General features: G+C 48.1%; 2 protein-coding genes across 2 annotated transcripts; both read right to left on the minus strand.

Moving 5' to 3' along the window:
- Positions 1-432: 432 nt before the first annotated feature.
- On the minus strand, positions 433-45,317 carry LOC139049639 ((3R)-3-hydroxyacyl-CoA dehydrogenase-like). Its single transcript, XM_070525287.1, has 4 exons — positions 45,225-45,317; positions 44,222-44,607; positions 5,491-5,684; positions 433-1,227 (listed from the first exon to the last, which is right to left on the minus strand). The coding sequence occupies exons 2-4, from the start codon at positions 44,553-44,555 to the stop codon at positions 811-813; spliced, it is 945 nt and encodes a 314-aa protein (XP_070381388.1). The 5' UTR covers positions 44,556-44,607; positions 45,225-45,317; the 3' UTR covers positions 433-810.
- LOC139049640 (uncharacterized) lies at positions 26,333-26,858 on the minus strand. The gene has a single exon (XM_070525288.1). It carries the CDS (start codon positions 26,856-26,858, stop codon positions 26,337-26,339), a length of 522 nt encoding a protein of 173 aa, XP_070381389.1. The 3' UTR covers positions 26,333-26,336.
- Positions 45,318-72,089: the final 26,772 nt, after the last annotated feature.

The following is a 72,089-nucleotide window of genomic DNA, read 5'->3' on the forward strand; positions in this document are numbered from 1 at the left end:
GGTTATGCGATAGATCGTGTTTACATGATTGAGCCGACGACACCAAATGAGCTCAAGGCAAAAATAACGAATGTCTGCCGCAGAATTTCAGCGTTGGTCATCAAGAATGCCACTGAAGATGTGATAAAGTGGACTCGGTAATACGTAGCTACAGGACACCGATTCCAGCACGTCCTTTAGCCAGCAGGTGGTGTTCAATGGTGCTTAGGAATTCACAGATAATAAAGGCGAATGAAATCTGATGGTTTTCATTTTCAAGTGTATTTTGCGTAGACGTCCCGATTGTCAATGCGGTTCATTTAAAAGTGCCACATATGCTTTCTTGAATGCATCTGTTTTGTCTTTTCTCGACACGTGGGGCGCTTCCCTGTCTGGTCATTTCGCTTTTATTTTTTTACACGGGCTTGTTTTCGCAGGAGGCATATACTGTCATGAAAACTAAAACTGTCACTTTATTTTGGCTTTGGTCCGAAGCAAGTTTCTGGTGCGAAATATATATGCGCGTGCACTCTTTCGATGCTGCGTGAGCAGGCCGGGATTGTGAAACACTACCTATTCCATTGCTTTTCCCAATTCGTGCGCGCTAGAGAGGCGCTTCGGCCGGGTTATCCAGGGCGTTTTAGCAATGTGGTCAGTCGGCCTTGACAGACGGATAATACGATATACGAGTTTCGGTCACATGGTGGAATAGGCCTGTGCCGAGTTCCCACTATTGTTTTCAAATTTACTGTATACGAAGCGTGTCAACATGCGCACCCATGGGAGCTTGGCATGAGACAGGCTCCATGAACGCCGATGCAAACTCTGTATTCACATGTAGAATCCTCCAGTGACCTCGAGAGCAGCGCCAGTGATGAAGGAACTAGCAGCCGGCACGCACAGGTACTTGATGGCCTCGGCGATCTCTCGCGGCTTGCCGCACCTCTTCAGCGGTATCGCCTCGCGACCCGAGGCCTTTATTTCTTCGGGAATGCCGGCGATCATCGGCGTTTCCGTCATGCCGGGGAGCACGACATTGCAGCGAACGCGGTGCGCCGCCAGTTCTTGCGCGGCGGACTTGGTGAGGGCCACGACGGCTGCCTTGGACGCACAGTAAGCTGCTACGTCTGGCCAGCCACACCTGGCCATGATGCTGGCGACGTTCACAATAGCTGCTCCTCCATCGGGCAGCGCATTGCCGGCATTGACCATATGCCGTGCGGCGGCCCTGGCCACGAGGAAGGTGCCCTGAGAAATGGAATAGTATATATTCAGAATATAATTCTTAATTATGAGGCGACCTTACTGCCAGCAGTCACGTCACAGGGCGTGCGATACGGCTACGCTCAGAGCGAGGTGATATTATCGCGCAAAAAGTGTAACCCAACTTCTCAGAATGCCCCTGTGAAAGCATTAGAATATATATGTGCCGAATCTAACATGAGGAACTCGGGGGACAGAGCTCATGTTTAAGACCTTGGCAATTTCAGCTTGCCTGCATTTACCTATCGGGCAAATAGGAAGTAATTAAGGCACTGTTCATGACCGGAACAAAATTCCGCCTGAAAACGTAAGCATGACCAGTGCGCTTTAAAAACGACCTCGTGAGGAAGTCCTGGAAGGGTTCAAAATTAAGCTGGAGCACCTGATTACGCATTGCGGTGAAACGTAATAAACAACATAACCACATTGCTGGCACCATTCAAAATGAACTTTGTGACAACACACACACTCCCACACAGGCGCCCGTAGCACTGCTACAGTGATGACGCACATCAGAACTTATGTGTAGTGTGCAAGCAAGCAACGAGAAAAGATGTCATTTGGATTGTCCGCGCACATATGATGTTTTCAGTGCAACACAAAAACGTACAAAACTAGAAAACTGCGTACATTTTGAATTATAACAGAGAATGTAATATCATCTTTTGCGTGCAAATTAGCCAAGTTCATCTACGACGAAAATAAACTGGCCCGCATGTGCGGACCAGGTGCAGTGGCATACATACCACCAATTGCTATCCCTTCTAAAGAACTTCACACAAACAGTCGACACTGTCAGATGTTGTCACCCTCATTACCGCAATATTTTATGATATTCAGCAGTCAGCACACCTAAGGGGATTATATACCTAGTCTTTTCCGAAGAGAGTTTCAAATTTCTTAAAATGGGAAAGATGAAATGCCTAAATGATTTCATCTGGATTGCTTTCACCACAGAGACGTGCTTTGAATATGAGTCGGTGTAGTAATCAAACGGGTAACTATGCAAATTAGACATGCGGCTTGTCTTAATGGAAAACATGAAGTTCGCCATCTGAGGAGCTCCTAACCACTTCCAGGATTACTAAACTTTACGCGTCTAATTTTTACAGTGAATATTGGTCAATTTCACGTTGAAAAACGAAGCTGCACAGCGGAAGAGCGCAGCTATCACGACCTTAGGACGTTAGTAGATAGTCATGAGTCACGTCACTCATGGGCAAGCATGAAGGAAATCCTCGCGAATAAAAAATATAAGAAAAAGAACGCACTGAGCGAGATCACTGCTTGATTCAGACACTCGCTTGATGCTCGCCTACTGGTGAAGCGTCAGCTGTTACGTTATTCATGGGCATCAACTAAAGGCGGGGCAGTTGTGCCAAAGCCGATCCTTGGTTCTGCACATTGGCTGTTCAGTTAAAATTGAACACCAGAACAGAACAAGCTTTCTGTGGCAAATTGACTGCAATTCATTTCTCTGCAAAAATTAGCATCGTCAAGTTTTGCAATTCTAGAAGCGGTTATGAGGTCCTCTAATGGTACGCTTCGAGTCTTCTATTGGAACGAACTGCAAGGCCTTTTGGTTAAACGTTTCATTAATTTAATATGCATTATTACTTGAGTAATCCCTACATACAGTTACTTTCATATATATACCTCTGTGTTACAATCAATCAAGAAGAAGCCCTTCATTATTCAGTATTTCCTATTTTAAAACAATTCAGAACACCATTTCATCACAACTTCGTATAACTTCAATTTCGCGATGCAAAGGCACTAACCTCTACAATCTCTCTTGTCAGCTCAGTGTCGCGTCCAACATGAAAAACTGGTGTCAGAGAATATATTACATTACCGTCAAGTCCACGGCATATTATTTCAATGGCTACTCAGACGCTGTGATATCATGGAATGAAAGTGCCGATAATTTGCCCGTGAGGCAGATGCAGAAAACGAACAGCCTTGATTCCGTTGTCGAGAACAGATACAGTGCTGCATCTACGCAGTCTTGCCTATATCGCTACGTTAAAGAAGTGGAATACACTGTAGTACAGTAAAACTGGACCCACATGCCGAGCCACACCACTGTTTGGTCCACGGCCCTTGCATAACGTGACTACACGGTGCTGGTTTGATGTCTACGGTGGGCAACGGACCGCACGTGCCAGAAATGCCCACTGCGTTATTTCTTGCCTGCAGGCCGCATAAGTTGATACTAGTGAGTGTAAGTCCTGGCCATGGCGGCCACATTTCGATGGCAGGGAAATGCGAAAACACCCGTGTACTTAAGTTTAGGTCACGTAAAGGACCCCACGTAGTCCAAATTTCCGGACTCCCCACTACGGCCTGCCTCATTATCAGACTTGCAATTCCGCATGTGAAACCCCGTAGTTTAATTATATTTTTTGCAGCGCAAAAAATATCTATCCTAGAGGTATGGCAACCTGAGTGACTGCTGCATCAAAGAAAGTGGAGCTATACTGCTCACAATGTTCGTGAGTTCTAAGCGCCTGTACGTTGGCGGTTCTCAGTGATAATCCATCACCGGCGCTTGCTACGCCTTCACACAGACGTTCAGGTCTTACGCGACCGCTTCGAGGCTTCCACGCCATCAGCTTTCACAGCCGCAGTGGTACTAACTTCTATCTGGCCTCCAACGTGGAGACGGTGCTGTGAGAAGCAGAAATTGAGGATTGCTGGCCAAAAACAAAAGAACGTACAAGAAAGTTCCATAGTCCAGTGAGCTATACGATAGGTAACTTTTACTTAATTATCATCGATAAATACATTATTCAAGGCAAAATCCAGGCACCGAAATAGATTGCGTTGCATTTACATTTTATTTGCCTTTACGCTTACAAGACCAAGCCGTCTCACGCCAGCCTTCACCACTGCACAAGTAAAATTTCGAAATAAGAAAAATTAGAAACACGCTGCGGAACAGCTCCCCTGTAAAAATAAATTTTAGGTATTGAGGTCACGAAATTGCGCAAGGGACGTGAGGGACGCAGTAATGGAGGACTCCGCGCTATTTTGACTACCTGGGGCTGTTCCACTTTCACCAAAACATGGAACACAAGAGTTTCTGCATTTCGCATAATTTCTCCACAAGACTGCGGCCGACGAGGGCCCGGAATCGTTAGCGTGCGCCTCGTGCTCAACAGCTGAACACTGTAGCCACTGAGCCACCCCCCTCGGGAATTTCAGCGAAGACCTTCTCTGAATGTTAAGGAACATGCGGTGCGAGAGGAAACTATAATATATGATGATGTGGCAGTGGCGGGTGCCACAATTCGCGCGATAGCCGACAGTAGTGTTACTAGACGCAGTCTTTTATTAATGATTTTCTACTTAAAGGTCTGTCATAAAGCAGATTTCAAGTCAGCTAGAGCACAAACCACAAGATTTTGTTAGAAAAATTTGTGCATAGCACCAGTTTTGATGAATGGTGACTCAAAATTTGCTATGAAGTGCAATGCTGCTTTAGTTAATATTGTTTTCTTCGTTTTCGCAGCGTGCGAAAACATATTGGCTTGAACAGCCATACATTGGCTGCATATTTTGAGTGCGTATTTCTCTAAATTTGCGCAAGGCAAATAGGGTGCAGCAAAAGTCTGCGTTTTCAGCCGTTGACTTCAACTCTGAAACCCAATCCCAATAAGTTCATTATTTTAGAAGTTCCTTCGGGAAATTTTGGTATCAATCCTACTCACGATTGACGAGCAAACGCTGATGTCAGCGGCTGCTACGAAGCATCCTGAACTAAAAGCAACCTTTTATCTCGAATCCCTTATTTTAACAAACAGAGACAATCTCTTTTCAAACATGCAGTGAATACGATTGAAAATATAGAGCTCTTTGCTAACTGAACATTAGAATAATTAACATGAAAATGGGAGTGAGAGGGTCGAGGCATAGGGGAAAGGCCGGGAGATCAAGCAGAACCGAAAATTCTGGTTGCCATCTTCTGCTTGGTTACTTAACTATTATGCAACGTCAATACCGAGTTCTTTAGAAAGTCTAAGCAGATTTGGCGCATTGTGTGTAAGTTATGTAGAGAAAGGCTGTCGCAAGATCAGTCACCAAATCGAACAGCTAAGCGCAAACAGACGAGAAGGTTCATTTTATTTCACCAGTCATTAGTTTTTGATACTATTTTTATTTCATTAATGCAATGTAATGAAAGTCAATGCAGTGTCAAAGCAGTAAAAGAACGAGTTTACGCCCGGTTCGGAAATCAGATCTCACGCTCAGGTTGACCCGGATAACTTCATCAAACAGTTCGTCGCTGCACTCGACGAAAGGAGCCGCTGCGAAGATGCCGGCACAGTTGACGACGATGCTCAGCGGCTGCGAAAATGTCCTCTCGACGTTGTGGAAGAGCTGATCCACGGAAGCGGAGTCAGCCACGTCCACGTACATAGCACAGTGTTTCGCATCCCCTGCAGAGTACGACGCGAAAATAAGATTTCAAGCAGGAGGGTTCTTTCGCAAAACTTAAACAATTTGCTCTATGCCATCACGAGTTTAGCGTAGTTGGGCCATTGTGTACCTGTTTTTGTAGTCTGTTAGCATGTAAGGCTTCAGGCTGCATTTTTCACAACCTCTCCCTTAAATAGCAGCGTACGCATCAGCCGTTCGTATTTGTTACCACTGTGTATACTGTGATCTAGTTAGTTTATCACCATGTCAGTCGACTAAAAAAATAACTTACTCCAGTACGCTGAAAGAAGACAGAGGTTGTCTTTGTCAGCGACCCTCGCGAATACAAGTGCTACTGTTAGTTTGCTTCAGTGATATTGCTCGTTCAAACGCGTTTAATTATGGCAGCATGCGACACATTTGTGCAAAATACTGCAAACCACACGGTTTAAAAAATGTCCCTGCAGCCACAAATAAAGCTACGGTACTTAACAGCGTGCGTTATCAAACCCCCCCTTTCATATCCATAGAAATCTGTCGCACCTGCAGTAGACCAACGGAACTCCTCGATTGGGACGCTACCGCAGACCGCGTGCGGGAATTGTTTGAGAACACTGCATCGAAAAGCTGTTTACATATACCTTCTAATTCCATCTGGCTAGGTGCTTAACGTCGTCTTCAACTCCTCTGTCACTTGCCTATCACATTTATTATAGAGTAACAGCTTCCAGCCTGACAAAGGGGACGAAGCCACGCGCTATCTTAGCCGCCTTACACGCAAACCACTGTGACTTGAAGATCGCCGCCTTCTTATAATGTTGCAAATCCTTTTTTTTTCTTCTTGAGGAGTCTGTAGGGGAGCGGGTTAGGGGGCTGAAGACGGTCTACTCCAAATTATTATCTGAGAGAAACAGAAAATGTTCCTTGGGCATTTAATGACAAATGCGAGATAATTTCGTTAGCAATAGATCGCACCTAGGAATTTATTATTTAAACCATGTTCACCAAATTGGAAAGTGTGGCTTAGGAGCTCACTTAACTCTCGTCGTGCCTGTTTGAGGAACGAAAGGCAACTGACAGAGGTGCGGAGCAGACCACCGTCATTTGCAATATATATGCACGCTTTTCTTACTCTCCCATCCCTTCTCTACCTCTTCCACTTGACCGGCTTCCAGCAGTCAACACATAGACACTTATTGCCACTTTGTCACTCCTTAGGCTAACGCATTATTTAGCAGTGCAAGCGATCAGACGCCGTTCAGACGGTTTATCTCCTTTAGTAGGTGGAGTCACTTATGAAAATTTCGAAGCAGCTTCAACTGGCAGCGTCATCAGCCAAACTTTCTGCACACGATTTCCTAAAGCACCACTCCTAAGCAATGGATTTGTTTGCTTCCACGGGGCCGGCGTGACACAAGAGTGGTTAGCAGGGGACTTCCATGGCCATGTCACCCTCAATACACCGCCCTAGTTCCGAATGTACAAGAGAGGAATAAAGATAAGTTTATAGCACAATGCCGATAGGTCACCTTGACGTCCGTTCCACTACCCAGCCATTTCGCCCTGGAGGAAGAGGTAGAGGCGAAAGAGTAGAGCATGATAGGTGTGAAAATGACAACAGAAAGAAGAGGCAAAATACGTAACAGGTAAGTCAATTCAAAGCCTACAGTTCAGACCCGACGTTTTTAATACGTCAAGTAAGACGTATTAAAAACGTCCAAGTTGTCAGGCCACAGCCTGACAACTCGATTTACATTCCCGCCAAGGGCCCAATATAACGGCATTTGACAACAGTGGGCTGTCGAGGCGTGCAAGATGATCAGTCAACTTATGTGGCTGTTCCACATACTGAGGGCAGTCGCATGACACATTTCTTATAGACTCATGCGCATGGCCCAGCTTACAGTCTGGAGATTCGGTGCGTCGCATTAAGTACAGGTAACCACGCGTAAAGATCAGCCCTAGCCTAAGCCGGTGCACAAGACTGGTACAGTCACGCAAAATTTGCGGTGGCAGCCTTAATGGTATGTTAGTGTTCAATCTCTTGAGGCATCTGTGGCGATTTTCTGGATGGTCCCAGAGCTATTTTGTCACTTTTCGTACAAGATTTTGGAAAGGCAGTTGGCATCCGCTCTTGAATATGAATTTGAAGCAGTGGCTCTGAGTCCTCAAGAGCCTCCTTAGCCTGACTACCGGCCATTTCACTACCATGTAGTACACCGCTGTTACCGGGAACCCATTGAAATATAATTTGGTGGTCGTTCTTTCCCTTTAAACAGTTCAGCTTGGCAATGGAACGAGTCGACACTCTGTTGGAGCTTTCTTTCATTACAACTCTAAGTAGCTGCAAAGCCGATGTCGTGTCACTAAATATTGTCAATACTTGAGTGGTTTGCCACGAAATATAGCGAACTTGCTTTATGATTGTCACTAGCTCCTTAGATGGTGGTGTTGCCTTGCTGAGTAGGAAGAAACCGTGGAGTGACACGATGTTCGGGCACAACGAAAGCCGCACCTGATGCGGTCGACGATACCTATCTGTCTTTATACACATTTACCGAGGAGCTAGACTTTTTTGCGATATATTAAAGTTAAACTTGCTATGCTGCTATGTTTATGGTGCGTCACTGAGAGGAACACTATCAAAATGCGGCGCAAAGCATAAATTTTGCAACAAGCTGTATAATCTTTACGGAAACACTGCTAAACATCAGCATGCATATTCTGATCCGCGCATATAGCTGTTATAGAAGCTGAATTCAGTATTAATTGAGGCTGCGCAGGCTTTTCTTCAAAAGTTTTAGAAAGCAGTGGTACAACTGTATTGAAACGAATGTTTTGATTATTGTCGGAAATATTCTTGCTGTTAAGGAAATGATTATGTCTTCAAAGACCTCCCGCAGCAGGTACATTTACATCCAAAGTAGTCGAGTAATGCCTTTAGTCTAAGCTCATGATTCTGATTTTAGTCTAAGTCGGAAGCTGCGAGCTTGAGTAACACATCCCGATTCAACGTGTCTGCATGAGTCTCAGACAATTATTCCGCAAGTCACTTTCAGTTTGAACCCAGCATTTCATGATTCTGACAGAGTCCGTGATTCCTTGAGTCGGAGTAAGCGCCCGTGAGCATAGGTGCATCGACCCGTGATTCTCAGTAAACCTTCTCGTATCTGATATCGGTGATTCTGAGTGAGGTGACTTTGGGCGCAGTTTGATTTTCGTATGACAACAAACGAGAGTGACTGTGTCTAATCCTTGGTGAGTTTTAGTCCGAATGAATGCAGCTGAGACCGATATTACTAAGTTGATAATTTATTTTGCAATTCTCCCCCCCCCCTAAGAAGAACTCTAATCTTATTTTCGATAATGCGATCCTCAGCTCCATTGTCTCTTAGCTTCATATTGTTGCTAAAGTTGAGCTCGTTGGTATCCCCGATATTTCTCGCTGCACATTGTATGCTTGAACACTTTTGGAATAAAATGGAGTTATAATCAAAGTCTTACATTATCAGTTAATAGGATCACTGCCGCCTTACACAAACGTGCTGGATCAGCACCCAGTTTCTATAAGTCAAGAAATGTGGCTCTCTCTCTCTCTCTCATAAGTCCAGTGAAATATTACGAAGCGTCCAATTCAACAGGCCGAATTTGTAGCACACTAACTGGCCAGCCCAGAGACTATGAACAGCTAATTACATGGGGCATGTTCCACGGGCCACTTATGCAATTCTTCCTCGAATAAAGCCTGCACGCATTTATTCAAGTATAAAAGGTCGCAGCTTTGCCCTAAAAATGAAGCCTTGTTCGCCACATTAAGGCAAGACACAACCATATAAGTTGCAGTAAACATTTTTTTACTAATTAAGTTAACAAGTATGGTGTTACGCGCGAAAAGTAGAACAAGAAAACTCAGTTCCCTCCCCCTCCGTGAAGAAGGACGACCAGCGGAGCTGTGCATGTGGAGCCCTTAATGGCGAACTGCACCTCCGCCAGGGTTCGTCCGGCATTACACTGTATTCGGAATCGACATACGTACATGGAGAGCGCTTCAAGGCAGCCCCACATTCAGTGTTTTGGCGGTGTTTTCTGGCGTTCCGTCACCCGGCGTCGCTCGATGAACGTCGACCAATCAGCGCTGCTTAACGTACCGCTCGTGTGGCTGGACGCTCTCTCTGGCGGCATTTATGCGACGACGCCGAGAGGCGCAACGCCAGAAAACGCCGGTAAAGGGCTGAATGTGGGGTAGCCTTCACGCCTGCTTCATCTCCGCCACTGGTCGGCCCCGCATTGTTATATCTTTGGGATTGGCCCCCGTATGGGGATTGCTTAACGGCTGCTTCACCTACGCCGAGGGTCGGCCCGGCATTGCACTATCTTCGGGAGTGGACCGTGTTTTGTGTGCACACATGGAAACAATCCTGGGGGACCCAGCCCGCAACAGCTTCGCCGTAAAAAACTCTCACCCGATGACCGCGACCATGGTGATGATGATATTGATACGGAACAGTATTGACGAGGACGAAGAGGCGAGCAGTGGGAAGACGACGAGGACGATTGGAGGCTAGCGCGGGCTGTTGCCACTTGGCCAAGTGAGGCGTATTCCCTTGTAAATATACTTGCACATAGATTTTCGTCTGTGTCTTCTTACGCAACATATCTGGGGAGGTGGACGTTCCCTGTACCTCGTCATGGAGCTTCGCAGTGGACGGTACATCGAGCCTTCCTTCATGGCTCCCGGCGATGACAACTCGACTCAGCCACCTCCGACACCAGCTGCCACTTCGACGACATACATCACTCTCCCCGCTCCCCGAGATCCTGGCGTATTCTGGGGCAAATATGGGGAAGACGTCGAGCACTCGATCAGCCTGTACGAACACGTCAGCCACAATAACCGGTGGGATCCTACTGTCATGCTCGCCAACGTAGTCTTTAACCTCGGTGGCACACCTCGAGTTTGGTTTCGGACGCACGAAGATGAGCTCATCTGTTGGGATTCGCTTAAGCAAAAGCTCCGAGACTTCTTCGGCAACCCATACGGTCACCCACTTGCCGCGCAGAAGGCGTTATCCAGCCGTGTGCACACGTCAACGGAGCCCTACGTCAGGCACATTCAGGACGTCTTGGCACTGTGCCGCAAAGTTGACGCAGATATGACTGAGTCCGACAAGGCTTCCCACATCCTCAAAGGCATTGTTGATGACGCCTTCAACTTGCTCGCTTTCAACAACGTGGCGACGGTGGATGCAGTTATGAAAGAGTGCCGCCACCTAGCTGGAACTCACTAAAAGCCGACGTATCGACCAGCAGTTTGCCCGTCTGGCCAACACTCCAGCAACATCTTCCTGTGCCGACGCTCCTCGTCCCAACAACACTGGCGTTAACAGGATCATCTGGCGTGAGATCGAGGCCGCCTATCCGGCTGCCTTCGACTCCAGCTCCTCCAACGCACCTGCAGTCACGGTTTCCTTGATCCAGGCAGTTGTCCACCACGAATTCGCAAACATGGGTCTTCACAACACCTGCTCAGCCCATCACTCTCATACCCACCCGGCTTCTTTGACTCCACCCCGTCCCGCATCTTATTACCCACCACGTTTCCACGACCCATCTGAATGGTGCGCTGCTGACGACAAGCCCATTTGTTTTCACTGCCGTCGAATCGGGCACATTTCTCGGCACTGTCACAGTTGCTGGAGTTCTTTTACCCGGTCCACTTATACTGCCTACTCTCGCCCGGAGGGCGCTGCGAGAGCGCGAACGCATCGGACATGCAGCACTTCGGTTCCCTCGGTTTTCGACAGGATCACCGAACTACCTGATCGGGCCCTCGCGAAATCGGACCCATCGGCTCCGGAATGTGTTCCAGTACCCGCGGATACCTTTCTTGAGAAGGTGGGCCTTTCGCTCCTATTCCCGGGCACTTTACCTCCCGACAACGCTGGTGGTGCCGCTAAGCATAACAGACGCGGCAGCTCCTCGGCGAAGCGGACGCTCGCCTCCGCACCGATCTACGTCCGCTGGCGGCAGGAAATTTCGAACTGAGCAGTTACGACCCCGACAGTATGATGTGGGCGACCATATCGGCCGCGAGCGGCACGCCGGAGCCGCAGCGAGCCTCCAAGTGCCCCGCGCTCACTAGCGCGGTAGCTCGCCGAGAGAGCAGTGACAACACCGTGAGGGTGGCGTCCGCCAACGCGGCCTCTCCGGCCGCAGAAGCCATCGCCGCTCGGGAAGAAAGCTTGTTCCCGCCTGCGACGCGCTCAGTGGGCGCTCAGGGGAAAAAGCTGATGGCCTGGAAGCCGCTTCCCCTGCCGAAACAGTCTCCAAAGGACTATGTCGTGGTCGTGAAGTCCAAGACGACATTCTCACTTACGGTTGCGCTCCCGGACAACAGCCTGGGACGAGCGCTTGTCGCCCACCTTGGGCCGGCGGCTGCCGGTGCCGTCACCATCATCCTTGTAAGTGAGCAAAATCTTTTTCTACTTTACACCACTGAACTTCAAGTAGTGGATAAAATCATCAGAGATTTTGCGGTGAATTCTCCGGTCGGTGAGCTGCCCCTTGTCGGGCACCTACGTGTTGATGGCAATCACTCGTGTTTCGGCGTAGTGACAGTGCGTAGCCCCGACACTGAAGCCACCCTTCAGGATAGCCTGTTCTGGCGGTACGGCAGAAATAATTACCATACGGAAATTGGGCGCCTCAGACAAGGCGCGGCAGACCTTTGCCGGCAAGGTCAAGGCCACGTACGTCCAGTACGACACTATGCTGATTCCCGTGCTGCAATATAAGACCGTGCCAGCCTGCGGAATCTGCGGCTTGCCACCGCCCAGACGCCTGGCCTGGGCCCAAAGTCGGCATTTGCGGACTTGGGGGCTCAGCCACGATGATCAGCGACGGCGTGCGCGCGCCCCATGAATGCGCACCGAGGTGCTCATTGTGTGCTAGTTGCCATGTCACCGGAGATTGTGTGTGCAAGGCCCGTATCGCGCCCCCCAAAATAAAGGGCAAAAAGAAGAAAATGAAGCCGAAGTCCAAGTTGAGGCGACCTCCCAGCGGTTCCTCGCAATTTAAATCGGCAGCGCCCTGGAGCCCGCAACCAGGACCGGGATCTCAGGGCTGTTCACCACGTGGATCAACCCCAGGTGCGCCGCCCTCCAAGGTGACTGAGGGGAGAGTGGGCCCCACTACCCACTGCAACCCGGGAACGGCGGCAGAGCACCCCCGAACCAAGGCTCAAGGGGACCAATGATCATGGGCGGCCCGCGTGCAGCAAGGACCGTAGGTGAGTGGCCAGAGCAGGGTAGCCCCTCCTCTCTCACATCTTCAATATCCCTGCTCTAATCCGGATTCCCCACCCCCGACCAAGGAACATGTCGAAATTTAACAACTGCTCGAGCAAGTTGCACTACTAACCCGGAAACTAGCACTTATGGAAAGGCAAAGTGCTAGCTCTAACCCGAATAACCAACCGCAGATGGAGGAGGAGATGGACAGTACTCCCATCGAACCGATAGTACAACTATCGACAGTAGGCGACTTCGAAGGGAGGTTGAGCGCTAAAGAAGCCCAGATGACAGCGCGTCTCGGCGCCATGGAGAAACATTTTTCCACCGCTCTCCAAGCCGTTCGTGAGCGCATTCCGGAACTGGTTTCCCCTCAACTTGCCAAAACGACCTCTCGAGCACGTAAATCACCCTTGGTTAAGCGTGCCTCAATCTCCAATTTGAACACTATAATACCAAAGATCCGCTCACACTCGGAGGACGAGTCTCTTGAAGACGTTACACCTTTCGTCCTGGATCACCCAGAAAGGATAAACTCCACCGGCTCCCTCGTCCTTCCGAGCGGTACACCAAGCCAGAGTGATCAAAATGGCGGGACACGGTAAAAGACGCCGGTACTCGCGAAGGAATTCGGCGCCAATCACAGTCCTTCAGTGAAATTGTCGGGGCTTTCGCACCCGCTCTAAGCGGGCGGCCCTCCGACTCCACTTATCAACTCTCAATGAACTCCTCGCGGTGGTGGCTCTGCAGGAGCCAGGAGAGGCCGCCACGCTGGCTAACTATATGGTCTATCAGCGGGACGCACAGAACGCACTCTGTGGCAACAAAAAATTACACGGCTACCGCGGTCGATCTAGACTGCAATGCGACCTATTCGTACGCCGTGGTGACTCTCCTCCCTATTAAGAAACAGGACCCGTCACTACACGTGCTCAACATCTACAGTTCACCCAAACTTCCCAACATAACCTACGCCTACGTCTTTAGTAAGGCACTCAGGGTGGCAGGAAAGGATCCCCTAATAATAGTTGGACATTTTAATGCTTCCAGCCCTCTTTGGGGCAACCGTAAAGGAGAAAAACATGGCAGAAAGTTGGCAGAACTTATCTCCACGCTTGGCCTCACTCTTCATAGGGATCCTGCTCACCCTACCCGCATAGGTAATTCAATGGCTTGGGACACATGCCCCGACCTCACCTTTACCAAGAACATCCAATATGCAGACTGGTCCAACACCGAAGAAACCCTCGGCAGTGACCACTGCATTTTTCTTACCACAATCTATGCGAAACCACTCACCCGCCAACACCAGAAAGCTACATTACCAGACTGGACACGCTTTCGATCTGACTACACTAACTCTACGCCTATTGCTCAGCAGAGCTACGAAAGATGGTCCCAGAACATAGTGACGCAGCTTCGTAAGACTGAACAACAGGTTCAGCTCTCAGACTCCATGCCAGCGGTGGATAACCACCTCCTGCACCTCTGGGAGTCGCGGCGCACCCTTATCCGCCGGTGGCGCCAGCAGAAGCAAAAGCGTAAACTTAAAATATGTATAGCGGAACTCACCCAGGAGGAGGCAGAGTATGCGGCCCACCTCGCCGACTCAAACTGGGTAGACCACTGTAACACCACAGCCAAACAGATATCAAATCGCAGTACATGGCACCTCTTCCGCGCCCTGATCAATCTAGGCCAGACCTGGACAGAAACCCAGCAACATCTCGAAAGGGAAGTTCATGCTTTCGATGGAGACGCAACCAAATTGGCTTCTGCGCTCAGGGATAAATATCCCTGTAACATCCAAGACCCTTACGGGTCAGCATACTCGTATGCAGGCCTCGAGAATGAGGAGCTGGATTGCCCTTTCCAACTCCATGAACTGAAAGCGGCGTTGGCCAAAATGAAACGGGGCACGGCACCCGGCCGGGATAGAGTGACGGTTAAGCTTTTAGCGAACCTCCCGGATCCGGCGTGCGTGCACCTAGTCGAATACTTCAACACTGTGTAGTTTGGCGGCACTCCCCTCCTCATGGACCGAGAAACGGCACTGGTAACATTTATCCCCAAACCAGGCAAATCCATCAACATCGAAAATATCAGACCAATCTCACTGACTTCTTGTGCGGGGAAGCTCGTGGAGACAATGATACGAGACCGACTCTCAATATACCTCAAAGCCAGGAACACTTTTGCTTACACCATGCACGCCTTCCGACCGCACCGGTCCGCGCAGGATGTCCTCCTACGACTGAACAGGGATGTCATCGAGCCGGTAGAACTCCTCAGTGACGACAAGGCAGTCCTCGCCTTGGACCTCAAAGGGGCGTTCGATAAGGTCACGCATGATATCATGCTCATGCACTTGTCGCAGACAAATTGTGGGTCCAACACTTTCAGATACGTTCGACAGTTCTTGACTGATCAGTAAGCCTTGCTCAAAATCCAAGACCAGGAGAATGGCCCGTGTGCCCTAGGTACTCGAAGAACCCCACAAGGAGCCGTCCTCTCTCCTCTCCTCTTCAACCTGACCATGGCTCAGCTGCCCCTCTGCTCAGTGATATCCGCGGCATCAAACATGCTCTGTATGCCGACGAAATCACGCTCTGGGAACCCAAGGATCGCTTGGGCAAATCGAGGCCGGTCTGCAACAAGCGGCAACGATCGTAGAAACCTACGCTGCCCGCTGTGGCCTCGAATGTTCACCAACATAATTGGAATTCGTACACCTTCCCCCCAACGCGAAGTATACAACCCAAATTGCCCTATCCCTCACTAGCGGACCAATACCAGAACACGACGAAATAAAAGTGTTGGGACTCTTCATCAACAGACACCGCAAGACAGACACAACCCTGCATAAGCTTCGCAAGGTAGGGGACCAGGTGGGCCGCATGGTCCGCCGGGTATCCAACAAACGGGGTGTCTCCGATGCAGAGATGCCTTGAGGCTGGCAAATGCATTAGTGACCAGCCGAATCCTGTATTCGGCACCCTACCAGCGCTTGCGAAAATGCTACGAGAATGCCCTTGAGGTTGTTCTAAGGAAAATTCACAAACGCGCTCTCGACCTTCCCATCGCTACGTCGAATCAAAGACTCATCGAACTGGGGATGACCAACACGTTCGGTGAAGTTCGAGAACCACACCTGAACAACCAGTATCTACGATTGAGTAAGTCAGCTGCAGGAAAACGCCTCCTAGACCGCCTACACATAACATACACCGCACAGGCATAGGATCGGACTCGAACCCCAGAGGACTGACGCCATGCGCTACAAATCCACTCTCTGGTCCAAAACATGGCTAAAGGAATCCGCAATGGTCGCCGCTTTGCGCGCGTGGCGGCCCTCAGCGAACGCTATGGATCGCGCCATGGGGTCTTCTATACGGATGCTGCCGGCCCACACATTGGGGGATGGTACATGGCGGCAGTGGTCCATGAAAACGAACACGTTCATGGCGACACTTTCCGTGCGAAGTCGCCATAGCACTCGCCGCAGCAGATCCTGACTCCAAAGCCATTATCACCGACTCCCGGGGCGCCTGCCGAAACTTCGAAAAAAGGCGCATAGCCAGCCGCGCCGCAAAAGTCTTACGCGAATGCGAGTAGCGGGACCGTCCCGGGACACGTATCGTCATCTGGACTCCAGTAGATACGGGTTTAGAAGGAAATGAGGCCGCTGATGCCTCACCCCGGGCGCTCAACCACTGGGCATAGCTTCAACAGACGCCCTCTGAGGATCTAGAACCAAACCCCGCCATTACTTTCCGCAATATCACTCAGCTCTACCAATCCGCTCATGGTCGCTTTAACCCCCCCGCTAAAGGTTTGACCAAGGCAGAGGAGCGCTGGCTCCTCCCTCTCTATACTAACGCGCTACTATGTCCGGCAGTACTACAGTACTTCGCGCGGCTTTCTCTGGGTAGTGCCCGCTGTGTGGTTACGCATTCTTGGACGTTTTCCACATGGTGTGGGCTTGCCCCTCTAACCCGACTTACCCTTCCCCTTCCTACCCACCCACCCGAGAGAGCTGGGAGGCTGCCCTGCTCGGCTGCTCTACCTTAGAGAGCCAAAGAGCTCTCGTGGCTATGTCCCGAGCCGCCGCGGAGGCCACAGGTGTCCTGGACTATGAATGTCCTGGAATTTTGTAAGGAGCCGGCCCTTAATGTCATCCTCAAATCTCTGTAAATAAGTGTAATAAATGTTTGCCACCACCACTACCTACTCTCGCCCCACAGATAGCCCTTCTCGTTCCTATGCCACACACTCCGATAATGCCGCCACTGATTCTCGTGCGCCGAAGCGCCCCTATTCTCGTTCGCCTTCGCCCCAACGACGGCAACCTGGCTCTCCCCAGCCCCATCGCTCCTTTTCGCCAACACCCTTTGGACGCCGCTTCCAGCCGGTAAACTCCTCTACTGACGTTGCCCACTCATCCGAACCCTCTTGACGTGAAAATCGATGGTGTTTCTGCACCGGCTCTTATAGACACAGGGGCGAATTTGTCGGTAATGAGCGCGGACCTTCGTAACCACCTGAAGAAAATAATCAGGCCCGCTATGATGCCTCTTGTCCGTGTCACCGATGGCGGAGCAGCCCCCTTAATTGGTATGTGCGCAGCGCGCGTCTTTTTCGCTGATCGCTCCACTATCGTGCTATACACACTCATCGCCCACTGTCCCCACGGCATCATCCTAGGCTTAGGCTTCCTCTCCGCACGTTTTGCTCTCATGGATGGTTCTGCCAGAACTCTCCGCCTTTGCCTGCCTGTCCTAGATCCCGCTTAACCATACCACAGGCGCCATAGTTCCGTCAACATCGTTGGCTTGCCACCTTCGGCACTGACATACGTTTACTTAGTGTCATCACCACCAGTGCCCCATGATCACTACATCACGGCTCCTATGCAAGACGTCCTACTTACACACGGGATCACAGTACCTCATACAGTTTTATCTATTACGGAGAATTGCGTCTGCCTGCCAGTGGTCAATTGTGGCTTGACGACAGAACTGCTGCCATACGGGATGTATCTGGCCCAGCTTTGCTCATTCGAGGATCAATCAGTAGCATCTATTGCAGTATACTACAATTCAGCCGATCCTCCTCTACCATCGCAGTCGGCAACTTGTGCCATCGCTGACTTACAGAAAATTATTGCGCCCGACATGCCGTCCGAGCACGCTCGTGAGCTCTACCGCGTTCTGTTTTCCTATAGCGATATTTTTGCCTTTAACTATCATCCTTTGGCGCAAACTATAGCTGTTAAACATCGCATTATTACCGGCGATGCCCGTTCTATTATTCGCCGCCCGTTTCCCGTGTCACCAGCTGAGCGTCAAGTTATTCACGCAGAAGTTCGCAAAATGCTTGCCAAGAACATTCTTGAACCATCATATAGTCCATGGGCGTCACCTTTTGTACTGGTAAAATACAAGGATGGCTCATGGCACCTTTGCGTGGATTATCGGCACCTTAACAGGGTTAACAGACTGTGCTCTGTGAGATGCATGACACACCCACTGCAGGATATCTTGGGGTAACCCGCACGTAGGACCTCGTCTGCCGTCGCTTCTATTGGCCTAGTCTCGCTCGCTCCATCCGAAGCTATGTTGCTGCCTGTGATCTCGGCCAGCATCGGGAAACACCTCAGGTGCTACCTGCCGCTTATCTTTCATTTTCATTTCATTTGTGCCGATTTACAAGCAATTGATTCCTCTCCAGCCGATCACCGTCCCTGTGGAACCATCCTTTCGTGTTAGATTAGACCTCCTCGGTCTCTTTCCCACGTCATCCTCTGGGAACAAATGGGTAGTCGTCGCGATTGATTACGGCATCCGATACGCTATCACGCGGGCTCTCCCTACCAGTTCCACCACTGATGTCGCGGTCTCTCTCTTGCGTGACATTATCTTACTTCATGGCGCCCCGCGAGAGATGCTTACTGACCTTGGTCGTATTTTCCTCTCGAAATTTAACGCCGACATTGTGCGTTCCTGCTCCGATCAAGACAAACTGACTACCTCATACCATCCTCAAACTAATGGCCTGACAGAGCGGTTAAAGCGTACTCTTAACCATATGCTGTCCAAGTACGTTTCCAAGGACCACCACGACTGGGACATTGCCCTTCCTTACGTCACATTTGCCTATATTTCTTCCCGGCACGACACCACCGGATTTTATCCATTTTATATCCTGTACGGTCATAAACCCACCTTGCCCCTTGACACGGCACTTCCTGCTGCTGCGATCTCAACAAGCGAGTATGTGCGCGATGCCATCGCCCTCGCCGACCATGCACGCCAGCTTGCCCGTGCTTGACTGACGGCGGCGCAAACTCCTCAGCAGCGTCAGTGAAACACCCGCCACCGTGACGTACAGTTTTTGCCTGGTGCGCTCGTGCTCCTGTGGTCACCCTTTCGTCACTTCGGATTTTCAGAAGAGCTCCTTTCGCGATACACAGGGCCCTACCACGTGCTGCACCAGGTGACACCGGTGACGTAAGAAATTGCTCCTGTGAGTTCAACTTCGTCCTCTACTCTGGCATCTGGTGATGTCGTGCACGTCCGTGGTCTGAAGGCCTAGAAAACTGCTTCCGAGTCTGGCCTTTAGTAGCTCCAGGACGGCGCTTTTGGCGCCGTGGGTAGTGCTACGGCACAGTAATGGACAGGACAAAAAAGCGAGCAGTGTGAAGACGACGACGACGATTGGAGGCTAGCGCGAGCTGTTGCCTCTTGGCTTAGTGTGGCGTATTCCCTTGTAAGTATACTTGAATATAGCTTTTCGTCGGCGTCTTTCTACGTAACAATAATAATTATTTATTGGCATCTCCTTTAAAATGGGTCCTTGCGATATAGTCACCTAGCCTGCTTGAGGCAATTAGATATTCCAGTGATGCTTATCAATCTAACATTTTGTCTACATCCTAATGTTTTCTCTATTCCTTGAAAGATTTATATCTAACTTGTACAGTTACCTATTCGAGTAACGGATCCGGTCCTATCAAATGTCCCTGGTGCTTTTTTTCACCATTTCTCTAAACATCTCGACTGCTGATCGGCTAGTGCTTCCATTCACTTTGAGCCCCAGTGCTTCTGGACGGTAAACGTAACCTGAGGGTGTCGCTGGGTGAATACCTTCGCGCTCCATTAGGAAGTGCTGAGTGGTCTCCAAATTTTTCCTGCCACGTTGACATGTCTCGTTCTGTTCCGAATGTCTACTCCGGCGTGTTTTTGTCTTGAAGCAACCAGCCATTAGTGCTACCATACAGGTTTTCATTGCTAATACCTTTCTTGCCATTCTTGTAAACTTCTGTGGTCTTTGTTTTGTTTCTAACCTTTCCATAGAATTTAATGTCTCTCTTCCTCTCACTTTTTTTTATGATTCCTCGTTATCTAGCTCCACTTTCAACCATCGGGTACTTGGTTGCCATGGCCAGGCTAAAAGAGGAGACGCGCTTGATCTTGTGACCAAAACTGGGCGAGAGTATAGTCTGCTTCCATCCATCTTGTCTCACACACTGAAGCTTTCCATCGCACCCGCAATAAACGTCGCGAATGCCATTAAACCTTATCGCACTGGAGCTTTCCACAGGACATCATCGTGACGTCGTTGTTGAAAACTTGCATGAAGTGCCAATTTAATTGTGATCGGCATCTAAATGTGACGGGGATAAGATTAGGCAGGGGGTGGTTTATGCGCTAGTGCTGCTCGGCCGTGTTTTTCCGTAGCTCCGGATTTGGACCCCATTTGCAGTTTCTTTTTCCGCTACTGGAACTCTCTTGTTTATGGACCTCTTTGGCTGTTCCTAATTACTACTGGCGCCTACCTTCACGGTCCGTCGTGATCTACACCCTCCTGCTGCATCGTACTACTCGAGTTCTTTCGCGGCTTCGCGAGTGCGAGTGCCCCCGCGGCACTCACCGCATCAGCGCCATCCATCCAAGCTGCTGTTCACTGCGTCGAGGAAGAGGAACATTGCCGGTGCAACTGCCATCTAAGCCAGGAGCAGCTTCTTCGCGGAAGCAAGTACAACGAGAGACGGCGGTACCCTGAGGATGGATACCACCAGCGTGGACAACAAAAACCTTGCTGTTACGGCGCACACCTCGTCCGAGAGAATGACGGAAGCTAGTGGCCTTCTATCGGATGAAGATGTAGCCCCAGCAGCGTTGAAAAGACCTCGCTCATCACAAGGCCTGCCCGCCCGACCGACACATACGTCTCCGGTGTCGCCAACGACATCGTGGTAAAAAGTGGTTATGAAGTCTCGTGCTAGATATGACATGTCCACACTGCCCAACCGTATAATTCAAGCGGCCCTGGACGCCTGCCTCGAGACTTCCCAATTTCAAGGTTTAGCTCTACACAAACCTACTAATACAGTCTCACCATGGGTGCCTGCTATGGCATTAGTCTATAGGCTCGAAGACCTGCAACAGATACAAGTCTCAGAAGAATGTGCCCTTCGAGTCCAGGCGTACTGCGCCAGTGGTGCTGATTTAGGCATTACATGGTTAATGGCATTGACCATGACGGAGAAGCCTAAAGGCTTCTGCAGGAACTTTCGTGTCCCACAGACAACGTCATGGCAGTTCACTACATGGACAGAGGTTGTGCATGCCTAATCACCCTTCAAGGTCCTAATTCTCCAAATGCACGGCTACGTGCAGCACCCGCGTCCCTTAAGGCCTTCCGTTGTGTATTGCTACTTTTGCTTTAGAAAGGGACACATGAAGTCATTCTTACCCTACCCACCCAAGGACAAAAGTATGGAGCCCGAACCATGAACGCCATTTAGATGGGGCCTAAGCCAAACGAACCATCATGACATCGCTTCCACGACGTGCCCTACGAAGTTGAAGGCCACTAAGAAAGCTCGACAACGCCATCCTCGACAGCCAGCAAGGACCCCTCCAGATCCATCAATGAAATAAATTTCTGTGTAGAATGGTTACGCCGTTGCCACCTCGCTGTAAGAGCCAGGTGACAATAGGAAGTACAGCGACAAGTGGTGCTGCCACTCCTATATTTAGCGCAGCTGTTGAGTCGCCCACTTTACGACCACAACAGACATAACAATCGATAGAAGACACGCGGCTTCCCTTGGGGAACGAAGAGTTCGAGATCGTCAGCCGCCTTGCCACCCTTGAAAAGAAAATCCAACGTCTCAAAGAACACCTACAGCGCTGCGGCATCGTCATGACGGAGCGTGATCGTCAAATTCGTCGTGGACGTCTATTCCTGCGCATATGGCTAACCCGGCATCTATGTAGAAACCTCTATCACCCCAAGAACTTTTCCGCTTCGTTGTGCCACAGCTCCAGTATCTCACCTCGGTTCTACTGGCCAATCTTAACCTGTGATGGCTGCTACGTCTTCAAGTGTACCAGAAGGCATTTTGCAGTGGAACTGCCGCCGCATCACTCGGAAGGTCGGAGAGCTCCGCCAGCGTCTCAGATATAGGAAGGTGCATGTCTGGGCTCTATTGCTTCAAGATTCCACCAGCCTGCAGCCATTTCAGGATTTGTGGCATACTCATCACCTTCAATGTTGCACCGTAGTAGTGCTACGCCCGATGTGCCTCCAGGAAAGGCGGCAGCTTATCTAAGATCCACTCTTCATCAGACCCGCATTGATCTTTCGCGGTAGTGTACTTTATGCCAAGAAGTCATGACCGTATCGGCTTGTCTCTAACAGACGGACGTTATCATCATTTCGTACTATGCTGGCCCCTGCAGCAGTCGTGCGGCTCTGTTGTTTCTCTGCTGGTTGGCGCACCTACGACAGAAACACCCTGGTTGCCTCTTTATTGTAAAAGTGTTGCGTATCAGCCGGACGCCAGGGTGGAACAGACAACGTTTATTGATGCCGTGCCCTTTTTATAGGGTGAAGAACATGTGATCTGCCGACTGCTGCTTGCGTGGCCGATAAGCGATTATCATGAAAATGTAGTGTGACACGCGATATCAGTATACAACATTCCTTTCCCCTAAGATCCATTACACAATTGCGAAATGTCTGGTTAGTCATCAATGCCATAACGTGCGATAGGCCGTCTAACGCGTGTTGAACTTCGCGTCTCGACCGGGTCTTGGGTAGCTTGGCCCGGTCTTGCCCTTGTGGCCTCTTCCGTGCTGACCGGCAGCTGTTGTGTTCGTCTGGCAGTAGGAGGCAGCCTGACGTGGTAGTCTGCACTTGAGACTGGATCGGCTTCGAGCCTCGTCCAGGCGCTCCTCAACTGGTTCCGGTGCCTGTGATGGCGTTCGCCGTTGTCCAGCTGGGCGATGTACGACACCGGGCCTCGCACTGCCACAACCGTGGCCGCCTTCCACCTTGGACCTGGACAAAAGCTTTTAGCATAGACCGCGTCACCGACATGGAACCTCTTAATCTCCAGGCGTTGCGGTTCAGGTGCGTGTTGCCGGTCCGGATGAAGTCTGTCCAAGGCTGTCCTCAGCCTTCGCCCGAACATCAATTCTGCCGGAGATTTCCCCGTGACCGAATGCGGCGTCGTGTGCTGTTTGAACAGGAACCGCGAAATCTTGCACTGCGCTGAACCTTCCTGTTGCTTCTTTAACGCTTCTTTAACTTCTCTTACCATTATCTCCGCCCTACCATACTGGTGGGATTGTAAGGAGCAGTGAAAATAGCAAGCACATCATTGCACTTTAAAAACGTTTGCAACTCCGAGCTAGTGAATGCTGTGCCATTATCCGAAACGATAACGTCTGGCACACCGTGTGTCGCAAACATCTTCCTTAAGCTGGTGACGACAGCTGTAGCTTTCATGGATGACATGATTTCGACCTCAGCCCAGTTGCTGTACGCGTCTACCACAATTAAACATACTTCTCCATTAACTGGACCAGCGAAATCAATGTGTAGGCGACTCCAAGGTTGATCTGGCTTGATCCAAAAATGCACTGGAACCTTGGGATCGCTTTGCCGGTTACTCTGACATGGCTGACAGTGTCGTACAAACTCTTCAATTTCGTGGTCCATTTTCGGCCACCACATGAGCCCTCTAGCTGACGCTTTCATAGCACTCATCCCAGGGTGATTTGCATGTAGGAGTTGAAGCACACTTTCTCTTGCTGCGTTCGGAATTACAACGCGATTCCCCCACAGTATGCAATCATGATGCAACGACAACTCCGTCTTCCTCACCTCGTAAGGCGCGAACTTGCTGTCCAGTTGTGTTGACGGCCAGCCACTAAGGATCCATTCCTTTACCATGGGTAATACTTTGTCCTTCTTGATCGGCGCAGCGATGTCTGCCGCCTGCAGCGGTGCACACTCGACCGCTTCCAAGAGGAGCACGTCCCCAGGTAGCTTTGGCTCGTCTTCGTCTCCCGGAGCTGGCAGACGACTGAGTGCGTCGGCGTTGGAGATTTCTTGGCCTCGCCTGTACGGAAGGTTGTAGTTATACGCAGACAAACATAAAATCCAACGGAGCATTCTGGGCGACACAACTTCAGGCACCTTCTTGTCCGTGTTAAACAGGCCCAGTAATGGCTTGTGGTCCGTTATGACCGTAAATTCTCGCCCAGCAAGGTACTGGTGGAGCCGTTTCACGCCAAAGACAACAGCTAAGCCCTCTTTATCAATCTGAGCATAATTACGTTCACTGGCTCCAAGCGTCCGGGAAGCATACGCTATGGGCTGTTCCTTCCCGTCAGTCGTATGATGGGCTATCACTGCCCCCACTCCCACAGGAGATGCGTCGCAGCACAAAATTAAAGGACGCTTGGTGTCATAGGGCACAAGTACAGAGTCGGAGCTAAGCAATTTTTTTAGTCTCTCAAACGCACGTTGGTGCTCACCTGTCCACTTCCATTCGTGGTCATGGTCGAGCAGTCGATAGAGGGATTCTGCCACTTCACTCTTGCCTTTGAGAAAAGTGGTGTAAAAATTTAGTAACCCCAAGAACGCTTGCAGCTCCTTTTTGCTTGTGGGTGCAGGCGCTTTATGGATGGCGTCAGTCTTGCTTCGGCTCGGATGTATTCCCGTGGCGTCAATCCTGTGACCCAAGAATTCAATGCTCGGCTTTTGAATTCGCACTTGTCTTTGTTTACTCTTAACTGCGCATTCTGAAGACGCGATAGCACGTTTTCTAATCTCTCGGCGGGCTCTTCCACGTTACGGCAAGAAATCAAGATATCATCAAGATAGGCTTTCACGCCGGGAATGCCTGCTAACAGCGTATCAATGACTCGTTGAAATACTCAGGCGCCACCGAAATTGCAAGCGGCAGCCGTTTGACTTTGTACAGTCCCTTTATCGTGTTAACTGTGAGCACTTCAGCCGATTCGTCGTCTAGCGTTAGCTGTTGATAAGCTTGAGCTAGATCTAGCTTTGTAAAAAATTTGCTTGAACCCAGAGCTGCAAGCATTTCAGAGGAAGTGGGCAAAGGATACCCGCTGCATTTAGTAGCTTTGTTTACGGTGCTACGGTAGTCACCGCACAGGCGTAAAGTTCCGTCCTTTTTTCTTACCACTACCAGTGGCGTGGCCCAGTTGGAGTACGCGATGGGTTCCCATACCACTTGTTGCACCAAGCGATCCACTTCCTTGCCCACGTCGTCCTTGAGGGCCAGTGGAACTAGTCGACTTTTGAGAAACACTGGCTGAGCGTCGTCTTTCAGTTCGATGTGAATTGGTGGTCCGTTGAAGCCAGGAAGGTCCCTGCGAAACACCTCGGAAAATCGTGAGGGCACGTCTTCCGCGTTTACTTGCTCGATTCCCCGCAAGCAAATGCCTAACGGCCTAAACCAGTTTCGCCCAATCAGGCTGTTGCCTCGATTCTTTACTACCAACAATGGCAGCTTTGCCTTCCGGCCCTTGAATTCTACCAAGACGGTTGCTCGACCCAGCAGTGGTAACGCCTCCTTTGACCAGGTTACGAGAGTTGTTCCAGAATCTTGGAGTGGTATTTCACCCCGATTTCTCTCGATTACTCTAAATGTATCTTCACTCAGAATTGAGCACGATGCTCCGGAATCAACCTCCATCGGGACTTCTTGTCCTTGTATCTGTACTTTAACCATAAACTTCTGTTCTTGCTCATTCACTTCGCAAAGTGAAAACAATGCACTCATTTCGTACACGCCCTTGCTCTTTTCAACTTTCCTCTTTTGCTCAGGCATCTTCCGGCCACTCTACTTTCGTCTTTTGAACGACAAGCCCTCGCAATATGTCCAACCATTTTGCATTTGAAGCATGCCGCTTTTCTAAAACTGCATAAATGCGGAGCGTGCTTACCGTTGCAACAGTAGCAACTAGATCCCTCTGCCATGGCGTCTTGCTTCGTGCGGGTTGCTTGTTTCATGCCCTGGCAGTCCTTCGCCTCGTCCCGGCCGTGCATCCGTATGTCTCATTGTTGCTTGGCTGTCGCTTCTGCGGTCGCGGCCATGTCGTACACAACGTTGAACGTAAGGTCGTGTTCTGCGAGAAGTCGCTGTTGAACTGCTTCGTTCTGGAGGCCGCATACGAAACGATCTCGCATCATGATGTCCAACGGGAGCTGCACGTCGCCAAAACCGCAGTCTTCGGCTAGCTTCCGAAGCGCCGTGACGTAGTCCGCAACTGATTCCTCGGCAGCCTGGTTTCTATTGTAGAACAAAAACCTTGCGTATAGCTCTGAAGGCCTTGGATGCAGTTGCTTGCGAACCGCCGTCCTAATTTCCTCGTAGGTTGCTGTTGTCGGTCTTGCTGGCTTCACCAGAGTCACGATGAGCCTGTTCGCTTCTTCGCCGCAACAACTCAGCAGGACGGCTCTTTTCTGTTCTTCTTTCGCTATCTTGTTAGCTTCGCAGAACATTTCTAGCCTCTCGACGTATTCGTCCCATGACGCGTTTGTGCCGAGATGATACTTGCCAATCCTGCCGACGGCCATCGCCGCCGCTTCCTCGTCGCCAACTGTAGCGTATCACCCGCCGCGGTTGCTCAGTGGCTATGGTGTTAGACTGCTGAGCACGAGGTGGCGGGATCGAATCCCGGCCACGGCGGCCGCATTTCGATGGGGGCGAAATGCGAAAACACCCGTGTACTTAGATTTAGGTGCACGTTAAAGAACCCCAGGTGGTCAAAATTTCCGGAGTCCCCCACTACGGCCTGCCTTATAATCAGAAAGTGGTTTTGGCACGTAAAACCCCATATATTATTATTAACTGTAGCGTATCAGCCGGACGCCAGGGTGGAACAGGCAACGTTTATTGGTGCCGTACCCTTTTTATAGGGTGAAGAACATGTGATCTGCCGACTGCTGCTTGCGTGGCCGATAAGCGATTATCATGAAAATGTAGTGTGACACGCGATATCAGTATACAACAAAAAGGAGGTTTTAACACGCCCTACACCAAATGGGGTTACGCCATTTCCAGTGCATGTGTTACGTGTGTGTTGGACACATTCATAGGCGTTTAATTCACTTTGCATAATATTGTGCCAGTGCCTACCCATTGACGTGACCACCTTCGCGCGCCGGCATTCACCGGACTTATCTTGTAGGCTAGGAAGGACGACCGTCTCGTGGTCATGTGAACCCGACTGCTGGGGTAGTGACCATCATCCGATTCACCTTGGCTTATCTTCGGGCGGAGGAGGCTGCCTGCACCTACTATGTCAAGAGTGGACTGGGATTGATTCACGGCGGCATCAGAAAACACTGTATCCAACTCCATGCGGGACCCATCTGTGACGAGAGGGGTGTTCGTGCGGGACGAGGGGACAAGGAAGAAAAGAAAGAGTGCGCGCTGGTGCGTGGCGGGCGGTACGCGAGGAGAGCGCCTACCATGGTTCGCAATTGGACGGCTCGGCAAAACGAGCACGGGACGGTGACGACCTGGTGGGACCTGTTCTAGAAGCGATTGAGACGGCTACCGGTACGTCTCGATCGCAAAGCCGGGCAGCCCAAGCACGAGCGGCTAACGGTCCGCATTGGTGGCCATGCCTGCGGTCCCACCTGAGAGCCGCCGCCAAAACCGAACACTGCTGCAGTTCACGTGGCCGCCAGCAGTGCTTCCAACCCTGTTACGATGGCAGGAACACGCAGAGCTCGCCGCCAACGAGCCTGTCACACTCCTCGAACCGAGAGTGGTGAGCGACGACTTCACCCTTTTTCCCGGATCCGGGGTGTGGGAACTCCAATAGACGACACGGCTTTGGGCATTTGGAGTACAGTGAGGACAGCGCCATGGTATTGCGCACGAGTAGGTCGCCCGTCGGGTGAGAGCGGGCACTCTTTCACCGCGAACTTTGCCGCGTAGACACGGATGAGTAAAATGGAACCACAGAGCCTGTTCTAGACTTGTTTACGTGTGTTATACATACTTGTATTTTGTGTGTTTGTAAATTATTTGCACACCCTGGTATAGAAGGGATGTAGACAATGTCAGTTCTCAATGGCTTTCTCGCTGTGTGTTGTGCCCTGCACTCACGAACCGCCGTATGTAATATACCGTCCCATTGTCTTAGTGCGGCGTTAGTTGAGGCAACACGTACGTGAAGGGTTTATGAATAGCGAACCGCTCCATATTTGCAATTTCTGCGTTTCTAAGCGTCTCGCCACCAAGGAGAACTGGCATCAGAACGTTATCCCACATCAAATACCCCTCGGCTAGATGCCCAACGCCTCAAAGCAGTAGCTCGGCGCCTTGTACACCGCTCAAAACGTGGACACTGGATGAACTGGCGCTCTTCGCTCGGACCATCTTCGTCCAATGCCTCTATTTAGCGCACCTTCCGAGTAATGGAAGTGGTCGGCGTGCTGCAGAACCCGCAGCCTGCGCACTCTTAGCATTGGGCCACACACCAGCACTATTCGCGAAAACTGTCGCCCACGCCCTTTTTCCTGCTTTGGACACAGCACCGCCTCCCTTCGTTGTTCAAAACTGCCTTTCCGCGGACGCAGACACGCCTCGTAGGCTCTCTGACATCGAGGGTATGCAAGCTGCCTTTACTATGACAAACTTTTTAGCTGCAATATACCTGTTGAAACCATGCAAGGCCCCAGGACCCAATGGCATACCGCGTGAATTTCATGAAAACACGGAAGGCAAGGTTCTCGATGTGCTATTGGGGCCCATAAACGAAACTTGGAGCCATCCCTGATTCTTGGCGGCATGCAGAAATTGTCCCGTTTCCAAAACCCGGGAAGCCCCAAAACAGTATCGCTCACATGCGCCTAATAGCGCTAACCTCAACGTTAGGCAAGCACATGGAGCATATGCTCGTGACAGGTATCACATGCTGACTCGAGCGATACTCCTAGTATCATCCTGGCCAAATCGGCTCTGTGCTCATCTGGGCGCAGAAGATGACATTGCGTACCTTTCTCTTATGGTTCTCAACGGAGGCCGCTCCCGACGAATTTGGCCGTTATGGCAATGGTTATTCGTAGCTTAAAACGACAGAAAGCTGAGCTAGTTCGTAAGGATTCATAATGAAATGAAAGGGTAAGCCGCTCAAACAGGGACACGAGAGAAGAGAAGTGCACAAGACGCACATCGAGTATCAACTGAAGGGAGCACTGACGCGAAAAAAGAAAGAAGACACAAAAATCATCTGCGCCAGCTCTGGAATGGTAGCACCACGTGTCAATCGAGCACACGTATCGGTTTACGTCAGAGGTAACTGTTAAGGCATTTGAGCTGTTCCTTATGTAAGGTAATTGAAAGCTCACTCACGTACGCACTTCCACCATTATAGATATGCCATGCCTCCACCATTAGACACGTATCTTCTTTGCTATGCCTGTGCAATATCGCGCATTCATCTAACTCAGGCGTGCAGTTACAAGCTTGGCAGTATTTGCAATGTAAGAAAAAATTAGAAGCTGATCCGCTGGTTAACGACCTTTTATGTTCCACTAGCCTCTGATTGATACACATCCCCGTTTGCCCTACGTTGAAATGGGCACAGCTAAAGTGATCTTTATATACCACACTCATGCGGACAGTCAGTAAAATTGTTGTTCTTGATGTACATCACAGCAGTTTTGTGTCGTCTTTCTTTTTTCGCCTCAGTGCTCCCTTCAGTTGATAGTCGGCGTTCGTGTTGTCCACGTCTCTTCGCTTGTGCCCAAGTCTGCAGACCTTACCCCTTCTTTGCATTATGATATTCAGATAGCGTATGACCATGTGAGTCACAAAGCAACTGTTGGGATTCTTCAGTGGCTTCAGTTCATTAGCCGTGTCTGCACATTCGTCGAAGCCTTCCTGCGCACTCGCACCTTCTCAATTCGCCTGGGTGGCCAAGCAGCAGATCCGTACGTCGCACATCTGGGTGTCCCTCAAGGATCTGTGCTCGCACCAGTCTTTTCAACATTGTTTTCCTTCCACCAGCTTAGAAACTAGCGACCATATATAACGCACACTACATAATGCATACAGATGGCATCACTGTTTGGCAAGATCATCCTGAAATCTGCCCCCAGGAGAACAAGCTCTCCAAGAGGCCCTAAACATGACGCACAACTGATGTACTCAGAGAGGGCTTGAAATTTCCAAGGGAAAGACGACGTACATGTCAGTAGCAAACAAGTATGGGCACTCATCGCTTTACTAAGTATGGGCGCCGTCGACTGGCACTGTGCCCTCTTCAGTTAATTCTGGACCAACCGCCACTACACGAAGCTTCAACTCTCAGTGCACTCAGCCCTGAATTGGATTCCTCCGGATCTGGGGGACCATGGATCAAGAATTGAAAGCAACAGGCCGCAGGAACAATACTGTTGATGTATCGTATTGCAAAGAAACCTGCCGGAGTGAGCACCAACATGACTCGCCTTCTTTCCGTTCTGTATTGCAACCATGACTCGTCTACAGAGCCCAGTTTCATCATATCACGATAGACGAATGGGCTCGCCTCGATTCTATTAATCACGAAGGCATGCGATCCATAACGGGACTACCATGTCTCACTCTGTTGCCAACCCTGCATTCCGAGTCCCAACTGAACACCATCGACGAACTCATGCACAAACGTCGATGCGCGCGCGCCCTAAAGCCAGAAAATGTCTGCTTGGCTGCTCCACTTGCCTGGTACATGGGACACCAAATAGACAATCCAGCTTCTACGAGACCCGTGTGCATCCGTGGAATATGGCACAATTAAGTGACAATAATCCTATTGGTCATCCGTATGGCTGGGTCCCTGGCTAGGAGAATGCCCAAGTTTCCCGCCTTCGTCGCGCGAATCATAATCACGACGATGGGAGTCTTGTGGCATACAAATATGTCAGTGTCAATGGCATAATAATTTTCACAGCTCTCGTGTGTCCATTGATACCACAGGCAGGCCAGACATGCTCGTTTGTTGTCGATCCTGCACCATCGGCCTATCTCGCCGAGCTTGCCGCATACGAGGCGGCTTGGCAGCGTTGCTACCTACTGTTCAAGCTGTTCGATACTCTTATCATTCGCACAGACTCGACTCAAGCCATCCACGACATACGTAGGCTATCTCGGTTCACTCTACTCTCAGATAGCATTCACCGTCTTGCGGCCTCTATGAATGTCCTGATATGCGTCCAGTGGGTGCTTCGAGCAGCCCTGCCAGCTCTCCCTAAAGCAGATTTGTTAACCCACCAACAGAATATAACTTACCTAGTACCGAATTTTCCTGAAAACACCTGCAGACGACTGATCCGGGAAAAGGAAAACCTCCGACGTACCAAAAGAGCTCTTATAACTCCGTGTTGATCAGACCTCCATGGTAGGGTAACCCGCCGAGAGGAGGTTACGTTAAGGAGGCTACGTGTCGGGGTCACGCTCACCTCGTCGGTGACCGCTGTCTGACCGCAACAGTACCATGGTCCTTAGGGAGCATCGTGCCTATTTTGGGACACAAAAATCCAGAATGTGACAGTGACACACCTGCTATGGACGCGCCCAGGACTTCATCGAAGGCGTCTCCGCTACCTCCGGGCAACAGGCCTTCTGCCTGGCCACCCACCCGGCCTTGAACGTTGAATTAATTCATTCATCGTTCACTTCTAGATTTTTTGCACGATTCGAATCTGTCCGTCTACTTTCAACATTTTTGTATTATGCCTAGGTGCAAGCTATCGAATTAAAAAAGAGTAGGCAAACTTATTGGGAAATGTATTAGCGGAATATAAACAGAGGGAAGGTAGAGCCGCGATGGCGGAACAACCACACGAGCGCGTTTTCGATCCTTCTTCAGCACCGTGTGGATGAAGCAGCGCACTGACCAGGACAAAGCTGAGAGACACAAGAGTGCACCACACTCGCTGCATATTCAACTGCTTTATTTTAGAAAAAAATACTTTATATTTAGGTATATACCGGTGCACCCTCGAACAGCAAAACAAGATTAGAAGTACTTTTAAAACCATGTACACGCGCACACTCAGGCGTTAAAGATAGGCAACACATTTAACACCGTGTGCTCCAACCGTTGCAACCATAACGCATTTTATTTTATGGTTAACAAATTTATTCTTGTGCCCTTCCAAAAAAGTCACCTCAAGGGTTTACACTAGAACATAAGGTTGACTAATATAACCCTTCTTACTTTTGTTAATGTGGAAAGCTTTGACTATTTCCCTTGGTCAGCTGATTCTTATGGTGAGAGCGAACTGTAGGGTCTCTGAAAAGCTGCAGGCACCCATAACCTGGACAATGACTTTTAATGTGAGAATGAATGGGTCCCCCCAGTGACATTCCGTGTTCTAAATGTTTCGTGTTCACACACCGACTTGTTTGGCCGAACTGTGAGGGTCGGTGCTTCAGAAAGATGAAAGCACGTGCCATCCTCGGCTATCAGTTGTGGCCTATGGCCAGTCAGCCTCAAGAGCATGTTCTATCGCGTATGTGCGTAAGCGTCTGCGGCACAGATAGACATATTTATTGTCTTAAAATTGCTACCTCCTTACTGTAGAGATTTCTTCTTACATCGGCAGCTAGGACAGTTCAAGATTTGCGAATCGACTTAAGCTTACGGTCGGCGGAAGTACTGAAGTTCGCGCGTTTGCTAGCATTACATACAAGCCTTTTGTCGACTAAAACATTCGTCTTCGCAGTGGCCGGCATTGCGAACTTGCTAATCTCAGGAATGGTTTTAGGTTCGTAAACACGCTTTTTTTTTTGTAAGAATACTCTTGCGATGCGATGCGATAACTTTATTTGGAATCCGGCGATTGAGAGGCCCGGGCCTGGGGCCGCCTAGATGGCCACTGGGAGCTGCTGCTCCTGTGTGGCTTCCTTGGCTCGCTGGACGGCCCAAAGTTGGTCTTGGAGTTCTGAGCTGAGCAGCACGGCCGACCACCGCACCCGTAGATTTTCTGGGGAGACTGCCATTTTATTTTGATATATTTCACATCCCCACATCATGTGTTGAAGGGTGGCTCTAACAGACTTGCATAGCTTGCACATATCGCTCTCGTATATATCGGGGTAGAAAGTTTTTAGTTGCACGGGACTCGTATAAGTTTCTGTTTGTAGTCGCCTCCAAGTAACGGACTCAGCTCTGATCAGTTTAGTGTGAGGCGGTGGTAATACTCGCCTCCGATTTTGATAGAATTTGGTAATGTCACTAAATATTGTTAATACATCTTTTTCTCTCCAGATTTCCTCCTCCGCGTTCTCCTGACCGATGGAAGTCACTCTTTGCTCAGCTCGGCGAGTAAGACCTCGAGCTTCGCGGTGTGCTACCTCGTTGAGGTTGACTGCGGGAATGTCTGGAGTCGTATGCGCTGGGAACCAGATCAATTGCCTGCCGTTCTTCTCTGCATTGGAGAACTTTGCTTCATTGACTCTGATGATATGCCATGCCTCAGGAGAGATCCTACCTTTTGCATAATTTCTAATGGCCGCTTGAGAATCGCTAATGATGTACTGAGCATTCGTGGAGACCAATGCTAGTGCAATGGCTACCTCCTCTGCGGTCTCGGAATGTTTGGTATTAACTGATACGCTTGTAAGGGGTTTTTGGGTGTGATCTACGATTACTGCTACATAGCTATTTCTGTCTGGGTATTCAGCCGCGTCTACGAAGGTTGCTCTGTCGCCTGACCCAAAGCTTCGGATAATTTTCTCTGCTCTACTCTTGCGTCTGCCGTCGTTGTAACCTGGATGCATGTTCTTGGGTATATTTGGTACTAGGAGTTTGTCACGAATTTCTCTCGTTATCGTCATCTTTTCGCCGTATAGATTGTGATAATTCATTCCTAGTTTGCTTAGTATATGCCGTCCCGTTTTGGTTTTGGTTAGTCGCTCTGCTTGAGATGTTTGTTGTGCTTCTATGAGTTCGTCCAGTGTGTTGTGGAGTCCTAACTTTAGCAAGAGATCCGTGCTCGTACTGATGGGAATCCCTAGCGCTAGTTTGTATGCTTTTTTTATCATGTTGTTAATTTTACGCTTTTCAGCTGCAAACCAATTGTGGAAGGCTGCTATGTATGTGATCTGACTGATTACGAATGATTGTATCAGCCGTATGATACTTTCTTCCTTCATACCTTGGTGCTTGTTAGTAATTCGTTTGATTAATCTCATGGTGTTTGTCACCTTTGTGTCTAACTTCATTACGGTTTCCCTATTTGTGCTTTTGTTCTCGATTACCAGACCCAGCACTTTGAGCTGGTTGACTATTGGGATATTCCGCCCGTTCTTGGTGTGTAGCTTGATTTCCTCATGAGCCTTGTTTCTGTCGTATCCTCTGGGAGGCCTGCCTCTAAGTGTGGGGCGGTACAATAGAAGTTCAGATTTCTCTGCAGAGCATGTGAGGCCTGTTCCTATGAGGTGTTCCTCTACTGTGTTAATTGCAGTCTGGAGTCGTTGTTCTATTCATCCGTCACTGCCATCACAGGTCCAGATAGTAATATCGTCCGCGTAGATTGTGTGATTCAGGGACTCTATGTGATTTAATTTTTCGGGGAGTCCCATCAAGACGAGATTAAACAGCATCGGCGAGATGACAGCGCCTTGCGGCGTGCCGGCCCCCCCCTATGTCGATCTCGGGCGACTTGAGCCCTCCGACGGAGATGACTGCTTTCCTATCTGATAGGAAGCTCTTGATGTAGTTATACGTCCGTTGCCCTAGTCCTATTCGTTCGATGTTTTCCAATATGGTTGCGTGGTTGGCATTATCGAAAGCTTTTTTAAGATCAAGGCCCAAGATTGCCCTTGTCGAGCGCGTGTTATAATCGATTATCTGATGCTTAAGTTGGACCATCGCATCTTGTGTCGAAAGATTTTTGCGAAATCCTATCATTGTATCTGGGTATATGTTATTATCCTCTAAGAAGTTGTCTACTCTGTTTAAAATTACATGTTCCATTAATTTTCCGACGCAGGATGTTAGGGAGATTGGTCTGAGGTTGTCAATCTCAAGCTTCTTACCAGGTTTTGGAATAAGCGTTATCGTCGCTTTCTTCCATTGAGCTGGCATTTCTCCCTTTACCCAACACTCGTTTATGTATTCTGTTAATTTGGCTATCGATTCATCATCCAGGTTCCTGAGAGTCTTGTTGGTTATACCGTCCGGGCCTGGGGCAGATTTGGTATTTAACTTTTGTAGGGCCGCGCGGATTTCTGCCTCCGTGAGTTCCTCGTCTAATTTTGCGTTTGTATTCCCGTTGTAGCTAGGATAGATGCAAGGGGGTGCCTGTTTTAAGTATTTCTGCTGTAATTCATTGAGAAATTCCTCTTCTGTACCCTCATATGCGTGTATTAACTTATTAATGGCTTGCATGTGATTTTTCTTGTTATTGTCATGGTCAAGCAGGAATCTGAGCATGTGCCAGGTTTTGCCGGTGCTTAATTGTCGGTCCATGGAATTACATATCTCGTCCCATTGTTGTTTGGTCAATTGCTTAGCATGTTCTTCTATTTTTTTGTTGAGGAGTGCTATGCGCTTTCTTAAGTTTCTGTTATGCTTCTGACCGCTAACTCTATTCTGAAGCGACTGCTTAGCTTCCCACATGTGGAGAAGTCTGCTGTCGCATTTATCCAAGTTAGATTCAGGTGGTGCTATTTTTGTGGCAGCTTTGACGTCATCACTGAGCTCCTTAGTCCATTGTTCTATGTCTGCGATTGATCGTTGTTGTGTCTTCTCTCGCGTTCGACGAAACAATTCCCAGTCTACTAATTTGATCTGTCGTTCCTTGGGTCTATTCGGCCCTTCTCTGACGTGTAACTCCAATATGCGGTGGTCACTACCCAAATCTTCCAGTGTGTTGTGCCACGTCGCCTTTTCAATATTCTTGGTAAAGGTTAGGTCTGGGGTTGTGTCCCTGTTTAGCGCCGTGCCTACTCTGGTTGGAGTGGCGGGGTCTGTGACGAGCGTGAGGCCTAATTCTTGCGAGTCGTTCCATAAGTCCCTTCCTTTTGCTCTGGTATATGAGTATCCCCACGTGGTGTGTGGGGCATTAAAGTCTCCTCCTATAACTACCGGATTTTCTCCAGCAAGTCGGAGTGTTTTCTGGAACAGGTTCTTGAATTTGTGTTTATGTAGCATGGGGTTACTATAAATGTTGAGAATAAATAAGCTACGTCCTGTCTTTTTTTGTGGGATGAGTTCCAATAGAATATTGTCAATGTGCGTTATGCCTGTGTTGTGCTGCACGCAAGTTATGTTTCTTTTTACCAGCGTAGTTAATGCCCTGGTGTCCCCTTCGGCATAGCCAAAAGATCTGTATCCTGCTAGCTTTGCAATCCCGTGTGCTTCCTGCAGAATATTCTTGCGCCGAAAATTTTTCTTAGGTTGCCTTAGTCAAATCTTCCAGCTTTGCTACTGTGAACGCGTTCTGTATCTTGTCTGTATTCGAGAACTTCAGTTCGCGGCATGTTTCGGCATTTGTCGTGCCGTGCTATAGTCGTCATGCCACCAGGCTAACATCGCGAGCGACAATTAAAGCGTTCAGGCTTAATTCGCCACGCACTATACCACTTAATTCCTCGACTGGTGGTACCAGTGCTCTATAGTTGGTAGCGGCACGCCGCAGGCCCTCAGGAACATCAACAGACTTTTGTTCTACACTAGAACTACGCTTACACGAAATGCAGTTTTATTCAAGTTACGGTCTTGAATTAAGCAGCAGGCTGGCGTACAGGTACAAGGCATTTTATATTGTTTTAGCTTATACTCCGTAGCAGTCAATGCTGTGGAGGCTGGAGAGACTTCTTTCAGTAGCTCCGTTCGCACTGATAGTTCGATTTTCTTTAATTTAAAATATGCGCAAGTGTTTTTAAATAGGCTCAGTGTTGAACAAAACAAACTTCAACCCTTAGAAACGAACACCCTGTGGTATTCGGCTGCTAATGACACTTGTTTCAGATTATGTTTATTTTTGTTCTTCTTTTCAGGTTTTTTATTTGCAACCCGCCGCGAGGAGCTGCACGTGCGTGCTTGTGCGAGCGAACGCCATTGGTGCGCAGTGAAGCCTGAACGGAACGCGCGGAGTCATAGAGTTTATTCAGACAAATGCCTAGGGCGCAGACCAAAAGACAAGTGGATGCTTGACAGGGAGTCTGCACCCTTCATGCTCTCATTCCAGAGCACAAGACATTCAGCGCATAAAATAAACACTAAACTAGATGGAAATACAGAGTGGTTGGTTAACCTTGGTTAACTTGGTTAACATAGGTTGGCTAATGTTGGTTAACATTGGTTAACATGATCAAACTTATTGCGTAGCTTCCACAACACTGAGTGCTATGTATGAAACGGAGTATGGTGCTCGCAAACACCACCTCACTCTACAAACAGCTGCACCCTATGGGGTGTACATCTGCCACACAACAATAAAGGTCATATACCTTGCTTGCGTTTCCTTTCTTGAAAACGCCGCGCCCGCTACGTTCCTGTCGGCAATGCAATATCATGCTGATGAAGCGCAAGCCATTCATTACTGGGAAGTACTGAGCTCGCAGCGTTAAAGAAAGGAAATGCGGACAAGACAGATGACGTTTATTGTTGTGTAGCAAGATATGACTCAAAGGGTGTAAACTTTTCTTAGAGTGTACCATAGAGCTTATACGCTCAAACAGCGCACTGTTACCGCATTTATCTACGCTAGCAGAACAGCAGTGGGTAACTTCAACGACACAATACTTTTTCACTATTGGAAATGGGCTAATCGTATCTCTACACGCTTCATTCGCAATCGAAAAACGTGCCGGTGGAATATGCCGCTTCAAGCGGGAACAACATCGAAAGTGCCCCATCCGGCCAGTTACCCCCGAATTCTTAAACCCGCCTTCACTCAACGCTTCTCCTCGACTCAGCCAAGTCGAGGCGACGGAGCTTCCTTCGCTCAAGGCACCGTTGCTTTTCATAAACACTACTCCACCTCTCCTCCGCCAAGGAACGCCTTGAAAATGCGCCCTTGACTCGAGTGAAGCGCACCGAGCGAGAAAAGCCTGTGATATCGAGACTATTCCTAAATCTGCTTATCAAAACTGCAATTGTTTAAGACAAATATATCTTTCCGTTAATTCTTCTCCCTAATCAAACGACTTCATGGCGCTATGCACAACTTTAGCTCGGCAACGCTGCCGCTGTGAGCATTCGACTGGTAGATAGAGTGGGAGCTGTATTTGAGGTCTGAGAACAATCGCACCCCAAGAGCTGAGAGCATGACGCATGGCCGAAAACCAAGAAAGTTTGTCGCCGGCATTTGTTTGCTGTTCTTTGTTTCCTAGTGACCCATCGGTAGTCCACGCTCCAGTTGTTAATCGGGATTATTATGAGTGATTTTGTGCGTGTGTGTATGGTGACCGAGCAGGATTGACTTCGAAGGAGGCCAGAGATGGAACGCCCGATGGGCAGCTTCGTTTACCTGCAAGATTCAAGACCGATTGGCACTGAATGTTTGCTGAAAGCGACAAGAGGACAGAAAATACGGCTGAGTAAGCCATTTTTGCATAGAAGCATGTTATATTGATGCGGTTGTCGCGAGGTTGCTGCGGCGCTCTCGATAAAACGTTTCCAATGTGCTCAAGCACGACTGTTGTTCATGTTGCGGGCATTAGCACCTGATGAATATTTCAGGCATCATAAGCTTGGGGGAGCGCAAATAATTTTTTTTCCTAATCGCAGCTTGTGGGAAATTCGACACGAAAGTCTGTTATTGGTTCCGCTTTTTAAACAAGAATGCAGAATTTACCTATCGGCGCCTATGTCGAACGATCTTTCCAGTATCGCGTATGAAATGTTACAGTATTGAGGAGAAGACGTTGTGGTATACATGTGGCAGAATGCACATGGTTATGTGCGTAGCACCGGCAGGTTGAAGAAAAGCATTGAGTCCTGTACTTTGTTTTGGAAACCGTGGTGGTTAGTCGGTTTGTTCAAATTGCAGCACACATAGTCAATGACCAGCACTGGTGCCTGCATTTCCCGTGCTTCCTCACTTCACATACACGCTACGCAGTGTTTCATCTTCTGGACATTCACTTGTCAGTAGTTCATCACCGGCATTAGTGTTTTTCTCCTTACCTTTTTCAATGTGCTATCTGGTAGCATTTGATACCCGTTCCATACACTGTGCTTTAGGTTCACGCTGTGGCCACCTTTTTTTAGTTGTGCTAGGTATTTTCATTTCCGCTGCTTAGGTACACTGATTTTACTTAGCGCGCGAACGCCCCGCGTACAGAAAAAATTTGGAATTCTGGTGCAGGATGTGGGCTTTGGAAGGACCAGTTGATGAAAAAAATCTGTCTGTGCTTCACAGGAAGGCTTGTGGCAGACCTGAAAATATCGATGGATACGGTGCCTGCGCTCTTAGAATTGCACCAGCCGGCTTCCCTGTAAGAGCCTAGGTGCTCAAGAAGTACTTGACTAACCTAGCCGGTAATTAGTCTGTGCTTGTTTTCATCAACTTTGCAATAATATTGATGTTACGTCTCTCTACATTGACAAAATGGCGAAATAGACACCGTGTTATTTCGAACCACAAACATGAAACAGCTATAACATAATTAAATAAAATGCATATTTTATTGCTGTTCAACTGTCATATAAACTTGCTTTGGGGACCATATATTTATGATTATGATGTGCGAAGTCATCAGCTGCCCATGATGCGTTGCGATTGCGATGTGAGCTTGTGGGCTAACACCCACAATTTGTGATGCAGCAGTTTCGTAGCATTTGTAGGCAGCACTTTCGTATGCTGAAGCTACTTTAGCATGAGCTAATGTACATTAAGAAATATTCCATAATTTTATGGGTAATCGCAGCTTGTCTGAAGTAACGGTAGAGACGCACTCTAAACTGTGTTTCGCATTAGTTGGCGCATTAGGTGGCATCTCGCATTAGGTGGCGCAAGCCAGACACCAGTACCAATGGTCGTTCAGTGTGTGGTGCGGTATCTATGACGGAATAATTATTGGCCCCATATTTATTACCGCATGCTCACTGCTCAGCGGTACGTGAACGACACCTTAGAAGGCCTACTCAAAATTTTTCGCTGTGATCTTCCTCTTGCGTTTTTAAAGCGAACTTGGTATGAGCACGACGGTGCACTAGCTAACAACAGCAGCCTCGCCTGAGCCTGGCTTGACGATGCCAGTGGCATGGCCTGCAAGGTGACCGGACTTGACACCTCTTGACTTCTTCATGTGGGGACATGTGAAAGACCGAGTTTACCGCAAACCTACAACTGCACCAGAAGCGCTAAAGGCAAAGATTCCTGAGGCCTTCAGCGAAATGCCGTCTTGCGTCATCAAAAAAGCTATATCGGACGTGCTGAAACGGTGCCAATACTGCAATATGGCAGAGGGCGACTTGTTTCAACATATTCTTTAGACCGACAACACAGCGCATAAATCTCTACAACCGTTATCCATGAAAAAGAGCCATTTGTGTGAAACTTTTGTACGACGTGGAAAAGGACCCTAAGTAATATGAAATTACAAATTCTCTGACGACAACGAATGGACAGGAAGCTAAAAAACAACCTTCCGTGTCAGTTTACAATTCTTCCTTGTGTGACAACTAGCGTAATTCCCACGACGTTATCAACATTGTTGTAATGCATGTTTGCTTGTTCGGATCTTGCTCCCAAATTCGAACTGATTAGCTTGTCACTTTTCCACTGCATGCATTCTGCTAGCGTAAGAGTGCAATTATCGCCGCAGAAACGGGAGTCGCACTGTATGGCAAGTGCCGCCCGAATCCACTGGCATTTAACTACACACTTAGATAAAAGTACACCCTTTGGGGTGTAGATCTGCCACACAACAATAATCGTCATCTGCCTTGCTTGCGTTTCCCTTCTTCAGAATGCCCCGCCCCCTACTTTCCTGTCGGGAATGCTATGTCGTGCTGATAACGCGCATGCCATTCGTTACTGGGAAGTACCGGGCTGGACGCGTTATATATAGAGAAAGGAAATGCGGACAAGACAGATGACGATTATTGTTGTGTGGAAATAGGGTGTCATTTTGCTTAAGAGAGTAGGAACCAAGCACAACACGAAGCTCTATCGTGGGCAGCACGAAAGGTGCGATGCGAGCGATGTTTTTCACCAAGCACGGTTTAGCACGGCTGTGATCATTGCCCACCTCCATGGAGTTTCGTTTTTGCCGAATAAAAACGGCCACGCTAAGTCTATCTCCCTGGAAGTGCCTGGGTTGGGCAATATTTATGGAGCTCCACAACTTTCCTATTGACGCCTGAACGTTTCAAGCTATATTTTAAAAAAGTTGATAAACTTATCTCGGCTGTTTACTCAAAAAAAAAAGACGAGCAACACATTGGTACTGTAAGTTTAGATAAACGATAACAACATCCACGCCATTTCTGTTCTGAAGAACTCATAGGTTTTTTTCAATATCTTGGTCCAAGTTAGCTGAGACACCCTGTAAATTGACAGCCTTCCTCTTGCTGCCATTTGCAGCTGCCAAGGCCAGGATCATGTTTTCCTTCTGCTCATTAGAGAAAGGCCTGGCGAATGGGGTGAAACGAAACGCACCTTTAAGCCTTTGAACTTACGTTGTCAATTCGCAATTCCGGTGATAAATATTGTGACAAAAAAAAACATCCGTGCAATTTATCTACGCGAAGACAGCAACTATCACAGCTCGTTTTCAACTACCACCAAACGCCATGTGTTACTTCGGCCGGGGCGTGGCAGATAGGGCACTAGCTTGATCACGATGTTTTTATTTCCTCTAGTTCCTTCTCGCTAACTCAGAAGGAGCCTGTTCGAGTGTGGTGCTTTATGATACAGGTGGGAGCGCAGTAATGTGGTACTTTTGATATTTCGCGGCATTCATTTATCAGACGGAAAAAGGAGTACGCAATTAGTACGTCGCTGAAAACACTGCAGTCAGATCTCCCTTGGCTGTGCCTACAAATGTCTTATTGGCGCTTCTATTAATAAAAAGCTACCTCTGGATTTGGATGATTATTTAAAAGTACCTAAATAAATCACAGTAACAAAAAATAACTGACGTCTACTACACATGTACTGGAAACAATAAACACAAGGTCTTCTTCGAGTAATGCGATTGTACTTTTGTTTTTAAATCTTTGAGCGTCATTTTAAATTGGGACACCCCGTATATATTTATGACCTCTGTATGCACAGGGCGATGTTTCCATTCCTAAATAATGTTGTAAATTAATAGAATGTTTTCTAGTTTTTTTTTTCTTGAGTCGCTAGAACTGTTTACTGGAAAGAGTGCCAATACTGAAACTCATATCATTCACGTGCATTTCACACGCCTTTGATAAAGGACTGCCGAAGGGGTCACTGCTGTCGCACGTTTTTTCTGGGTCAAAAATGGACGCAAAGTAATTTGAAGCAAGGTGAATATACAGCAACATACTCATTCCCTAGGCATAGGCTATCCATACCTTTAAAAACAATTGTTGATTGGCTAACTCCTCCTCTTTGAAAAGTATAATAATCTTTGTCCTGTATATATATTTAGATATTATATCTGCATAGTGTTTACAGCGGAAATACCAAACAATAAAGTGAGAAAATGCAGATGAGGCTGCCGCCGCTGATGCTTCTAATGCGCTTGTCATCCTATCGTCTACCCGCCGTGGTTTCTCAGTGGATATGGTGTTGGACTGCAGAGCACGAGGCCGCGGGATCGAATCCCTGCCACGGCGGCCGCATTTCGATGAGGGCGAAATGCGAAAACATCCGTGTACTTAGATTTAAGTGCACGTTAAAGAACCCCAGGTGGTCGAAATTTTCGGAGTCCTCCACTACGGCGTGCCTCATAATCAGAAAGGGGTTTTGGCACGGAAAACCCCATAATTTAATTTTTAATTTATACCTATCGTCTTAATTTGAAGAAATAAAGTGAAAGTATGGATTTGAAGCCGTCCACGACAACAATGATGCAGTAACCTATTCCCCCAATAAAATTTTAGGGGAAAAAGTGGAGCCAAACCAAAAGGAACCTCTAATGGCGTGGGTGACAATGCTCTGGTCACGACAGTTTGGGGGGGGGGGGGGGGGGGGCTTCGGCATCACCCGGGGGAGGGCGGGGCTCGGCCCCCTTCACCCCGGAAAACTCCGGAGGGGGCTCGGACACCATAGTCGCCGCTCTGGGGTTCATCTTTTCTGATTCTACCTCAAATGTGACCCTTGAAAAGCATGTTGCGATTTGGGACACTAATAATCAGCGCCTCTCTAGTCACTACTCCAGCTCCCATTCGTGTCTGTGTTGCGCTGTTTATGCAAGATGAACGTAAAGCAGCTCGCCCAATTGTCAGTTTTGTTAAGGTTATCACTTTCTTTTATCGGGATGGATGAAGACAAAGAGGCGCAGCGTTGCTTGCTTGCTTGGCCCTTTGAATTTTCCAGGCTTCATTGCAATAATGAAACAATAACAAACAATTTTAATATTTTCCGATGCTTTCCCTAATAACAGCCATTTACACCATTTTGGAAACTAGAAAAATTACATTTGACCGCCATTTTCTAGCGGTTAATAAAATGCGGTTCTGTTTCTTTCATCATGAGTTCCACGAAAAAAGAAAGACCCAGCCTATGGAATATTGGTACAGCACGCGCATCACAACCATCACAACCGTAGGGCTCGAACCCAGCTAATCAGCGAGCCTTCATGCGTGTTGACAGCACTTGCATATAGACTCCCTACAGCTAATGACGAGGTGCATTTTAATTTTGTTTGCGTTGCCTGAGGCATAATAACGTGATGCCAAAGAGATAGCGAGATATTTCCGGCTTATATAACGGCTTAGCACAGTAATGTTGGGGTCTGTTTTTCAAAGGAGAACTGTCCATGCAACGACATGGCCACCAACCTGGCAAGGTTTCGGTCACTTTCTGTGCACCCTCCAGCTTCTTGTCGGCGACAACCAACGTCGCACCTTCGCCGGCTAAGGCGAGACATGTGGCCTCGCCGATGCCGCTGGCGCCTCCCGTCACTAGAGATAACCGTCCGACGAGAGACATACCTTTCGGAGCCACGCTTAAGGTGAGAGTTCCCGCAGAACGCCGTCGATGCCTTATCGCAATGAGTGCGACCGCCACAATTGCGACGAGAGTGCTTATATCAGTGGTTGTCGGCGTCCGCCATGTATTTGCGTGTCTTTCTTCGACAGTTTTTGTACGCACGAGTGAACAAGCCGGTCTCATGCACAGGTACCTCCTCCCTGATTGGCTCGCTCTTTTACCGAAAGAAGAGGAGCTGGAAGACCAAGAGGAGACATGTTACGCGCTTTCTCCCCAAAAAATATTCTGACACATCAAAATACGATCGCTGTGATAGGTTATCCTTGCACCTGACATGAGGTTTAAGATAGATTTCAGTAACTCCCCTCCCCTCTTATTCAGGTTAAGTTATTAACTCATTCTTCAAGAACTTATTTCGCACTAATACGTTGTGATTCAGTCAAACTTCTTGAAATATCCCGAATTTGGTCTCTGACTTTTTAGAATGCAATGTAGTACAGTTTTACCGATAATAATTTAACTAGGACCGATAAGAGTGGCCTCGAAATGCATGACATCACGGCTAGCTCTTGCCGGAACTTCAACGCGGTGGCGCCACCTGTCTTTGGTGTTTGCGTCTTGAATGTCTTGGGCTCGCGAAGCGTCTGCTTGCATCAAGAGTGCTTTTCTCGTGTATATATTTACGCATATATATTTACGCATAAGGGCAACACTTCTTTTCAAGCGCTTGGTAGGTAGAATAGTGAGAACAGTATCCCTGCTAAGAAAGTCCATAAGAATGTTGTTACAACGCGGCGAAAGTGACGAAAAAGAAAGGAAGCGCTGATAGACAAAAGGGAAGCAGGTGTAGACCTTTGATTCGCCACGCCCGTAGTTGTTTGATCTAATCAGCGGCCTCAGTTCATTGGTGCAACCACTACCCGAGTTCGTGCCAGCCAGGTTTAGGATGTTCTGAAACATGCGCAAAAGCAAATTTAATTAACATTGACACAAGGGCATAGCCATAGGTGGAGGGGGGGAGGGGGCATATGCGGCTTAAACCCCCCCGCCGATATTCTTTCCTGCTGTCATGCACCACCGACGAAAGCAACCCTGGCACCGGAATTAATTCTGGCTTTTGGGTAGAATGTATTTTTTACGCTGGAAAGGACATTTCGGTGCAAACATTATGAACTAGGGCTGAATTTTGTGGTAACCCCCATCCACCTGGAGTCAGTTAACGCCCGAAGAGCTGCATCCGAGCACAATGTTTCAAGGCCGTTTCGATGACGAGTGAGCTCGTCGTGGCATCTTGCAGAGGCCGCGGAAACTACGGGCCGTATGAATTTCAGTTCCGAAGCTTTATGCAAATAAAGTTGTCATAAACTTTTGATGCGGAAGGTGCATTGACATTTCGAAAATCGTGTTTTAAATTTGCAATTTCTGAACTTTGTGGGTTTAATGTTCTGATATTAAAGGTGTATCGACTTTTCTTAAGTCGTACATCGGACCATACAACGAGACAAGCTAAATCAACACGCTCTCATAGTATAAGTTGGCAAAGCACGCAGCGACGTCCCATGAGACGAATCGTTGTGGCGGTTCATTCGCGCCGACATGCCACAGAACAGAATAGCAACATTTTTTTCTCTCCTGCGCCAAAGCACCAATGTCAAGACATTAAAGCCGGCAAAGGTAACTAAGTTCTTATTTATGTTTTATAATTTGACTTTTATTCGCGCGGACATATTCAGCCTGCTCAGTTTTCTTGTTCTCGTTACTCGCGAGCTGCCAGAACCATGTGGCCCCAACCACCTCATGGCGCACTTTAGTGTGAGTTCGTTTTTCTCTGGCCGAATGGATTTTGGCCTGCCAGAGTTTTGGACGCTTTCTGGATAGCAGGCGAGAAAGAGAAACAATTATCGCTCGCTGCCATCACTGTGGGGACTCGACGGATTGTAACGCGTTCGCTTGAGAGTATCACCTTCACTTCGATGTTATGGCAACCTCTCCGGAAGGTCTTTTATCTCGCCGGTGTAGGATACCGAGCAGTATGCGTATGGTTCTCTGTGGACCAAGCGTCTCACCTTTGCTTCGATATTCCTTCTGTAGCAACATTAGATGCCACAATTAGGCATTCCATTGTGGCCAACATGCTGTCCTCTGCGTTCCTTTTTTACACATCGGTGCCCCCGTTCCACAAAAGAAAAAAAAAACATTTTTGCGGGGCAGGGAATTGCCGCATGGTGAATGTTCGGTTTCGTTACTTTTGCAGAGAGTGATGGGCCACGGGACTCTGATACTCTCAATATATTGTTACTGGCTACTCCCTATGTAGGGAGGATTTATCGGTACGCAACTGACAGTCCTGAGCGCCAACCGAGGTTCCGTAATGGCCTAGGCGAACGTCTTCTTCTTCCCTCTCTTACCCCATGTCCCACTCCTGCTGGTGGCACATACCCAAATAATCAAAGATTTCCACACGCGGAACACATTCCCCCGTGCAGACGAAGCCCACCAGGTAAGCCAAACAGCATCTGAAGGGCTGCAGGGCTGTTTGTTGCCCGCTGCAGGGCTTCAAGCGGGCAACATGGATCACTTCAGTGTTTGAAGTGCGTCGACCATTTGAAAGGAGACGCGCTATGCGGTACGTCTATTCGCTAATACGGTCTAACACAACATAAGGTCCAACATAGTGGGCCAGAAGTTTTTCGCACAACCCACGTTTTCTAGTAGGTGTCCACAGCCACACTAAGTCACCTGGATCATGTGTGACATGCCGGTGTCGGTGGTCGTAACGTGCCGTCGAGCGATCTTGGGAAGCAAGAGTGCGTAAATAAGCGAGAAGGTGGGCTTCTGCTCGACAGATGGTCTCAGATATGCTGGTTTCATTGGGGTTCATAAATGGGAAGATCGTATCAAGGGTATCAAAGATCGTATCAAAGTGGCGGCCAAGCGTAAAGGAGAAAGAAGGGGCTGTATCCGGTAGTTTAGTGCTGGGCGGTGTTAACGAGTTACGAAAGGTAGCAACGAAAGGTAGAACGCTGTCCCAGTTCTTGTGATCCCTCGAGACGTACATAGACAACAGTTTCGTGAGAGTTTTGTTGGTGCGTTCAGTAAGGCGCCTTGTTCGTAGTTAGTATGGCGTAGAGTGTCGAAAACTTCAGCAACATAGACGAAGGAACTCTTCAATCACATTTGTAGTAAACCGTCGCCCATGATCGCTGATAACGACTATAGGAGGCCCGTGTCGGATAATGATAAAACGTACAAAGAAAAGGCACATGTCAGCTGCAGTAGCCGCTGGTATCGCAGTTGTCTCACACTGGCGTGTCAGGTGGTCAGTGCACACAACGATGGTGTAATTGCGCTCAGGCTAGCTTACAGAGGCTAGTCTACAGAGGCTTACAGGGTAGCTTACTTTGGTATCAAAGCGTTGAATAAGAACAGCGCCGAAACCAATGCCGCCAGCATTCGTGTGGACTTCTATGGGAGCTAAGGGTTCGAAGTGTTTGAAAACTTAATGGGACGTTAAACGGAACTTCAGTTAAGGATAAGCACACGCATATTATGGGGCCCAGTCAAAGTCCACGCCTTTCTGATGCAGACACGTCAGCGGATGCGCGATGTGAGAAACTCCGAGAATAAATCGCAGGAAACATGAGCAAAGGCTCAAGAAACTTCGCAGCTCTTTGACTGAGCGAGGCTGCTGAAAGTCTTCGACCACAGCCGTTTTCGGTGAATCAGGTCTTATGACCTCTTTGTCCATGAGGTGGCCTAGAACTAGTGCTTGGCGTTGTGTAAAGTTATATTTCTTGGAGTTTAGTGCCAAGCGTGCTTTGCCTAGGCCCTCTACTACAAGACTGAGGTGAGCGTTGTGTTCACTAAACGTGCGTCAGAAAATCACATCATCCAGATAACACAAGCAGAGTTCCCACAAAATTTGGTCCATGAAGCGCTCAAAAGCTGCAGGTGCGTTACATAACCCGAATGGCATCACATTTAATTCCAGAAGTCCGTCTGGTGTACCGAATTCCGTTTTTTCCTTGTTCGCTTTGTGCATCGGAATCTGCCGGTATCCGGACCGCAAGTCTACAATCGAAAAGTATGAGACCGAAGAAAGGCAATCTATAGCATCATCAATGTGTGGCAAAGGGTATACGTCATTCTTGGTAACGGCGTTGAGACGGCGGTAGTCAACGCAAAATCGCCATGTGCCATCTTTCTTTTTGACTAGAATTACTGGGGCTGCTTACGGGCTACTTGACTCTTGGATAACGTTTTTCTTTAGCATATCATGGACTTGGTCATTGATCACCTTGCGCTCCGAAGGTAACACCCTGTATGCTTTTTGTCGCAGAGGCTGGTGAGATACCGTGTACATGCAATGATGCACACGAGAAGGTGGATAGGATGGCGGAGCCTCTTGCTGAGAAAAGTCGAACACTGCAAGTTGTTTTCGTAGAATATTTGCCAGTTCGTGACGTTCGTTGGTACTGAGCTATTTGTTTATCATAGCCATCATGTAAGTGTCCTTGGCACGTGAACCCGATTTGGACTCATCCTTGGCATAAGGGGCTCCTGCAAGGAAGGCGAACGCCAATACTAATGTTCACGAAAGGCCGCAAGTTTCAGACCCTCCGGTAGTATAGGGGTTCATTGGAGTAATTCATCGTCCATGAGACAGTACGCCCGTCGACAGTACAATAGGGCACTAGAACATTCTTAATGCGACTAAGGTGAGTGGGCTCTGTGGTAGCGTCAAATGATCGCTCGGTTGTAGGAGAGCAGGTGACTGGGACACATATGGCAGACAACGTCGGTACGTTATCTGCGTACACACAAAGGGCACTTTCGCAACACGGTGGGTGTTCCACAAATACGGCGGGAAGGCTTGAATCTACATTAATTTCTCCCGTTCGGCAATCCACATTGGCACCACAGAGCGTCAGAAAATCGAGGCCCAGAATTATGCGTAGCATTAGGTAAAACTACGAACTCCGCGTTAAACGTTTCACAACGCCAGCTAACTTCTGCGCTGAACACACCTACAGGGTACAATAGTTCTCCACTCACCCTAACAAGCACAACGGTACGGTCTTATGAAAACAGCACTTTTCGTCCTAGTAGGCGTTTGAATGCATAACTCCTTACAGAAACGGTCGTTCCAGTATCCCTAAGGCTAATGTTGAGACGCCATCTACACGGACACAAACCTTATTTTTAAACATGTAAATTGGTGGAGGCATTACTGTCATAAAGTTTGTCCAGCTGCCTCACCTCCAACGGTCACGGTGACGAGTTTTCTGGTGAACGCGATGGGCAGCGGCGCCGGGGAGATGGTGACCGGCTTACGCGAGGGGCAGGCGGTGGTGTGAAGCTCCAATTGTAGGCCGGTGAATGGTTTCGCAGCGTTCTCAGAGTCTCGTTGGACATACCGCGTGGATAGTGTACGCACGGATAACACGTTGTTGGCCAGATATAGTTGATCGGTCATTCCTCGGGGCTGGTGGCGTCAAGGGACCACGTTGCAGTACCTGCCGTTGTGGCCCTCACTACCACAGTTGTAGCAGAAGGGCAGAGTACGCTCGACGAAATGCTGCTGAAAGCGCTCAGCGGGCAGAGGTTGTCGAACTGGGTACGGCACCTCAGCACGCGGAACACGAGCAGTCCGCCTCTGCATCAAGGCTGGGGTGGAAGCGTTGCTCATATCGCTGTTCTGACGGATATGTCACTGGATGTGTCCACGTCGTTCCAGCCACATGGACGTCCGTGACACACACAGATGGCTGCAAAGTAGCGCGTGGTGCTGCGGGCACCGAGATATACCGGGTACGTAACCGGCGGTTGAACTGTATTGCACACAGTTTCATTGTGTCGCCGCAGTTCACGTACCATTCCCGAATACTAGGGGCAAGGTCGACGCTGGCGACAGTTGTAATGTTTGCCAGTGGTCAAAATTTGTGCACAGTACTACGTGTATTCAACGTCACAAATGTACGGCAGTGACGCAAAACATCTGAGATGGACGTGAGGTCATCTCTACCTATCAGCAAATTTTATACGTCTTCTCGGATCCTTTTCAGAACATGACCGACTCAGTCTTCCTCAGATATCCTCTTGGTTGGTTTATTTTCTTCCGCAACTTCAGCATTTCCTGTATATAGGTAGTGCAGGTCTGTCGGAGTTTGAGCTCTTTGGGCAAGTGTTCTCCGCGCACTTTCCTTTTTGACATCAAAGTCGCTAAACCATTTTCCTATTTCTTCAACAAATAGTTCCCATGTTGTTAAGGACTCTTCGTGATTCTCGAACCACATCAGTGCGGTCTCTCTCAAAATAAGACGACGTTGTCAAGCTTCGTGACCGAGTTCGAATGGTTATATCGGTTCACCCGATTGTACTGCGCAAGCCGCTCGTCAACGTCTGCCGCTCTTCCCGCGAACGAGCGTGGTTCCATGTAGTGGTGTGCGGCAGCAGCTGGCGTTGACCTTTGCGCGGTTGCAACTGGCGCCGGGTCTGGTCCTCCGTTCTGTGGCATGATTGTTGTCGGCGAGAGACCGGCTAGACGGCGGCTCCGGCGAAGTTCAAGCAGTTGCGACTTCGTAATATGGCGACGTCGTGTACCCAACACCTCCACCACTCTGTTACGGGCTATTCTATGTGTAGCGATGGTTTATTGATACGCTACCGACAGTCCTGAGCACAAGCCGAGATTCATCTTCCATCCGTTATCGCTAGGCGAACGTCTTCTTCTTCCCTCTCTTACACCATGTCCCACTACTGCTGGCGGCACGTACCCAAATCATACAAGACATTCACGCTTGTAACAATATTTTTGCGATAGCAATTATGTGGACACTTCAGGCGCATATATTGGCGTCGCCATCACCGACATTTTCCGTGTAAACTCCGAAAGCGGAAATTGAAGGTATGATGGCAGCTAGTCTGGTCGGATAAATATAAGCTGAATAAGCGCGCAAAGACTGCGTGATTTCAACGGCTGAACGACTACCACTACAAACAAGAATATCGGAGTACAAGGCTAAAGTCCGTATGGTGGAAAATGATACCTTCTGTGCCCTTCGCCGACTGTAGTTCCTGTGCCCTGCGGAATTCAGTTCAATACACCTACACGCAAACTTTCAAGCAAGTGTGAGAACACGGAATAACGACATCATGCATCATCCCAAGGTGGAAAGGCTGCGTTCATTCTGAAAAGGTACGTCCCCAAGTTTATGAAGAGGCTATACACGACCTTTCTTCCTATAAGCCTGATACAGCAGAACTTTTGATCCTTAGCCTTGGTCTAAACTTCAGCGCAGGGCTCACACGAGATACGATTTAGCTGGTTCACGCTGTTGAAAAGGCTGTAAGCTAAGTCGATGCCCCTAGACGTGAAGCTCGCACGTGTGTTATGAACGTGCTATCTAGGCTTCAAAAGCCTTTTCCGAACCCCGCGCTGTAACTAGAGGAACATCAGCCAATCGGCCGGCTTTGAAGCAATTCAGTCATCGTCATTCTTTCGGCTTACAAAGGAAACGCAACTGTTTTGCTTGGTAGTGGTGGCTACAACTAAAAGATGCTGGAGGTTAGTGACGCCAATCCCTATACTCACCTGACGCGTGATCCCACAGGAAAACTACTAAGGTTCTTACAAAAGCTTCAAGCTGACGTCTACAATTTGGTCCCACCCCAGCATAAATCACTCTATTACCGACTACTTTGTCGCAAGGCATCAGCTCCTACGCTTTATGGTCTACGAACGATACACAAGCAAGGTTTTCCTATGCGGGCCATTCTCGACTATACTCGCTAACGTCTGTACAATCGTTCCGGTTACCTACCCCGGATCATTTCGCCACTAGTTGGAAAAAGCGGCACTCAGGTACACAATTCTGGCGTCTTTATGGAAAAGATCCGGCAAGTTGTTCCTGTTCATGATGACGTCACGGCCTCATTTGATGTCCCTATTCACAAACGTTCCAGTAGAACTGGCTGTAAAGGTTTGCACCATTGTCATCAAACTGACGTGTCGCTGCCCGATAGGTCTCCGAATGACGTTCCAGACCGGTCCTGTCTGAATAGGTTATGTTTGTCGAATAAATGCTTCGTCTTTGAATTGTTACCTGCAAACGCATGGTACGGCTATAGGGTAGCATCTATATCAGTTTCTGCTGCGAATATGGTCATGGAGAACGTCGAACACTGGGCTTTTGCATCTTTTAGCCCTTCTCCAAAGATTTTCCCGGAATGTACACACGATTTATTCTGCATAATTCACAAGGTTCCTCTCGCTGCCTTCACTGCTCGTCTTAACAGCGTGGAAGGGGCGGTTCAGTTTACTGTCGAGCAAGAAGCATACGGCTGCTTAGCGTTTCTTGATGTTATTCTCAAGCGCGGCGACTCTGGCCTTCCTTTCAACGAACAGACATTTCACACAATATGTCTGTTCCTGCTACGCTGTTGCAGTAAGCAACAACCGCTTGCACAAGACAGGAAGACTGCACGTGCGATACTAGGAGTATCTGTGAATACTTAACAGCTTCTTGCTACCCTCCGTCCTTTTTGTCATCAGTAAGAAAATAAGTGTTGCTCCTAGAAAGACAGCGTTATACGTCGTCTCCGAAGAAGTGAGCTGCCGTTCCGTATGTCCCCGCCACAAGCGAGACCATCGTTCGTATCGTGTGCAGGTACGAGGTCAAAATTGTGCGTGTGCCAACCGAAAAGTAAGGAACATTTCAGTAAATGTAAAAGAGTAATTGTGACAGCAAACGTTCCCGGGTATGGTCTATGCCACAACGTGCGAGAACTGTGATTACAAGTAAATTGGTGGGACAGGTGACTTCAAAAAAATGGCTGTGGCTTAGGTAAGGTTAAGCCCAGGATGCGAAGCATACTAGCCTTTATTTTAGTTGTTGAACCACTGTTTAGCCTGGTGAACTGCTGTTGCTTGGCTATATTTGGTTCGGCTAGACGAAGAAACAACTCATGCATTACTTCTTCGCCTTCAAGAGTGGAACGCGACAGCGTTCCCGTCGACCCGCCAAGGGGTGTAAGACAATGGGCTACAGGGCAGCGACTACGCGCCCCGCATTGGACGCGGTGAGCGTCGAGCAAAGCAGCGTTCGGCGCGGCAACGAAATGTGCGCCTGAGCAAGAGACGCACGCCTTAGAAACAGCTCGTTTCTAAGGCAACACCGCATTCACTAGAGGCACTTTTGTACCGCTTTGAAGCATCGTACTCGTGGCTCAGTGGTAGCGTCTCCGTCCCACACTCCGGAGACCCTGGTTCGATTCCCACCCAGCCCGTCTTGCAAGAGTTGAGCCAAAGCCACTTCTCCTCTGTCGTGACGTCACGGTGTCACGTGATTTCATGGCGACACCGGCGCGCCTGAGGAGCTGGGTTGAGCTCTCGTAATATGCTTCGCATAAAAACGCGTGAGGCAGCATGAGTATGATGTAAAAAAACGGCACGTGGCCTCGAGTGCCCTTGCTGAGCATGTGAACTCTACAGGCCACAATATTGACTGGGCAAGTGTACGCGTCCTCACCAAGCAAAAGAAGCTTGCGTCACGCCTGCATCTAGAATCCTTGCACCTACATACCACGGCGCGCACGCTAAGTAGGCATGACGGTACATTTCCGATGTTGTGCCCTTGCTGCTTGCGTCACGTACTGAAATGTACTTAAATACGTTGTATCTCTGTTACGAGTTTCATTGTCGGTGAACCTTATTGTCGGTGTACCCTGGTCGGTGTACCTTTTTGTGCTTATTCATCAAACTTCAAGGGCCGCAACACGGTCCCCACGCGCCACATGCTGCATGTGTGAGTGACAGTGTTGAGCGCTGACAGCGTTGAGGGATCGTTGAGCCGACGATGGTAGCTCAGTCTTGAGTGAACAAGGGAGAAATGCGGGAAGGAAGCGCGCCGTCTTTCGTCACGCGCGATGCATCGCGAAGGGTGAGGGGAAAGGAGGGGGCGGACCTTAGGATTCTGTGATCTCGGAATCTGAAATTTCGCTACAAGTTTATTTGCCTTGTTCGATGCATTATATACACTGACTTTTGTTTCCATACGTAGATTTATTGGAATATATAGTCAGGATTAAATATCTTGCTGGGAGCTTTTGTGTATACATGCAGTGAACTTTCTTTCCAGTTACACTTTTTTGTCCTTTATCAAGGTGCATCTACGCATTTGTATATTCCATTGTATCTTCGCATTTCTAATGTATATTTTGCAAAACTCCTGCTTTATAGATGTGCACTCTGTTCCGACTATGATTTTGGTGCAATTACAACAAACGACCACTGACAGCTGCTCCTGCTCAATATAGTGGAAGCAAGGACAGCACAATTCAGATTTTCCCCTTGCCGTTGCATATGTACAAAAATGTAAAGAAGGCTCTTGAATTACAAAGTTTCATTTCAGTATTTCTCTTCAACTTGTTTATTTCATGGCCTTCATGTGTTTCCTATCAGCGGCATGCACTCCTTTGCTCATTTCGAATTGACATAGCTCTAAAGTTCGTGTGATATTTTCCTTTAAATAGAAAAAAAGGTGGAAGCACTAATATTGTCACGAAGTAGTGACGGTGAGGAAGGCAGCAAAACTGTGATTAAGGAAAAGTAGCGTTTTATTGGGTGAACTTGTTCCCTGAAAAGCAGGCTATACTCAAAGAACAACGATAGCGGCGAGAACACCCGGCGATCATCCAAAATCTGATCAGCGGGTCAAGCGCGTTGGCTTTTACACATCAGTCGTCGAATGTTCCAGAGTAATTGCTGGGACCTGCTTGTCTTCCACAAAGTTCTACACTATTCGCGTGACGGCTACATGTAATCAGATTATACAAGCTTCGGTGACAGACAGTGGATGGAACTATCAATAACATTCCAGAAACTTGCGACACATGCTGGTGCGTCCAGCGCTGAGTGATAACATTTGTTAGGGGGTGACAAGCAGTCACCCGGAAACGATAAACAAGTACACGTGTCAATAGGTCCCTCTTAAAAAGCATCGAACCGATGCTGCCAACAAACGAAAGCAACAAAAAAACCACATGTAGCAAAGAAAAAAAAAATAACGAAGTTTGTCGGCATGCGTAAAGGGGCTTAAGAGCCACCGCGTGAACCACTTCACAACGTGCGCGTCGCCGCTGTAAATGCAAAATTCCGTCTTGCACGACCTCATAGTTCAGTGCACCAATACGTCGCGTGATCTTGTGGGGAAAGAAACAGCGTCGCAATAGTTTCTCACTGAGTCCTCGACTGGGTATCGGGTAGCGAACCCTAACTCGGTCGCCTGGCCGGTACTCGACGTAGCGTCGTCGGAGGTTGTAGTGTGTTGGTACGCTGCTGGTTCTTGATCCGTAGGCGCGCGAGCGGTCAGGCTTCTTCGGCACGCTGGAGATAGGTAGCGACGTCAAGATTCTCTTCATCGGTGACGTGCGGCAGCATGGCATCGAGTGCCGTCATCGGGTTCGTGCCGTGAACCAACTTGAACAGCATGATCTGTGTTGTTTCTTGCGCCGCCCTGTTGTAAGCAAAAGTTACGTACGGCAGGACCACGTCCCACGTCTCGTGCTCGACGTCGACGTATATTGCTAGCATCTCGGCGAGGGTTTTGTTCAGGCGCTCCGTGAGACCATTCGTATGCTGGCGCTAGACAGTTGTCCTCCTGTGGCTTGTCTGGCTGTATTGCAGGATGGCTTGGACGACCTCGGCTGTAAAGGCCGTTCCTCTGTCGCTGATGAGGACTTCTCGGGCACTGTGTCATAGCAGGATGTTCTCGACGAAACGTTTCGCCTCTTCCGCATCGCTGTCTTTCGGTAGAGCTTTAGTTTCACCGAAGCGGATGAGATAGTCCATCGCCATGACGATCCACTTATTTCCAAATGTTTAAGTCAGAAACGGTCCCAACAGATCCATACCGATCTGCTAAAATAGTGGGCAAGAAGGTTCCCTCGGGTGTAGTAATCCTGCCGGCCTTGTCAGTGGTGTCATGCGTCACTGACATCACTGAGCACGTTCTGGTGGACGAGTTAGTCATACATTATTAACACGAAGGTGCCAAATAAAACAACGGATGAAGGAAAGTGACAGAGAAGAACCGTGTAGGCGCACCGTGTCGCCTTCCCTCATCCGTTGTTTTATTTGGCGCCTTCGTTGTAGTCACTGAAGGTCTCGGCATGTCTTGACGTAATGCGTGACGTCTGTGGTCAGACGCGGTTAGTAATACCTTTCCTGTATCCTCAACAGCGCCCGGAGAATCCGAGGCGCTCAGCAGTTGGATCGTCATGTAGGGCGTGCAGTATTTCTGGACGCAGAGCTGACGGAACAACAAGAAGGTAGTTGGCGTGGACTGGTGTGAAGTTCTGCTTTACGAGCAGGTTGTTTTGTAGCGTGAACGAAGAAAATCTGTGCTAAAATGCCCTAGGGACAATGTCGGTGTTCCCTTGCAAATACTCGACGAGGCCTTTTAGCTACGAGTCCGCTCGTTGCTGTTCATCGAAGTCTTCCGCGCTCATTATTCCAAGGAAGGCGTCGTCGTCCTCGTCGTCGTGCGGCGGGGGATCGATGGGGGCGTGAGATAGGCAGCCGGCGTCAGAATGTTTTCGTCCGGACTTGTAGATTACCCTGATGTCATATTCCTGCAGTCTGAGTCTCCACCGTGCCAGCTGCCATGAAGAGTCCTGTAACTTAGCTAGTCAACACAACGTGTGATGGTCGCTGACGACTTTCAATGGCCTTCCAAATAGGTAAGGGGAAATTTTGCTGTAGCTAGCAAAAGCTAGCGTAAGCTATCACCCGTTCAAGTCCGTTTTCCCCGTGCACTAGAACGGCAGCGACGCCTAGGCTACTGGTGTCGGCGTGGATTTCGGTATCGGCATCCTCGTCGAAGTGCGAAAGTACCGGAGGCGACTACATGCGCCCTTTGAGTTCGTGAAATGCGTCGGCCTACGGCGTTTCTCACTTGAACTCGACATCACATTTGGTTAGATGTGTTAGCGGCTCCGCGATGCCTAAAAAGTCCTTAACAAAGCGCCTATATAGGCACACTTTACAAGGAATCTGCGCACTGCCTTCTTGTCCATTGGCTGCAGGAACTTTGCGACGACAGCTGTCTTCTGTGGTTTGGGCCGGACTCCAGATTTGCTGATGAGGTGGCCTAGGAACAGAAGGGGACCGTAAGCGAAGAGGCACTTTTCCGGCTTCAGAGTGAGCCCTGATGACTTGATGGCTTCTAACACTGTCGCAAGCACCCTAAAGTGATAGTCAAAATTTCCGGTGAAGACGACGACGTCATCCAAGTAAACAAGGCACGTCTGCCACTTCAATCCTGCTAACAGCGTGTCCATGACGTGCTGAAACGTTGCAGGCGGCGAGCACAGTCCGAATGACATGACCTTGAACTCGTAGAGGCCGTCTGGCGTGATGAAGGAAATCTTTTCGCGATTTCCCTCGTCGACTTCTATTTGCCCGTAGCCACACATGAGGTCCATCGATGAGAAGTATTTAGCGTTCCAGAGCCGATCCAATGCGTAGTCTATCCTTGGAAGGGGATATACCTTTTTCTTCGTGATCTACTTCGGTCGACGATAATCGACGCAGAAACGTAGGGTTCCGTCCTTTTTCGTAACGAAGACTACAGGTTTTCGACGGCTGGATGATGTCGTCGCGCAACATTTCGTTGACTTGCTGCCTAATAGCATCACGTGTTTTTGCGTCGAAACTCGGTAAGGGCTCTGACGGAGTGGTCGAATGCTCTTTTCTGTTATGCCAGTTTTGCGACTGGTGTTTGGCGACTGGTGTTATCGTCGATGACGTGGAAAAACAGTCTTTGCATCGTCGGAGAACGCTTCTTAGCTGTTGCTGCTGACTGTCGAAGTCTGGTTCGGGATCTACGGTGATCGGGGTATTTGCGGCAGAATCCGAGAGGACAAACGCATTGATGTTTTCCAGAAATTCCTCGATGTATGTCATTGTCGTGCCGTTATCGGGGTGACTGAACTGCTGGCTGAAATTTGTCAGCAACACATTCATTTTTCCTCCGTGCAGTCGAGCGATCCCTCTTGCGACACAAATGTCACTCTCGAGCAGCAGCATTTGTTCACCCTCGAAGGCGCCTTCTACGTCGGCAGGTGTTTTGGTGCAGACAGAAATTACAATGCTGGAGCGGGGCTGCACGCTTACTTGATTTTTGAGCCCACTCAAGGTATTGTGACTACGAGAGATCTCTGACGGTGCCGCTTGGTCTTCGGATAGCGTTATCGACTTCAACATCAGGTCGATGATTGCACCGTGTTGGTTCAGAAAGTCCATGCCAAGAATTACGTATTGTGAGCACTGTTGAAGGATGATCAAGGTGGCAGGGTGTGTGCGGTCCCTAACGGCAATTCTGGCGATGCAGATTCCAGTGGCGAGCCTGCTGTTGAAATCTTGACACTTCAAAATGTAGCCAGGAGATTACCGCACGAATGTCGACTGTCATTAAGTACAGTATAAGGATTCCTTAGAATTGCATTTAGTATATTATTAGATACTTGTGGTTTGTTCCATGCGTATTACGAAGTAAAGAACATCCACGCTAATGAGTGGCGCTCGCGTCGTCTCCCATGCATGACGGCGCACATGCTGTCGCACGCGCGCGCCAGTATAGCACGAGTTTGAAAGTGCCCAGATTTTTATGATCTCCCTGTGATAGAAGATGTCATCGACAAGTTGGGCCGTAAATGGGTCCTTTTTTTTACCTTCGTGCCGGCGCCTCTGCAACACGGTACCGACGGTGAGCTCTCCGCCGACAGTCGGCAGATTGTCGGCGTAGCATACAGTGTTACAGAGGCGCCGACCGACACGAAGGAAAAAAACGCTGTTGCGGACAGTCGGCAGACCTAAATCGCTAGTGTGCGTAAGCATTTACCAACCGGCACTCTCCAGGAACGCTGCTTGTGGCAGGGAAGGTGATCTATCGTACAAGTCGGACTTGTCGCTTCCGCTGCCGTTTTCGTCCATCTAAGCATGCCGTTAGGGTGCTACTTCGTAAAGGTATAAACTCTGAGCACGCATGGAAGCTAAAATCCTTTGTTCCAGCTTGCTACGAAATCACAAGCGCACGCTTGGCTACAGCAACACGAAGCGCTGATCAGGTGTAAATGCGTCGTTTCGTTTTCGATGCGCTTGGTTTCGTTATACTAGTCAATACCAAAGCAGTTGGACAAGAAACCGCAAAAACACGTACCTATTATCGCGGAAATACTTCAACACTTTGGAAAACCTGAATCGCATGAACATCGACCTGATAAACAAAATAGTACATTCTCACACCTATGGCCGCACTTGTCGTCTGCCTCCCACTAGTGCCGGCCTATAATCGCTATCGCGCTCACCTATCACAGTTTTCAGCATGCTTGCAGTGAACGACTTCATCCGCACTGCAGATCGAAAAATTCTGATAAAAAGTTGGCTGGGGCTTAGCTAAGGTTAAGCCAGGATATCTCAAAGCGAAAAGGTTCGGTGTAGCTTATGGATTAGCCTATGGTTATGTTTTATGATTTAGCCTACGCCACTGGCCCAATATATATATATATATATATATATATATATATATATATATATATATATATATATATATATATATATATAGCTGCATGTTGCAGCTCAGCCTCCTCCTTAAGAGGAAGCTTTAGCTCGGTTGCTCCTATTTAAGTACATATAGAAGGGGAATTCGTTTTTCCCTGCAAACACTTCACCCCATTTGAGGAAGTGTATTGCATTTAAAAGAAAAGTTTAATTCTAGTGACTACTGGCTTCGAATTTTTCATTTAGGTGGTCAATTATTTATTAAAAATTGGCCAAAACTGAAAATTTTCAGGAAACGAAACTATCAAGTTTAAAACTCCGTGACTCAACAATGAAAACTGATATCCCAATTCTGTGAATCGCATCTAATAGCACATCTACAGCGGACCAAATAGATATGTTACACATGAATCTCAAAAAATTTAGTATTGCGGAAATACGGCTTTTGCAGAACCCTTGTACACAACGTAACCAATTCACGTAAGATACAAATTGAGACAGCAAACTTGTCCGCTTTGACTGTTATAATAAATGCCGTTTACAGAACCACAATATCTGTTCTTCATGCATAGCTATTATTTTGTAAACGTCGTGCTTCTATTTTTGCAAACTTTCGAATTTTCCAAAATATTTTAAACAAAATTCAGGCCCTAAATCGAAGTTCTGTTTCCAATAGACACTAGGATTTAACTTTCTCTCTCAAATACAACCACTTTCAATAAAAGCAATTAGCAGGATTATCTCAGAAAAGCGTTTCTGCATTTTACAAGTATTTGAATAGGCCGCGTCGGATTGGGCCCGAGCTAAAGCTTCCTCTTAAACAAATTATCGAGGGATCAAATACATGAATAATAACTGTATTGTCATTGCCAAAGATGCTGCAAACGAATTCTTGAAAGCTACGCACTGTAAATACAAGTAAAATATGTATTTTTTTATAAAATATTTTACTCGTATGTGCCAAAAATTGTGCCCAACATAACTGACGTCAATGCTTCCATGTTTTTGTCTATTTATTAAGTAAAGAAAATATCACACGAACTTTAGAACTATATCAGTTCGAAACCAGAAAAGCAGTGCATGCCGCTGTTATGAAAAATTAAAAGGCAATGAACTGAACAAGTTGAGGACAAATATGTTAATGAAACTTTGTCATTCAAGAACCGTGCTTACATTCTTGTATATATGCAATGGCCGGTGAAAAATCTCAATGACGCTGTCGTTTGTTCCAATGTATTACGCAGGAGTAGGTCTCCCTTGTCGTGTATCGTGAGTAATTGCACCGAAGTTATAGTCGCGACAGAGAGCACTTATAAAAAGCAGGAGTTCTGCAAGATATATGAGGGCAAGTCAAATGAATGAGCCAACAACGGGGTACTTTATATTAAAAGTAGTCTTCATGAGAATTTAGACATGTGTCCTATTGACTAACAAGTTGCGTGATTCCCGTCTTATAAAACTCCTTGAGTTGCTGCTTCAAAAAGTCTGTATCTGGTTCCCTTGAGCTGTTTTTTTCGGTTGCCCCAAAATGTAAAAGTCGCAAGGTGACAGGTCTGAGCTGTATGACGGATGTTGCAGCGTTTCCCACTTGAACTTTGCCAGTATTGTATTAACCACATAAGCGACGTGGGGACATGCATTGTCGTGGAACAAGATGACCCCATTCGTCAATTTTCCACGTTGTTCGTTCTTGATTGCGACACACTGCCGTTCTGTCGTTTCACAATATCGTAAACAATTGATAGCCTCTCAAGATTTAACAAATTCTATCAGTAATGGACCCTGTCGATCGAAAAAAAAAGTCAACAACACCTTTCCAGCGGAAATGATGGCCTTTACGTTCTTTGGGCGTGGTAAATTCGAATGTTTCCACTGTAAGCTTTGCCGTCGTGTTTCAGGCTCGTAGTAGTGGCACCAAGATTCGTCCCCGATCCCAGTTGCAAAGAAGAAGTCGTCATGCTCATTGTGATACCCGATCAGATGAGTCAAGGCAGCGCGAAACTTCTCCGTCTTCTCGCGATGGATAAAAACCTTCGGGATCCATTGCGCACCAAAGAGCCGAAGAACGAAAAAAAAATTGAAGAGGCTCAATGTGTCCTCGCGAATAAAAGCCAAAGTAGAAAAAATAAATGAGAACGTCGTTACTTTGACTGGCTTTAGTGTCTTGACATGGATGTTCTGGCGTAGGTAAAAAAAAAATTGATATTTTTTTATGTGACATGACGGCACAAATGAACCACCCCAACGCTTCGTCTCATTGGACTTCGCTGCCTGCTTTGTCAACTTGTCTGCTAGTGCGTTGATTTGGCTTGTCTCGTCGTATGTTCCGATGTAAGACTTAAGAAAAATCAATAGACCTTTGGCGTCAAGTGTTTATAACAACATTAAACCCACAAAGTTCCGCAATTGAAAATATAAAGCACAACTTTGGAAATGTCAATGCACCTTTCACATCAAGAACTTATGAGATTTATACCCATAAAGTTTCGCAATTAATATCAATGCGCTCCATAGATTGCGTGGCCTCAGTGAGATGCCGCGGCGAGCCCACTCACTATCAAAGCGCCCTTGAAACTTTGTGCTCGGATGGGACTGCTTGGCGTTATGTGACTCCCGGTGTACAGGCGTTGCCACGCAATCCAGCCCGAGTTTGCAATCTTCGCGGTTAAATGTCTTTTCGAGCGTCAAAAAGACACTCTAACCAAAAGCCAGAGTGATTTCCGGCGCCGAGGGTCGCTTTGGTCGGCGGTGCATGGACAGCACGAAAAAATTTCGGGGGGGGGGGGGGCTGAAGCCCCATAAGCCTTTCCCCACCCCCCCACCCCTGGCTACGCCCCTGGCTTTGGTTAGCTTATGGTTATGCAATACGTGTACCTTGTGTAGTTATGCAAATTGCTTATCATGATATATACCATAAGTTATGCAGGATCATTAAACTTCTTTATTCCTCATATTTGGGCACATTCTATTGCGATTTCTGTGCAGCCATAAACACAGCTCTCTTTATCGGTAGTATCACTCTCTTCTCCTTCCTTGTTGAATGCGCCCGCCTATTCTCTGGCAAGCGGTTATATAGTCGGCCTCAGCGATAAACGCGCGCTAGCGGCGGACGTCAAACGATGACACATAGCAACGTTACTAGACTAGCTTCAGTTTTAAAACTCGGTGCCATTGCGCGGAACCGCCACCCGCCCGCGCCTTCGTGGCGCTGCAGTCGCGCCCAGCTTCACTTCATCACTAGCCGGCTACGAGGGCAGGGCCAACTAAGCACGCGGTGCAGCGTTGGTGTATTCTGTGGTTCGTTGTTGACGGTGAATTTCAGCAAGCATGTCATCCGCGAAACTCTTGCCTTTGGCGAGTTTGGTAAGAATATCAGCAGACGATGCCGACGTGCTGCGTAAGTGGCTGCATAGGCGGCTATCGGGACGCTGTCGACAGTTCGGCGCGCCACATTTTTCTGTGCTCCCAGCAATGCGACGCTTCGCTCGGCGTGGAACAGAGCGTTTCCTCGTGCCGACGGCGAACTTCCTGCGAAATCCACGGCACGCGCACGTGTACTGCTCTCGCGGGCGTCGTCGTCTTCCACGTTGGCGTTCATCATTCCAGGGTAGAATTTCACTTCTCTTCTGTCGTCGTACTGGGGAGGCCGCGTGTGCGGGGGTATGAGCCATTGCTTAAGGGAGTATGAGCCACCCAGTCTTGCGTAACGGATATATTTAATTTTGAAGAATTTATTTTCGAAGAATCACAAGCGGTAAATGACGGGCGAAGGCTGCTAAACACGCCGCCGAGGACTGCGGGCATACCTGCAGTGACGTCGTTCTCTCTGTCGCAGCCGATTGTGTGTGTAACCTCTTAATTGAGAAGTACTTTAATGAACATACGCACACATGCACATGTTCAAGACCTGTACTATAACATTCCACATGACCAACTAATGATAAGCGTTAAACTGTGTATCACCGAGGACAATGATGAGCTCAAATTTTCTAGCTGCTGTGGTATATCTGTCAGCAGTTTTCTCGAGATTCTCTCTATTTATTTAGCTTCAACTGTTATTGAATGGACAGGAAATTTATACGGACAAAAATCTGGCATTTGCATTGGGTCCAAAGTTGCACCGGTACTAACATTTTCCTAGGTAGCGTTGACAGAAATATAGAAAGTAACCTAGATGACAGAACATTGAAAGTGCTAAGATATGGTGATGATTTTCTGATCTTTGTGAAGGGCACCAATTTCCAACAAATGGTTCATAATATACTTCAAGAATTCTACAAATGTGGCTCAGGGTTAGTTTTTACACATGAAGTGCAAGGTAAAAACGAGCTACAATTTTAGATACGAGGCTTAAACTAACTGATACGCATGTGTGCTAGATGTATTGCCCAAGGTCAGAAAACCCAATTTTAAGGTTTCACTCCGCACATTCCAAGGTGGTAAAAAATGGCATTCCGTTTTTGGTTCTATTTCCCGCACTTTCAAAATAGTGTTTTCACAAGACATCTGAGAGTTTCTTAAAACAATTGGAGCATTTGAGAGCGGCAGGCTTTCGAGAGGATGCTATCCGCATAACAGTACAGAAGCTTGTTAAGCGTGTAAAATTAGGAGCACCCTCAAGATTGAACAATCCAGAGCCTGCCGACAAGAAGAAAAAACTGGTTGTAATTCCATATGTGCATAAACTATCACACAGCCTCAGGAATGTAGCAGGCAGATTTGATATAAAGGTTGTTTTTTCTGCCCCTAACAAGTTGATCAAAATTTGTGGATAGATTGATAGGAAATTGGCCCAGGCTGCCTCCACTCATGATGGGAAAGGCTGTACTGTTAAGCATACTTCCCCGTTTGTGCACTGTAGAATGGGAGTTGTTTACGAGCTTCCATTTTCCTGCGGTCATGTATACATCGGTCAAACAGGTCGTTGCCTGGATAATAGATTGTTTGAGGATAGGCGCTCACTAGCGGGGTATGCCTACTCGCATGTCGCGCGGCATTGCTCTGAAATGGGCGCACTCCAATATATAAATATACCACAATACCTTCCGCGCATAAATATGAGACCATGAGGGAGAATATTGAGGCCTACTATATCAGGAAAAAGGGTCGCGTTGTGTAAGCATGCCATCGTTAAATTTGCATGACAGTGAATTTGAATTTTTAAGCCGCCTCATAGCGTAGCATTAAATTAAATGGTTTTGCGTGTTTTTTTTTTGCCTGCGCACTGATAATGACGCCATAGATGGGAGAGCACGTGGCTATAGGTTGTGTACATAAGTGTGTGTATGCCCTCGAATAAAGTTAGTTGCGAGTTCAGCGCTGTCCTGTGTTGTCGTGCCGTGTATATTCGTCTTATTGCGCTGCTCTTTCAACGAGCTACTCTAATTGAGTCGCATACTTTAATTTCTATTTGTTCTGCATAGGTATGTTTCTGATCTCTTCAAATAGAACAGTCATTTGTTCATTTATTTGAATAATTTTTATTTCAGCATTTCTTGCTTGCATGTTTGTCATGCCTTCATCATTTCTCTTTTCAGGAAGACGATCAAACGAGACGTTATTGGTCTGCAAGCTACCCACGCCAAGCCATAAGAAGCTCAACAGTCACCATAATGACAACAGGTCCTCTTGAAATATGTCCCTCATCATGGAATGTTTGCAAGTTTACCAGATAGAGGGGTGTGAGCGCCAGGAAAGCAGCAGTCTACAGTTCTTTACGTATCGAGCGGCAAAGCTAAAATTTTACATTGAAGCTTACTTGCATTTACGGGCGTTTCATGAAACCGGAGAAGTAACATGTTGAGTGCGAACTTGTTTGTTTTCAAGTCGTTATAGCCATGACAAGCAGAGCAGAAACAATGTAGCAAGCTCCTACTTGCTCATTCACAAACTATGTCATCTGCTCTTTGCGAATCAGTTTGACGGGCATAACCACCAAATGTCACATGGCCGCTCACAAGGTCAATTTGTTACTTGAAATTCCAAATAATTTTAAAAGATTCAAAAATGCTCAACGCAATTTTGAAGAAAATATACTTCATGGTGACTGAAACCCTGGCAGTCACTCTTCAGTTTTTTATCCTACCTGTTATTTAAAGTACCCTCAGGACCACATGGCGTTAAAACGGGGAGTGGTTACAAAGTAGTGCAGTAAAACAAACACACATACAAATGCAGTGAGTTGGTGTAACGTAATGATTCCTCTGCGTATAGAATGTCTGCTAATGTTTTGCAAAAAAGTTTGCTATTGATGATGGCTACCGTACCTGAGAAAAGGTTGTTCCGTTCCTTAGATGTACGGAGGATGAAAGATTGAGAGAAAGGCGTCGTGTAACATGAATAACTTCCTACCTTACTGCGATGATCAACGCGCTTTGAAATGTACCGAAGTCGCATTGTGAAGTCGTCGTGACGTGTGGGGTGATGGGAACTTTTATGAAATAGCGGAAGAACTGGCGACTTTCCTGTGGTTAGCTAGTGGATTAAGTGCTAGGTTAGTTTTCATTTAGGTACTCGGGGTAGCGTTTTAATGAGAAAGATTGAAACAAGTAGAGTGAAGTAATCACATCAGCGCTACTTGGATCCAATATTGCATGTGCATATTCAAGTGTCAAGCTTATTAGAATCTTCTAAATCTGCAGTTTCGATGTAGACGGTGCCTTGGAAAAGTTGCGCCATAAGTACCCGAGCATCTGATTAGCATTGTTATTGAGGTATATTATATTATTGATCCAATTTTGGTTATTTATAATATGCACACCCACATATTTATATGACAATGAAATCTAAGAGAACGTTATACGTACACTATATTACATTTGCTCACTGGAAAAGGCTCACGTAGAATTTGCATCAAATCAATGACTAGATTACGCTGCACCATAAGAGATACCTAGAAAAGGCAAATGCACACAGCCGGCCTACTCCACACTACTCAAACATGACAAATCAGTGAAAACAATTTTTCTTCCTCTTCAAACAGCATATGACAAACCTGAGCAGTGTGTTCCCAAAAACGTTTTGAAGTATACTCGGGAGTGAATTTGGCTTTATATTCAGCCAATCAACACTGGACGAGCAAGGGAAGCCTAAGAGCGGGAAATTATTTTTGTCACGGTTCTCACAAATATGTTTGCTTGTTGAAATGTTGGCTCCAAGTTGAGGCTTCCCTTGCTCACCTCTGTTATTCAATTAAAATGTTCAACTCCTTGCAACCTTTTTTTTTACTTGTTTGGGTACATAGACCGAGATGTTTCTTCAACATGAAACCATGAATTGCATTTTTCAAGGATCTCTGAGCATTATTTGACCTTGTATGTTTATTTAGTGTCCTTGTTTATTGACACCATATTTGCAAAGGTCCTTCTAAGCACTGTTCCCTCCACAACGTTCCTCGCTTTCTTACGAGTACTCGACTTGTGTCAGAGCCTTTCCTGCCGCACCTGAACACTCAGTGTGCAGCAGAAATATCAAGATCAGACAACGTTGTATGTAAAATTTAGCATAGCGGTTTTTTACCCCTACACTTCGTACCTCATGGCAATGTGGTATGAAAACAATGGGAGATTGCAGCTCGACGTTATTTTGCACAAAGTACATCCTTTCTAAGCACTTCTTATGTTTCATTTTTAATATAGCTGAAATCGTTGAACGCTGACAAGATACCATGAAACACGCCAAGCAGCACTGTACGCAATACAAGTACGAGGTAACCCAGCATAAATATCGTTCTCTGAAACTTCGTTATCCCTGCTTTGGCCGAAGACGATGAGAAAACTCAATTTCAGAATTCAATTTCAATAAATAGACGGCTTTTTTGTGTTTCTGTATGCTGCAAACTCAGTGACTGTCACCATTAACTCCACATGACCTGTACAAAAACTGTGACATGTACTGATCAATTGCCATGACAATAAGCGATATGCGCTTACTTCTTCGAATATTTTATTTTTTTGCCGGCTGAGGCCTCTCGCTCACCTGGCGACATAATAAAGACAGCCGTAGTCATGTTAGATTACCGTACACACGAATACCGCCCCGAAAGCAGTAACTAAGCTCCCCGAACCCGCGAGCGAATAGCGCGACTGGCCCCACTAGCCGCTGCGGTAGCGGCCAATGTTGCTCACTAAGTAATAATGATGATATTAGTTTTGATTTTGCTAGCGTCATCTCTCGGTCGCACACTTTAGTTCACAACGACACCGCTACTCTTATTTCCGTTGCACTGTGAAAGATGCAGTCTCCCTTCTCTAAGTTTATTAGTTGAGGTCGCAATGCGTAGCCTTATCGCTGCTTCTGCTGCTCAGATTCGTCACTTGCTTGATCACAGGAAGTTGGCGTTGTAGAAGACATGGCACGCAATATCTAGAGTGAATACGGCAAGAAACGGCAGCTATGCTCCGACCTCACTAGGTGCGGTGGCTGATATTGTAGCAGACAATTTCTCGGTGGCGTCGAGCAGATGACGTCACAAATAGCTTGGCAATATGGCGGTGGTATCTGGAAGGCAGGGCTTAGAGCCGGCGAGTTCTTTCACATATTTTGGACAGAAATGTGCTTTTACCGCCCAGTTTTACAGCGAAGCTGCATACCTCTACCGTCGATTAAAAATCTCGTGTCGTTGACGTGGTAAGCAAAAAAAATATCCCATACGTGGGCCAATCCCGAAGCCAGTGCAATACCGGGCCGTACCGCGGCGGAGGTGAAGCAGGCGTTAAGCACTCCGCATACGTGGACCGATCCCGAAGATATAGTACAATACCGGGCTGGCCCGCGGCGGAGGTGAAGCAGGCATTAAGCACGCCCCATAGGTGGGCCTATTCCCTAGATAGTGCAGTACCGCACCGTACCGCGGCGGAAGTGAAGCAAGCGTTAAGCACTCCCAATAAGTGAGCCGATCACCAAGGTAGTGCAATACCGGACCGTACCGCGGCAGAGGTGAAGCAGGCGTTAAGCACTCTCCGTGCGTGGGCCGATCCCCAAGATGGTGCAATAGCGGGTCGTACCACGGCGGAAGTGAAGCAGGCGTTAAGCACTCCCCACAAGTGGGCCGATCCCCAAGGTAGTGCAATAGCGGGCCGTACCGCGGCGGAAGTGAAGCAGGCGTTAAGCACTCCCCACAAGTGGGCCGATCCCCAAGGTAGTGCAATAGCGGGCCGTACCGCGGCGGAAGTGAAGCAGGCGTTAAGCACTCCCCACAAGTGGGCCGATCCCCAAGGTAGTGGAACAGCGGGCCGTACCGCCGCGGAAGAGAAGCAGGCGTTCAGCACTCCCCACAAGTGGGCCGATCCCCAAGGTAGTGGAATAGCAGGCCGTACCGCCGCGGAAGTGAAGCAAGCGTTAAGCACTCCCCACACGTGGGCCGAGCCCCAAGGTAGTGCAATAGCGGGCCGTGCCGCGGCGGAAGTGAAGCAAGAGTTAAGCACTCCCCACACGTGGGCCGAGCCCCAAGGTTGTGCAATAGCGGGTCGTACCACGGCGGAAGTGAAGCAGGCGTTAAGCACTCCCCACAAGTGGGCCGATCCCCAAGGTAGTGCAATAGCGGGCCGTACCGCGGCGGAAGTGAAGCAGGCGTTAAGCACTCCCCACAAGTGGGCCGATCCCCAAGGTAGTGCAATAGCGGGCCGTACCGCGGCGGAAGTGAAGCAGGCGTTAAGCACTCCCCACAAGTGGGCCGATCCCCAAGGTAGTGGAACAGCGGGCCGTACCGCCGCGGAAGAGAAGCAGGCGTTCAGCACTCCCCACAAGTGGGCCGATCCCCAAGGTAGTGGAATACCGGACCGCACCGCGGTAGAGGTGAAGCAGGCGCTAAACACTCTCCGTACGTGGGCCGATCCCCAAGATTGTGCAATAGCGGGCCGTACCGCGGTGGAGGTGAAGCAGGCGTTAAGTACTCCCCATACGTGGGCCAATCCCCAAGATGGGGCAATACCGGGCCGACCCGCGGCAGAGGTGAAGCAGTCTTTAAGCACTCCCCATACGTGGGCCGATCCTGAAGATTGTGCAATGCCGTGCCGACGCGCGGCAGAGGTGAAGTACGCGTTAAGCACTCCCCATACGTAGGCCGATCACGAAGATAGTGCTATGCCGGGCCGACCCGTGGCGGAGGTGATGTTCGCCATCAAGGAGCCCACATACTTAGCTTCGCTGGTCATCGTTCTTCACAGAGGAGAAGGGCACTGAGTTTTCACACGTGCATACTATAGTAAACGCTCTACTAAATTTTCTCGCGGAAAAGCACTGAATGTTGGATGAGCCTGTCGTCCCCACTTTAAGAGAGAAACTAAAAACTTTGTGAAAGACAACCCCTCCAAGAACGACTTCTTGAAAGAGATGAGACGAAAGGGGGTTAACCGAGGGGTCCAATTTTTATAATCATATCACAAGAAGCCAACAAACAATCACACCAAGGAGAACAAGGGGGAGAAACTTGTTTTTACTTATTGAATTACAGAAATGATAAATTAATGGCAATGAAAGTGGATGAAAAAAAAAACAACTTACCGTAGGTAAGGAATGATCGCACGTCTTCGCATTTCGCGTACAATGCTCTACCAATTGAGCTGCCGCAGCGGCGTTTTCCCATTCACTTTCTTAGTTATTTATGTTTTACTACTAGCCCTAACGCTGTGAATGTAAGCCAGCGTCACCACTCACAAATTTCGGCGGCGGATGTGGACCATCCTTCCTGCCGAGGTTTGTGAGTTATTACATAACAAGGGTCTCGAATCCGGCAACATTGATGCCTCCAGGTTGCATGTGTGGGCTTAATAACCAGTTGCCGTCACCCAATAAGATCACGTACTCGTACGTTTGTGGCAGATAGAATGCTCCACATCCGTCGCCAATGTTTATGCGTGGTGGCGATGGCTAACCCTCCCAGCGTTAGCTCTAGCAGTACAGCATAAACCCCCAAGGAAGTGTATTGCAAAACATGCCACGGTACCACAATTGGTAGTGCATCGCACACGTCATTATGATATGGGGGATCACTCACCACTTGCGGCGGTTCTCCTCTTTCATTTTCGTTATTTTAAAATTTCTCTATTCAATTAGTATGAACAAGTCATTTCCCCAATCTTTTCCTTGGTGTCACTGTTTGTTAGCTTCTCGAAAGAGTGTATGTAGGATCAGGTAGTTTCTGTTGCCGTTTAACTTCAACATAGGCTCTCCAAAATCAGAGCAGGGTTGCCAGATTTGGCTACTTTGCGCCAAATTAGCTACTTTTTGAGGCTGTTGGCGGGGAAAAAAATTCCTTGGCTACTTGGCTACCTTTTTGGCTACTTTTGAAATAGCTTGACTGTTGTAATAATTGGATAGAAACTTGTGTAGCTCATATTATGCAGCAACATTAGCAAATATTTAGGCCAACCCGCAACAACGACACTTCAAATCTTTTCAAGCTGGTCCATCATCATTGTCAATCAGACTCTGGCGCTTTCATTTCATGCAAAGAATTTCGCGCTGGTGACGTCACAGCATGTTCCATCTTCGCATTGACGTTCCGCGTCAGGCCTTCCACCTTCCACACATAGGGCTTCTTCGATTTTCGGAGTTCTGGCAGACCGCTGGCAGCCAGACGGCAGCCAGCTAGTGCCGGTCCTGATGGGAAGGCAACGTGAGGTGGGATCCTAAGACAACCCGAAGCTGCCCGAAGTTTGCAAAATCGAACACTTGGACAGCTGGTCATGGGATACACGTAAACATGCTACCAGCATGTCAGCGGCCGGTCTGGCCGGCGCGCTCTCGGCGTAGTCGGTCCATTTATGTGTTCCCAGCTTGAAAACATGCAGCTGTTTTCTGGAATACGATCACTTTTGCGAGATTTCGCGCGGCTGGGCATCTCACTTTGCAGAGCGTAGCAAACGGCCTGCGACGCGTCCGATGCCAAGACGCAATATCGCACGTAAATAATCGCGAAAGCGATCGGGAGCTTTGACCTTCTTCGAAAAATGTGCGCCAAGATTAACTCAAACATTTACACTGTGATTCTGATTTGCGATAATATGCTAGTCATATTACATGCTGATCAAAGCGCTCTTAGCTGTAGTCATTTATGCACGTTTCATAATATTTTTGTATGTTCCTGCATTTACTAAAAGCAACTTTAAGTGTTAGCTGTGATAATGTCTTCAGAGTTGCATAATAAATGAAAA

This window comes from Dermacentor albipictus, chromosome 9 (assembly GCF_038994185.2).
Source record: "Dermacentor albipictus isolate Rhodes 1998 colony chromosome 9, USDA_Dalb.pri_finalv2, whole genome shotgun sequence".
Taxonomy (NCBI): domain Eukaryota; kingdom Metazoa; phylum Arthropoda; class Arachnida; order Ixodida; family Ixodidae; genus Dermacentor; species Dermacentor albipictus.

Excerpts from the sequence above, each read along its gene's own strand:
- LOC139049640 (XM_070525288.1), bottom strand. The coding sequence starts at position 26,858 with ATGGCCGTCGGCAGGATTGGCAAGTATCATCTCGGCACAAACGCGTCA.
- LOC139049639 (XM_070525287.1), bottom strand. The coding sequence starts at position 44,555 with ATGAGACCGGCTTGTTCACTCGTGCGTACAAAAACTGTCGAAGAAAGA. Across the intron at positions 5,685-44,221 it reads AGTGACCGAAACCTTGCCAG|GGGATGCGAAACACTGTGCT; the intron begins GTTGGTGGCCAT and ends CGTACTCTGCAG. Across the intron at positions 1,228-5,490 it reads TTATCCGGGTCAACCTGAGC|GGCACCTTCCTCGTGGCCAG; the intron begins GTGAGATCTGAT and ends TCCATTTCTCAG.